This window comes from Sapajus apella, unplaced genomic scaffold (genome assembly GCF_009761245.1).
Source record: "Sapajus apella isolate SASKATOON/1434 unplaced genomic scaffold, GSC_monkey_1.0 scaffold65, whole genome shotgun sequence".
In the NCBI taxonomy this organism is placed as follows: domain Eukaryota; kingdom Metazoa; phylum Chordata; class Mammalia; order Primates; family Cebidae; genus Sapajus; species Sapajus apella.
The window spans coordinates 9228261-9299921 of record NW_022437005.1 but is presented as its reverse complement, the minus strand read 5'-3'; the positions used below and the strand labels follow the sequence as shown (position 1 = coordinate 9299921).

At 45.8% G+C, this 71661-nt stretch overlaps 1 protein-coding gene across 13 annotated transcripts; it reads left to right on the top strand.

Annotated features, from left to right (window-relative positions):
- The first annotated feature begins 40887 nt into the window (after nt 1–40887).
- FOXA2 (forkhead box A2) lies at nt 40888–66143 on the top strand. Of its 13 annotated transcripts, none has more exons than XR_004259860.1 (6): nt 47629–47876; nt 58622–58713; nt 59532–59825; nt 61914–62000; nt 65005–65072; nt 65614–66143. XR_004259860.1 is itself a non-coding variant. In XM_032248144.1 (3 exons), exons 2-3 carry the CDS (start codon nt 42137–42139, stop codon nt 44507–44509), a joined length of 1374 nt encoding a protein of 457 aa, XP_032104035.1. In that variant the 5' UTR covers nt 40888–41129; nt 42136; the 3' UTR covers nt 44510–45214. The 13 variants fall into 13 exon arrangements, 2 of the variants coding, with proteins under 2 accessions (XP_032104035.1, XP_032104034.1); XR_004259858.1 differs by having other exon boundaries at nt 47631–47876; nt 61914–62358; XR_004259859.1 differs by lacking the exons at nt 47629–47876; nt 65614–66143 and adding an exon at nt 42142–42205 and having other exon boundaries at nt 61914–62358; nt 65005–65504.
- The last annotated feature ends 5518 nt before the right edge of the window (nt 66144–71661 follow it).

Sequence of the window (71661 nt, the reverse complement as noted above, 5' to 3'; positions counted from 1 at the left end):
GTCAGACACATTTGAAAAGAGATGCAAACAACGCTTCTGCTCCCCAGCTGCATTGTGACTTTGTGAACAGGGTAAAACTGCAGTTCTCCTCAAGGTCGATTTTTATTGCAGAAAGGAAAATTTGAGAGGAATTCTACATTCTGCTTGTTCAGTTGAATCTATAACAATTTCAGATTTTTGAATTTTAAAATGCATGGCAATTTTAGAGACAGTTGATTCCCCAGGTGTTTTTCTTTCAGCCTTTTCCACTCAGCCAGTCGTTTTGCCACAGCAGTACTGGGCAGTGGGACAAGGAGCAAGCAGGAGACAGTGCCAGAGGAGTCCCCAAAACAGCACAGTGCTAACACTGTGCACAAACCTCCACCCCCAGACACTGGCCCCCACACATTTTCTGTCACTGCTTTGCTGGGAAACAAGGATGAGATGCCTGAACCCTCAGCTGCCATAGCTTCCGGTGGTCTGTTGGTGTTGGGGGCTGGGAAGTGTGCCTCACGCCCTTTCACTCTGCCCTCTGTCAGCAGAGCCACCCCATGTTTCCAGCAGAGCAGCTGGTGTCATCTTTGCACCCAGCATCTCCTCTCCTTAAGGCATAGAAATGTGACCCCAGTGTGGTTGCAGGCTGTCAGACTCCAACATTTAGAGAGAGGGCGAAGGGGCCAGGATTAGCCAAAATCTCATGAGAAGAAATAGCAAGGCCAAGACGGATGCTGGAGGGCTTGCCTTACCAGCTATCGAGACTTTAATGTCATAGAGAAAATAAATCAAAATTCCAAATATTGCCACATGTTTTAGAACCAGGAGCTCCAATGGCCAAGACCAGGAGAAATGGATGTCCCAGATCAAGAAGAGGATGAACTCTCCCTTCCTCCACCATTTTGTTCTGTCTCAGCCCTGGAGGGATTGGGCAATGTCTGCCTACACTGGGGAGGGCCAGCTTCTTGACTCAGTTTACCAACTGAAATGGGCATCTCTTTTGCAAACAATCTCCAATACTCCCAGAGATACTTTACCAACTATCCAGGCACCTCTTATCCCAGCTAAGTTGACGTACAAAATTAATCATCACACTACAGAAATAGAAAAATAGACAACTAGGTCGAATGGAGCCAAGACACTGGCCACACATATATGGAAACCTGGTGTGTGAAACAGGAGGCAGCAAGATGATACTCAAAAGGCTAGCAGCCAATGCTGACTTAAGCACCTCTATAGTCCAGGGAAGTCTCAGGACTTTCCTCATGGAACGTCACTGAATCCTCACAGAAAGCTTCTGAGCTGGTGTGGAAGGCAGCCTCTAAGGAGCCTCCCTTTGGCTCCCATCTCCTGACAGTCACACCCTGTATGACCCTCACTCCTTGAATGGGGCTGGACTTATCAGGAAGAGCGTATAACCTCTAATAAATAGAGAGTAGCAGAAACAATAGAATGTGAAATGTGTCTCTTTCTTTCTTTTCTCTTCCCCCCACCCCACTGCCTTTTTTTTTTTTTTTTTGAGATAGAGTCTGGAGCTTTCTTTCTAAATCAAAAAATTTGAACTCCAGTTCAAGGATGTTTCTAACACTGGTCCATGATGGAATGTTTTGTTGTTGTTGTCATTTGTTTCTTTTTTGAGACAAGGTCTTCCTGTCACCCAGTCTGGAGTGCAGTGGCACGATCATGGCTCACTGCAGTCCCAACCACCCAGCCTTAATTGATCCTTTTGCCTCATCCTCCTGAGCAGTTGAGACCACAGGAGTGTGCCACCATGCCCAGCTAAGTTTTTAAAAAAATTTTTGTAAAGAAGGTGTCTAACTATGTTGTCAAGGCCAATGTCAAACTTCCGGACTCAAGTAATCCACCTGCCTTGGCCTCCCAAAAGGCTGCGATTACAGGTATGAGCCACTGTGCCCGGCCCTGGGATATCACTTTCAAGATGAGGCTATAAAAGGCTTACGTATGACACCTGAGATGCCTCTTTCATTCTCTTGTTCACTCACTTTCATGGAAGCCAGTTACTATGTTGTGAGCTGCCCTACAGTGAGGCCTGGGTAGTATATAAGTCTAAGCAAGACTTCTGGCCAACAGCTAGTGAGAAACAGGCTTTTAGCCTGACTGCCCGTAAGAACTAAATCCTGCCAATAACCACATGAGTAAGCTAAGAAGAGGATCCTCCCCAATTGACTCTTCAGATGACACCGCAGCCCCATCAGAACCTTGCTTACTGCCTTGTGAGATACCTTCGGCCATAGACAGCCAAATCCCCAACCCACAGAATCTGTGAGATAATACATATTATTTTAAGCTGCAAGTTTTGGGGGTATTGGTTACATGGCACTGGAAAACAAACATAGATTGTTTCTGTTATCACCCTCATTTATAGACAATGAAGATCAAGGTCACTCACCACAGGACCACTCAATAAATAGGTTGGGAAAATTGTGTATGCATTTACGCCAAATAAATTGTTCTGTTCCACATACCACTTGTAAATTATACTTGAATTAAATACCTACATGAAAATAATAAAACTTTAAAATTCTTGGTAAGAAGCTATAGAAAAAATATAAGCACACACTATGGGATTACTGAAACTGATAAAAAGTATAAATTATTAAAAAATAAAATTATCAAAAAATAAAGTTTGATGAATTTGAGTACATTTCAAAGACAACAAAAGCAAACCTTCCAACTGAGAGAAGATACTTGCAGCATATTTAACAGACAAAAGGAGGGCATTCAGAATATATAAATTAATGGAGCACAACTCAGTACAAAAGAAGGCTAAAGACATGAACAGACTTTTCTCAAAAGAAATAGAAAAAAAATAAGCCTACTAAAGAAAAAAATCCTTTCATAATATGGTTGGGTACTATGGCTCATGCCTGCAATTCCAGCACTTTAGGAGGCCAAGGAAGGAGGATTGCTTGAGACCAGGAGTTCAAGACCAGTGTGGTCAACACAGGAGACCTCATCTGTACAAAAAATTTAACAATTAGCCATGCATGATGGCTCACACCTATAGTCCTTGTTCCTCAGGAGGCTGAAGCAGGAGGATCCCTTGAGCCCAGGAGATGGAAGCTGCAGTGAGCTGAGCTGTGATCATGCCACTGCATTCTAACCTGGGCAAAAGAGCAAAACTCTGTCTCTAATAGTAATAATGATAATAATGAGGAGGAGGAGGAGGAGGAAGATAAAACCACAGTAAGATAAGATTTCAACACAACAGATAGGGAAATATTTAAAGATCTGAAATTTCTAAGTCTTGGCAGTGAGGAGGAGCAGGGGCTCTCTCACGTTCTGCTGGTGGGAATGTAAACTGATGATATTAGTATATCTGGATAGTGTTTGGCTAACTCTCAGACCCTAAAACTGTTGAAGATGTTCATATCCTTCATCCCAGCAAATTATCTCCTATTTAAGTACCCTGGAGAAACTCATGAAATAATGTTTTTAGTAGCAATCATTATCATAACAACAAAAGAACAGAAACCCAAATGTCCATAAAATAGAAAAACAAATGAATTAAGGCATGTTATACTAAACAGCAATGAAAATAAAATACAGACACATCAATGCAGATGAATTTGAGAAACACCACATTGTGTTAGTCACTTACAGAAAAAATATATATGGCATGAGTTCGTTTAGATAAGGTCAGAAACAGCAGAAAACTGAGTGATAAATGAGTGACATTTCTGCAGCACCTTGGGCTGGGAGAGTGCACTGGGGATTTCGAAAGTAGGACTGTGTTCTGTGTCTTAACCTGCGTGGTGGACAGACAGGGCTTGTTTTTACTATCATTCTTTTAGGCATATATTGACATGACATAATCCTTTCGTACGTATGACATATCTGACTAAACACAGTAAACCAGAAAGGAAAAAGGAAGCCTATTTTTCTGCTGGACTTGATCTGCAATAATTTTCTGGATAGCATCTTAGCATCCTAGTCAAATTGAGTTGGGGAGGACATGAGGAGGGGCAGCAGAGACAGGGAAGGAGGAAGGGGTGGCAGAGACAGGAGAAAGACACAGACTGAGGAAGACAGACCATGTTCTGGAGACTTTATCTCAGTTGCTGGATCAAGCCATGCCTAAAGCTAGCTCTATCTCCCTGGAAGTTTCAGTCACATGAGCCATTAACTTCTTTCATCTGCTTGAACCAAAATATGAGGAGAATTTAGTCACTTACACACACACACACACACACACACACACACCCCTAATTGAGCTAGAAGTTCCTTTTTCATTTTCTTTCTTTTTTGGAGGGGGAGGGGGATGGCATCTCTCTCTGTTACCCAGGCTGGAGTGCAGTGACCCCATCATAGTTCACTGTAGCTCTGAACACCTGGGCTCAAGCAATCCTCCTGCCTCAGCCTCCAGAGTAGCTGGGGCTACAGGTATGCAACACCACGCCCAGCTAATTTAAAAAGTCTTTGTAGAGATGGGGGTCTCACTATGTTGACTAGCCTGGTCTTAGCCTCCTGGTCTCAAATGCTCCTCCTGCCTCCACCTCCAAAAGCACTGGAATTACAGGTGTGAGCCACTACACCTGGCCCATTTTTCCTATTAACCAGCCATTAATAACTTTGGTGGCATAAGAGAATCAATTGGAAAGATTTTAAAAACCCAATTACCTAGGCTGCAACCCAGACCAATGAAATCAGAAGCTCTGAGGGTGGGACTAGACAAGGGCACGATTAAACCTCTACAGTTCTTACCAAGATGCAAACAATGTAATACCAGATGTAGGCAAGATCCCAGGTTCAGAATAACACCATATCACTGTGCCACTTGCTTGATGGAGGCAGAGATACATAAGGTGTGTGACGTGCATGGAGACGGAAATCTCTAGGGTATACATGCCAAATGTGTGCAGAGGCCAACATGGAGTGGAATTGCGAGCCCATTGTAACAAAGAAGGCGATTTCCTGCCGTAATGCATTTATCCCTTCCTCCACAGTAAGGGATCTGGAACTGGTCACATGGGTTACACCTCCCAGACTCCCTTGCAGTTAGGTGCAGCCACTTTACCACACGCTCTGAGAGGAATGTGAGTGGAGGTGACGTGCGCAGCTTCAGGAGCAGGCCTTGGGACAATGGCATGCACCTCTGTACGCTCCCCCTCTCCCACTGTCTGAAGCCTGACCACAGCAGCCATCGAGCCTTGACCATGGAGCTGTTGACAATGCCCTTGCATGTAGCAGAGGAACAAGATGGAAAGAACCCTGGACCCCTAGCAGAGTCCCACAGGGGCTGTGATGTGAAAGAGAAATGCACTGCAGGTTAGTGCATGTGGTTAGCTACGCCCCTATAACAAACGCTGCCATGAAACCCTAAGGTGGACCTTTGGGGTGGATGCTCTGCCCGATCCCTCTTCAGTAAAGGTTTTGTTGCCTGGCGGCTGGAAGTGCTGGCCACAGGCAGTCTACAGTTGCTGGGCCATTCAGCGGTGCCTTTCCTGCAGAAAACTGCCTCATCCAAGGTCAGGGCCAGGGAGATCCACATCCCAGGACTGATGGTGGTAGGGGCACAGAGGCCTGGGCATCTTGATCGGAGCAATTCGAAAGGGCGTTCTGCCCCCAGCAGTCCCCATGGGGCTGGCTGAGCTGGCCGCTGCTTCCTCTGCCTGCTCCTGCTTCCTTCTCCCCTCCAAACAGCACTGGCCCTGAAAGTGCTTCTTGATAAACACCATTCCTCCTAAACTCAACCTCACATCTCTTTCCTGAAGAAGCCAATCTGCAACACACAGAAAGTGCTCAATACAAATGCCTGTTGAATGAATGAACAAATAAATAAATAAATGAAGTGAGCCCGGGATTTTCATCATGTGAAAGAGAGAACTAAATATAAAGGTAAAATCACAACTCGGGGTTGCTGAGTACTTATTTCTAACAACAGAAAATACTTTAAGGTTTTTAGTGCTTTGGATCTTGTGTAGAATGAATAAAAGTTGAAGTTATTAATACTCCACATTAAGTTCCAAATATTCCAAACTGGAGAAGCTAGGTTAATGTTAATGAACACTGAAAACTATTTGCATGTTGTCTTTATTTGGGCAAAACTATTTCCAGGAACTACTTTTTTTCTCGCCATGTTCTGGTGCCAAAGATAGAGTGGAATTCATAGGTGGCCAAGTTTTCATGAGATCAGCTTAGGCTCTTGTGCTGGACGGCCCCAGCCTGGAGCTCACAGCTCCCTCCCCTTCCTCCATGGAGTCTCCTACACTGCAAGCTTTCAAATCCAGAGGCACAGGTTGGAGCACCACTATCCTGGATTAGCCTGTTAGTGGAGGACAGAAAAATAAACGCAGATTTGTTAAAATGAGGTCTCGGTATTTTCTACAGATTTCAGTTAACGGTGATCATTAAATCAAATTCCCTAAGGACCAATATTAAGTGACATTCTAACTTAAAATTTCTTAAACTTTCAGACACCCAATGAGGCAGAGACTGTAGGTTATTTCTCTAATATTCGTCTCTAATATTCATTTCTTGGCCTTCCTTACTAACAGAATCTAATTCTTATCTGTACACATTGTCACTTAATCAAAAGCGACATGCTCCATGGTCCTTAACAGCCAGCAATGGCCATGGACTAGATTAAGTTAGTAAAGTGTGGCTGGAAGTGCCACATGAGCAGTGAGCCCTACATTTTGTCAAAGTGGATTCTTTTTCAACTTGTTACTTGAGGGTCTCTTAAGTAAGCATCAGTGACTCTCAGAGAGCAGTTTTGGAAATCTAACAGGCGTGCTGTGCATGGTGTATGTAGGAAAACATAGAAGTTCAAAGGGCACTCTAAAAGGGGACAATTTGCCTCATGTGATGACATGTATGTAAAATAGTCCTATTTTGAATAACGTAATTTCAGTTACACAAAGAAAGACACAGGACAATGGCTTGAGTGGACATTCATCTCAATGAGAGGGGATGGCACCTAGGGATGTGTCATTACTGGGGACACTTAATTACTTTTTCTTTTTGCCTAGCTCTATATTCTAATTTTTGGACAATCAGCTTGTATTTCCTGTGTCATTTGAGCGTATGTTTCCTTCCCACCTGGGCCCTTGCCTGCCATCCTGTGTACTCCAATCCGGGCGGCACACAGGTTGGGGGAAAGGACCTGCGCTCAACACCTCTCAGAAAACCACCTCCTCTTTTCGTTAGGTTAAAAAAGTTCAGCTAATTTTGTTTGTCAGTCTGCTCTTTCCATTTCTGGGCAACGGCGTGCTTCCTGCTTTTAACTACATGGGCAGCTTAAGCTGCCTGAAGCCTGGAGAGGATGCTTGTGGCTTGTCAAGGCCCAGACAGAATCTGCAGAGGAGAAATCTCCAAAAGTTTGTATGTAGAGAGGTTTTCTGCAACCCAAGCTAAATGTGAGTAAATACCAGCTAATGACTGAGGCTCCAGCAGGCTGGGGTGCAGCACCTCTCCGGGAGAGAGTCAGCCCGCAGCCTGCCAGCCTCACAGGTGTGCTCAGCATGCGGTAAGGACTGGGATAGCTGGTGTTCGACGGTGATTTAGTACACAGCTCTACACACCAGCAGACTTCAATCAACGTTGTTGACTGACTGCCTGACTGGCTTTGACCTCGCCTGAAAAGGGGGTGAGAGATGCTAAATAAACTGAAGGTATTATCATAATAATACCTGCTGACCAAGAACGTTGTCAAGATGAATGAGCTTCTTTTGAAGGGCAAAATGTGCTTCTCTGAAGAATGACACTAGATGAATACTAAATGTAACATCATTTGAATAGAACTTTATATTGCTTCAACCCTGCCCTGATCACAATTTCAGCCAGAGGTCTTCTGGAAATGTAAACACTCTTGTTGAGAAAGTTCAGACAAAATGTGACCTATCTTGACACCAGCAGTTTGTTCGGTCTTTATTATCCTGGAATCCTAAGATGGAATGGATCTTGGAAGATTGAACATGTTGTCATACCCCCAAGGCCAAGACTGCCCCGAAAACCATCTAGAGGTGAGTCCCTCCCTCCCCATTCCCCTCCCCAAAGTCACCCCAGGAAGAGAAATTCCCCAGCTCTCCTAGGTAACCATACCCAGTGTCTGCCCATCACCACTGTTAGGATGACCTCTCTGCGTTTAACCTTAATCCTTTGAGAAATGATTTGTCAATTCCTTATTGTTTTGTTTTTAGTGGAAATAAAGAAAAACCTAATACTTTGTGCTTCATTTGAAATTCAGACAGACAGACACACACACACACACACACCCACACGTTAATTCACCAACATAGCACTTTAAAAATTGATTTTATCTTTAATTCAGGATAAACTCCAGTTCTTCGCTGTGCCCTTATCTTTTTTTCATCTTTTTTCTTGTGCTCCTACTACCTAGATGCTATGTTTAACCCAAGCCAGAACTTGGGACTTGTTGCAAAAAACTAACAGGTAAAAAATTGCACCTGATAAAGAACTCTGAACAAAGCCTTAGATGCTTCACTTGTGTTTCTTTCCTCTTTTTTGCTTGGGAGGTGGAACAGGCCTGTTGAAGCTGCAGACATGAAAGATAATTCTGTCATATGCCCAGTGGCAGGATTATTTGCTGAGTGATGAATGGCTCCAGGTCTCAGGCATGTGTCACCTTTGCTGAGAAGTCCATGCTGTAGCTCTCTACAGAACCCAGGAAAACCATTAAACAGTGAAATGAAGTTAGCCGATTATTTTATATGACTGGGGAACTTAACATTTTTCACTGAATTAAAAAAAAATGTTTTGTATCAGAATAGTTGAGTATGAATTGAATAAAATGCATCCAAACATTAGTGATTTTCTACTAATTGATATGCAGCTATACTTACCCAATCTGTCTCATGCATTTGTGATGTATTATATGAACGCCAGAATCAACCAGCTGTATTAGCTCTTCAAGTGCCTTAAAAATATAAACTAGAAAGAACAGTTGAACACTTGGTCAACAGACAATTGTGATGACGTAAAGAGATTTAGGCAAAACTGGATCTGTTCTCTCTTGATCTTCTAATTTTTATTCTTTGGGAATGCCATCTTGAAAGAAGCTTGTCTTGAGGTATATGAGCAGGAGTACTAAACTACGGGAAGCTAATTCCGTTTGTATGATGGATACGTTTGGGATTACATCAAGGAAAGAGCAACTTTTTTGAAAATCCTGATTTATAGCTCTCAACCATTGGCATGCGTAGGTGATGGACAAGAAGACCGTTGTCTTCTTCCAGCCTGAGGTACCACTGAGCAAAGGTTCCAAGGGAGGTTTTAATGACTAGGTTACAGGAGTAAAAACAAAACCATCATGGGCAACTCGATGTCTTCCCTTACTGGCAAAAGACTTCCACAGACTGTCAAAGTAGTCATTGATGTGTTGTTTTGCTAAGTTGTCCTGCTGAGCTTTTCTGGAATGTTCCTCTTAATATTCCATCTTCTGCATTTGTAATAGTCTTTTCAGAGAAAGGATTTAAAGTGTTTCTTCAGTCCTTGCAACCGTTTGGCTTATATATTCAGGTTATTTATTAAAATGTGTCTTCTCTAACAGTCTAGTTGGTACGTTCAGTTTCTTTATCCAAAGGTATCTCCTCAATTATCTTCTGAGCTTTGAGAGTTATAAATCTCAGCTGCAATAGTAGCTCCATGTACACCAGAAATTCAAATGTGTGCTTCCCCCAAATGCATTCTGAGCTAAAGAAGGGGGAAGAAAAGGGAAGGAAAAAAGCTACACAGACAACAATGAAAATGTGAGTTATTTCCATATAACCGGAGTATGTGATGGTTTTTGTTTTGTTTTGTTTCATTTTGAGACAGTATATAGCCCTTCTGGTCATAAGTGCAGCCTCAGAAACTGTCTAGATTCAAATCCACTGTGTAGATTTTAATGACAAACCACTCTGTGTGACCTTGGGCAAGTTAACTGCCATCTCTGGACTTCGTCTATCAGCTGGGAATAATAGCAGCTGTGAAAATTAAGTCATCGAGTGCAATGCACTCAGCACAGTGCTGGGACCAGAGAGTCAGCAATCAGGGAATTCATGGTCCATACAAAATCTGAAAGCAAAAATAACTCTAAGTTTATTATCATCATGCATTGAAATTGAAAATTCCAGATGTTATTTGTGATAAAATATGCCTACCTAGGGGGAAAGAATTGCTGATCTAAAACAAATTCTAAGCAATTACTGTGATTACTGTTGAGTTTTAATAGTGTAATACTTAAGTAAACTTCAAATTAGCACATTTTTATTACCCATCCTTTAGTAAACATTTTATTTATGTGAGTCAGCCAATTATCCAGTCAGCCATGGATATAACATACATGGACTTAGCTATGTGCACTGATTTCTAGAGTAAGATCATGAAGGTTCAGAATTTTCTGAGTTGCTTTGGGTGCAATTGGAGTCTCTGACCCTCACATTTGAACGGTGGTTTGAGGACAGGAGAAATTATTACAAACTGATTGTAAAGCTGAAAAAACAGAAATTAAATTACTTCAGTGTTGTCATGTTTGCACAAATCATTCTCTGACACTTCCAGAGAATGATTTCATTCTACAAAACTTCCATTCTTTTGTATTGTTTTCCAAAATTTACATTAATTCTACTTTAAAGAATTAATCTATTTCTCATTTGCTTTTTTGCCCTTCATTGTTATTATTTGTTGGCATGATTAAACATGCAAAATTCATTAAAAAGTGTTCCACCTTTATGTTTCCTTTCTGTCCACTATTATTACTTGCTTTATTTCATGATTGTTACTGAAAATAATTGTATCATAAAGTGAGTCATTAAAACACAACCTGCTTGAGGTGTCAAATCTGCCAAGCATTCCCCTACCTGGGACAGAGAAAGCCCCCAAGTCAGTGGTAGCTATGATGATCATGATGATGATGATGATGATGAAGAGTCTAGTTACTGTGTGGCGCTGCATAACTACATTCAGGAAAGACTTTTGCTCATAGGCGCCCACAGTAGGTATCAGAAATATGTCGCCATCCTTCTCCATATCTATGCCTCGCCTCTGGCTCACCCTCCCCCAGCAGATATGATTCAGCACGTCGTGTTTGTCAAGTCCTTTATCATTGGCTGGGAGCTATGCCAAGAAGCAGCCCTGTAGAGGAAGGCCAACTCAGGGGTGCCCAGTGCAGAGATAAGAAAACAGAGGAGGTCAGCACCCCGGTCAGGTATCAGCCGAGTGGTCTGGGAGCAGACTTTAGCTTCCTGGTACAAGTTATTTGTGCACACTTGACAACTGATACCCACAGAAGACGTCATCATCTTAAGTTTACAACTGGAGAAACAAGGGTACAGAAGAATTAAGAAATGTAACCTGAACGAAAAGAAACCATAGAACAATTAAGAACTGGTCAGTGGTATTAATTTGGGGGCTGAAAATTTCTCTTAAGATATTAATAATAGCTAGTTGTTACATACCGCAGGCTTGGAGTAATTGCCTCTTGGCACGTAAGGGACCTTCTGCCACAAGCATTCCATAAACTCCAAGTGTTTATATTTATTGGTATTTCTATTCAAACTCATATCTCCATCTCCTTTCCCACTCAGTGACGTTCCCCTGCCTTCTGCTAACCTGCTCAAACCCAGGGTTTGTCATTTTTTAATCTTATAACATGCATGAAGCATTGCGATGGGCATGAAGATTGAAAGAGACAAGCTGGCCGCCCTAGATGGATCATAGACAGATTCTGCCTCAACCACACAGATCGGTAACAGGATGAAATGTCACAGAAGTTAGAGAGAGTGATCTTTGCCTAAACTGGGTCTTGAAAGAAGGGAGGCTAAACAAAGAGGAGAGTGAGACAGGATGAGAAGAGAAGCAATAAGAAGGCATCCCAGGCAGGGAACAGGAGGAACAATCACTATTTTCAATGGTGGTTTTATTCACACTGAAACATGCAACACACAATGTTAGTGATCCCATCTCAATCTATGTAAGCTATGTTGTTTTTTAAATCATCTGTTCTTTTAGCTTTTTAAAATAATAAAGCACATACTCCCTTGAAAATGTCTGAGTTTTTAAAATTCAGAGCAGTGTAAAGAAAGCAAGAGAAATCACCCAAAATTATGTAAACTGAAACAATCAGTGTTAGAGCTCGGTAAATACTGTGTGAGACATCCATCTCTGCATATATACAGACAGAAAGATAGACAAATAGATAGGCAGATAAACAGAAAGACAGCTAGATAGAGCTACACAGATGATCTCAGAAAACTGCGTCACCGTATTTACACTGTTTTAACGGAATTAACTAAAGTATTTTTACTTTAACAGAAGAAAAAGATGTTGAAGTAAGACATGAGACACCACTAGAAATCAGATAATATTTTCCCACTGCAGGAAGTAATAATTTCTAAACAATTCTTTAAAGATAAAATAAGATAGTAAAAATCCTTTATGAGGCTAAGTGCGGTGATTGACACTTGTAATCCCACCGTTTTGGGAGGCCAAGGTGGGTGGATTGCTCGAGCTCAGGAGTCCGAGACAAGCCTGGGCAGCATGGAAAAACCCTCTTTCTACAAAAAATAATACAAAAAATTAGCCAGGCGTGGTGGTGCAAGCCTGTAGTCCTAGCTACCTGGGAGGCTAAGGTGGGAAGATCGCTTGAGCCCAGGAGGCAAAGGTTGCATTGAATGGAGATCACACCACTGCACTCCAGCCTGGAAGACAAAGTGAGATTCTTTCTCAAAAAGAAAAAAAAAAAAAAACCCTTTATGAAAGCTTGGTGTGGTGCACCTGTAGTCTCAACTACTCAGGAGGTTGAGGCAGGAGGATCCCTTGAGGCCAGCACCTTGAGGCTGCAGTGTGCTATGATCGTGCTGGAAAATAGCCACTGCCCTCTAGCCTGGGCAACACAGCAAGACGCCCTCTCTAAAAAAAAGAAAAAGAAAAAAGAGAGAGAGTAACAAACAAACAAAGAAAAGGAAAGAAGAGAAACCTTTATAAAATTATAGTCATTTTTACTGAGGATATGTTTCAACTTTTGACAATATCTGACTCTAGCTATGAAAGATGAGGACATAAGCAAAGTATTTAAACATAAGTTATTTGCCTTCTATATCTATAATGTTTCCAGTAATTGTCCAATTAATTGTCATTATCTCAGGTTTTTTTCTGGGTCACTTACACAGCTTTTAGCCCTGTCAGGTATATTCTTGGTAACTCCTGTTATATTTATAAGTTATGGATAGAAGTAGTTCCTCAATTTATGCTCTTAGCTTTAAAAAAAAAAAAAACTATTTCATATAAGTTTTTCAATTTATTTGTTTTGAGGTTTTTAATTTTTCCATTTTCACTTTGAAATAATTTCAAACTAATTAAACAGTTATAAAAATAGTACAAAAAATTTTCATATGTCTTGCACTCAACTTCCTCAAGTTAATATCTTACATAATCACAGTACAAGTATCAAAACCAGAAAATTAATAGTAATGCAGCCCTGTGAACCAGCCTTCGGGTCTACTCCAGTCTTACCGCTTGTCTCACCAATGTCCTGTTTCTGTTCAGGAGCTAGCCTAGAATCACACGTTGCATTAAGGTATTGAGTGACACGTTCTTTTTCTTAGTTCATGCTCTTCATCAGCGCCCCAACAACATGAAGCCTTCACTGGTGGGGAACTTTCTTCTGCTCCCTGCCTTATTCCTTTTCTTGTCTGGCTACTTCCTCTCCCTTTTCTGCACATGGTACAGCCATTGTGGTGGCCTACTTATTTGGGCAACATGCCCCCCTTTTTAACTTACAGAATCCCAATCTTATTCAGGTCTGGAGGGGAGATACTTGATCTCAGACAAGATGTGTCAGACCAGTGGGCTGTAGTGATTTATGACACAGTCCTGGCCAAAGTGACTTAAGGTAAATTCTGAGCTCTGCTGGGAAGATTCTGGGAAGGACTGATTCTCTGCAATGAGAGAACAGGAAGTGAGCAGAGGAGTGCAGCCCCACATGGCCCCTACCCCTGCCAGAGACTGTGCCATGGGGATGTGATACACGGTCCCAAGAACTACAAAGAGATAATAGACGGTTTGGACCATCAGGGCGTTAGTGGAGGGGATGAGAAGGGTGTGTGGTTTGTGTCAACAACTCTTGCTCATGAATTGGAAGTAGACTATGTGGGAAAGTGAGAATGAAACTCGGGTTTGGAGTCTAAGCCCCTGCATGAATGGAGATGGCATTTAGTAAAAATGAACGTTGGGGAAAAAGGAAGATTGGGCAGGAGGTGGGTAGAAAGGAAAACAGGAGTTCTCCTAAACACAAGTGAGAAGCAGCGGCGGGAGGGCTCATTCTGAGGGTTTTCTTCAGTTCCTTGGATGAGGCTTCTCTCTGCATGGGTTCTTCCCCTCTCTTCTGGTGTCTCATGTTGTGTCAGACATGGTGGTTTTCCACACATTGGACAATGTCCCCATGCCTTTACCTTGCTAACAGATTTCCACCTTTGAATGAGTCCTTGGGAGACACTGGTCCACCTTAGAAATCAGTGGGAGATCCTGAGGGTGAGACCAGAAGAACTACACTTTGATTTCTTACTTTCTGTCACAGAGGGTACTATGTATGAATTTGTTCATTAAATAATAAGCCTCCAGAGACCTTGTGAGGTTATCATGTCCCTTTACCCTCAATTCACAGATAAGGAAATTGGAATTCAAAGAAGCAAGGAAAGTAGCTCAATGTGACACAATCCAGAAGTGGGACAACCAGATGCAAGCCTGTGCTGTCTCTCACTGCGGGTTGTTCCAGCACACAGCACATGCTGTCTCCAAGGCCCCACCAAGCCCATGGGAATGCTTCGTTCACCAAAAACAGCACCTAATTACCCCCTGTACATAACCATCGGGACATACCAGTTCAGTAGAAAAAATATCCCTGATGTGAACTTGCCATCCCAGCACTATGGGACAATCTGCTTGGGGACGGCGCTGGGCAGTGATACCCCCTCCTTTTTCAGGACTTCTAGCAGGCTGTCACCCCAACTTCTGCCCTCACTCCCTACACACAAACAGTGAAGAAGAGCTACCAGGGACACGCTACTGAAAGAAAGCATTGGTTTTCTGAAATAGACTCTAAAAAGAAGGGGGTCAATGAGAAGAGATGCTATTTTTTAAGGACTTAAAATTTGATGGAAAATGTCCATTCTTATCATTGAGAGAGAAGATACCCATGACTAAGAGCAAAAAACACTGGCCAGCTCAAACAAGGCCTGTGAGGTGTGGACCTTCAGAACGGCCTAATCACTCTGAAGTGCCTTTGTTTGAACGTGTCTTCTTGTTACAGTAATGAGAAAGGTGTTGCCTTAATGAGCCATATAATGCAAATTTTAATGGTAAAATTAAATTTTGAATAAACACTAAGAAAAATCAAATATTAGAAATCCATTTCTTAAAAGCTTACAACAGTGACTTGTCAATGTGCGAGGTGAGCTTAAGTAAGATCATTTCAGATTATGTATGCAGGGCTGAACTATTTCAATCTAATTATGTTAAAATTGTGTTTTCATTAAGGCTTCTTCTTAATGCAAGAATGCTATTAAAATTATTTTCACTGACATTCGCCTAATAAGCTGGCTTAGAAATTGCATTTACATTTGACCAGGTAGTTGTTTTTAGAATTAGTGATGCCTCAGTGGGAACCACCCCCGCCTCCCATCCAGGAAGAGCTGCTGTGAGGATTAAGGGAGACATTGCCACAGAAGAAGCCCACGCTCACAGCCTGACACACCCTGAGCACCTTAAGAGGCTGACGTATCATGACTGCCGTTCTCAATGTCTCTCTATAATTATACCTTCTGTGGCATCAAATATGCAAGTAAACAGGGGCAATTGTCAGGCTCCAGATGTTGCAGCTATTTCTTAGTTGTAGTCAGATATTTACCAGCCACTGACCAATGCAGAGACAGGAGATGGGAAGCACTTCCGGGATCCCATCCCACCCTGTGGGCTGATTTCCTGGAGCGTGTCTTAGTTTAGCCATTGTAATCCTCAACGACTACAATGAGAAGAGAGGGAGGGAGAAGAAATGCTTAGATATTAGCAAGACAAAAGTCAATAACACCAGGATTGCAAGCTTTAGGATCATAGCTATACAACTACCTAAGAAATAGTTATGAGAAATGACTTTTAGGACCAGGGCAGCAATGGTGCTTCCTCCACCTACTGGATTCACAGGGCACATGGGTTACTCAATGACGAATCCAATTCTTTATTTCACATGTACTTATTAAATGTTTACTGTGTGCTAGAAGCTATTCCAGGTCCTGGAAATATTACAGTGGACAAGGAAAAAATAAGACCCCTGCATCTTTGCTCTCTAGAGGAAAAGGAGATAAAAAGAAGAAAATAAATTTCAGAGGGTGATGGCCTTCTCTGTCATAGTGAAAGTGTTTAGTTATGTTCTGTGAAACACCCGCTGGGTTCTAGACCCACCTTCCCGGGGAAGTTCACCAGGGAACTTAAGAGGGCAATCGCTCTTATAAGAAAAGAAAAGAAAAGACAAGGCCGGGCGCGGTGGCTCAAGCTTGTAATCACAGCACTTTGGGAGGCCGAGGCAGGTGAATCACAAAATGAAGAGATCGAGACCATCCTGGCCAACGTGGTGAAACCCCGTCTCTACTAAAAGTACAAAAATCAGCCGGGCATGGTGGCACGCACCTGTGGTCCCAGCTACTCGTGAGGCTGAGGCGCAAGAATCGCTTGAACCTAGGAGACGGAGGTTGCAGTGAGCTGAGATCGAGCCACTGCACTCCAGCCTGGCAACAGAGCAAGACTCCCATCTCAAAAAAAAAAAAAAAAAAGAAAAGAGGAAACGTGACATATAATGAGTAGCAGTGCAGGGGTACAGTAGGTGAGCTGAGCCTGGGTGGCAGGAAGGTGACACTTGGGCCGGGACCCAGAGCCAGAAGGAGCCCAGATTACCCACTAATTGCCATGTCATCCCCACTCTCCTTGCTCCCAGGTCACTTCCCCCAACCCTCAGGATACTGGTGGAGGACATGAAGAGGAAAGGCTGGAATTAATCTTCCAACACAGGTTGGCATCATCAGATGAAGCCTAGAAGAAATGGAGATATAGGAGTGAGCACAGGCTGGGTGAAGAGTGGTCGAGAAGGACTCCAAGGAAGTCGTAAATAAGTGAAGAGATGCGAAGACTCTTAAAGAAAGCCATCCTTGATTATTAGACTTTCCTGATGGCATTCTTTTTAGGCTGCCAGAATGTCAGTCATACAACTTCACGACTGTGGCTGATTCTAAGGTGACCCCCAATTACTCCCACTTCCAGCCATTTACACCCTTACATAATCCTCTCCCCTTCAGCGTGGGTGAGACTCATGTCTTGCTTCTAACTGGTAGATGGTCAATGTCAAGATTATATACAATTGGAACATCCATCTTGCTGGTCAGTTCTCTGATTTGCTGACTTTGGTAAATTAGCAAGGGGTATGTTGGGGGCCATGTTGGGAGGCCCATGTGAAAAGGAACTGAAATGTCCTCACCCAGCTAGGGACAGGCCCTCAATTTAACAGGAGGCAAGGAATTGAATTCTGCTAACAGCCTTCTGAGCCTCCCCTGGCTGAGCCTTGCAATGAGATACCAGCCCCAGACAATACCTTTAATTCAGCTTGTGGTGGGTCCTAAGACAGAGGCCCTACTAAGCTGTGCCAGGATTCCTGACCACAGAAATTGTGACATAAAAAAACATGTGTTTCAAGCCTCTGAGCTTGTGGTAATTTGTTATACAGCAGTAGAAAATGAATATGATGGCATTCATGAAGGTTGATACGGCAGCTAAAGTGTTCAGAGGACCAGGAGAGCATCACTAAGAGGAAGAGGTCTGGAGCCCAGGGAATTTCACAGAACATAACATAATACTTTTGATATGACAGGAAAGACCTGAGCACAAGAATGCTAAGAATTAAAACTTCTCCCTAATGCTTAAGAGATTATCAGAGAGACTGAGGTGACCAGGTGGTAAACGAGAAATAGTGTGGATTAATTCAGGAAATGTAGAGTTTCCATGTTTACACTCTTACAATAAATGTGAGATGTAAATATTTGTTCGCTTCTATAGTTGTAAGATGAAGAACTAGAAGCAGAATTGTGGAGACAAAGCACGGGCTGCCAATTTGTCCACAAAAGCTACACTCATTTTATTCCCACACCATCTACAAGGGCACATTTTTTAGCAAAACTTTGGCCAACACTGGATGTTAACAAATTTTAGAATCTTTGCCAATTTAGCAAGTAAAATTGGTATCTAGGGTTTTCATTTGTATACCTCTGATGTTTTAAAACTTCTCACAGGTGGGACCTATTCAAAGGATCCAGAATCCAGGATAGAAGCTAGACATTAAGAATGAAGCCCTTGGTCAGGTGCGGTGGCTCATGCCTGCAATCTCAATATTTTATGAGGCCAAGGGTGAGGGGTCACTCAAGACCAGCAGTTTGAGACCAGCCTGGGCAACATAGCAAGACCCTGTCTCTGTGAAAACAAAAACAATTAGCCAGTACTCCCAGCAACTGTACTCCCTGCAACTCAGGAGGCTGAGGTGGGAGGATCCCTCAAGGCCACGAGTTTGAGGCTGCAGTAAGCTATGATCACGCCACTGCACTTCAGCCTGGGCAACAGAGTGATACTCCAACTCAAAAAACAAAAAATTAAAGAATGAAACCCTTTGGGATAAAGGGAAAGAAGAAACAATGCCATTTCAGAGCATCTACTCAAGGGTCATGTTGTACCCAGCACCCCACAGGTGCTCATCTTGGTAGCCACCTCAGAAAAGCTCAGAAACGTCTTTCTGATCTCAAAATTGCTATACACTTTGCTTAGAGTAAGATTAGTGCCTTATTAAAGAAGCAATATGCATCAGGCACAATTAAAACATATATTCCAGTACTCGATGAGTGTCAGAAATGATTTGTAATCAAAATGTCCTTCTACAGAGTCTTCAGGAAAGAACCTATGATTCTCAGCTGATCATCCTCCCGAGTGTGGCCCTACTGGAAGGTTAGAAGAGCCTAGACACTTTCCTTCTATTTTTGTTCTTTCAGCTGAGACTCCATCCAGTGAAAATTGCTTAACGAGGTCCCTCCATATAAACCAATAGTGTTATTTTTTAAAATTCACAGATTTATATAAAAAAGGAAATTCTTAATTCACATGTATTCAATTTCTGTTTTGACTGTTTTCAACAGCTTTTGAAGTAGCCTATGAGCTCACAAAGCCCTCAGCTCAGGGCAACACAAACATACAGCGAAAGCAAAGGGGCTACTCAGGTCTCTTCGTCTCGGAGACACCGTGCCAAAGACTGGATTATTTTTTAAATCTATTTTTGCAGTGAAAGGAAGCCACAGGCATCTGAATACTGGCTCTCTACCTTGACACCTAATTTCTGCCAGGGCATGAAGAGCTCCCTTCTGAAACTGCACCTCTGGAATTTGGGTTGGTTTAAAACGAGATTGGAGCATTTGGGTGGCTTTTGTTTTTGTTTCCTGGTTCTCCTTCAGGCTGGTATTTCTTGCCTCCAAAGGACACTATGTACTCACCACAGGGACTCCTGATTATCCCAAAACACAAATCCTGATTCATTTTTTAAAGACTCATGATTGAGGGCTCGTCCTGTATTTTTGTTTTCCCCAGCTATAGTCTACCTGAGCCAACAAAATGAGTGTATTCATTTTATTTTTAAAAACCTCCTGTAAATCTTCAGTGACTCTTTGAGTATAAAATATTCATACCTTGACTCCAAATTACAGTTGGGAGCATAACCACTCAACAAGTACTTTTAGTTCAGATTCATTTTAGATTCATACAAGCAGAAGAAGGAAACTTGGGAAACACAAAGTCTCCTTTGAAGGAAAGAAATCCTGAATGAAGAAACAGGGGGATATAACGCCATCTTAAACCAACCCAAACGCTTCTGCCGCAGTCGCCGAGTTATTTGGGGTGGAGGAGCGGGTTCTGGCAACTAGAGAAGGTGGCCGCAGCATGGGGGCACCCGAATTGGGGAGCTACATGGGCAACAAGCTGATTTGGAGAAAAGGTAAGTCAAGCAAATGTGACTGCATTCCAGCTACATCAACTTTTATTGAAAACGTTCAGCATTTGTGGGAGCTATTCTGAGATCTTAGTCATGTCTACTGCAGACAGCTAGAAACATGATTTTACTATGAATTTGGATGCCAAAAATATATGATCTAGATATTCAAAACCCACTTTTTGATTTCCGTGAAGCGCTACCTGGCAGGTCTGGTTGCAAATCATTTTGCAAATGCAAATCCCATTCTCAAAAGTTTTAGGAGCTTTTCTTGTTAGTCATCCTCATAATTGTTGTAATCCTGGTGTAGATATTTTTAGAAGGAAAAAAACGAAGCAAATCTCCTGGACTTTTAGAATGGAGACATTCTGCTAATTGGAGATGAGAGATCTTATTCGACAATGGTTTGAAAGAAATTCTCCACCATTTATGAAGTCTCCTGGGCTATGAGGTCTTTGAAAGGTACAAACACAGTAAAACACAATTCTTTCTGCCAACACGCTTAGACTTTACTAACATTTTAGCCAACCTAGCTAAAGCGTTCCTGGGAAAGCCACACGTGGATACCTTTCAGGGATCACATAACCAGAAGTCCAGAGGTAGGGAAGCTTTTGAATGTGGTTGATACTGAGGCCCAGTAAGAATGTCAAGCCCTCTGGATTCTGCTTTTCTCATCTTCCTTCCGTGTGGTCAGTGTCACGCAGGGTTCCAAGTGGATCCCAGCGGATCTCATGATTACAAGTTCCTTCTACCACCTTCAGGAAGGGAGAGCAGAGGCCACTTTTCGGAAGAGTACTGCAGCTTTTTTTCTAATACCTGCAGCCTGTGTGGCTTACGTGGCATAGAGAGTTCACTCTTGAGTTTATACCTGTGACCAGGGGGTGAAATTAAATCTATTAGCTCAGGTGTGGACCCAAGACACTTGCCAGAACCAGAAACTTCAGGCAAAGCCTTCTTCTTTGGCAGAAGTCTTCTTCTTTAGGGCTGAGCTAGAAAATCCTAACCAGGACACCCATCCATTCCAGGGCCCAGAGGAAGAACAACAATTTGTAACCATCAAAATCTTCATCAAGAAATTAGAATTTCAGAGTAAGAAGCACAAAAATCCAAGACAGCCAAGACAGCACCCTGGAGGCCCTGTATGAACAGGCTAATATGAAATAGATGGATTCATCTCAACGGGCTAGGACCAGGTAGACCCCAGGTCCAAGGCCCTATCCCAGCCGGTCCTGGAGAGTCTTAGTTCTCATTCCTCAGAAAGGGCATTCACCTTTCAAGAGCTACAAGACCCAAACCATAATCTCTGTGCAGTGGAACTTCAGCCAGTGGGAAGACAAAACATATGAGTGCGAATTCAGTTATCCCAACACCATATTCCTTTGTGCCAATGCTGAGAGTAACCAGCATGACAATTGTCACTCACTGTTCCAGCCCTTCCACTGACCCACTGATTTCCCACTAAAAATCACACTCTCCATCTTGATTCTCAAGTGCTCCTATCTGGAACTGAGTTCTAATATAACTATGCTAATGATGCTTATTCAGCAGTACCAGTGAGGTTGGTCCCGGGCAGCCACAGAAAAGGCAGAGACCCCCAGCTTTTCACTCTCTCAAGCCTGGCAGGTAGCAGCACCATGAAGGGCATCAAATTATGGGAAAGTATTTTATTTACCTATAAATTAAAAAAAAAAAGGAGGCTGCCAGGTCCCAAGCATCCTCTCTTCTCTGGCTCCCAGATGTCTCCCATTCCGGCCCTCTTCTCAGTTGCCTTCAGTCTGGATTACTGCAAAGTCCATCCATTTTCCTATTTCTAGTGCACCCTCACTCTGCATTCCAGATGTTTCTAGGAGGTTAATCTGCCAGAAGTTTCTAGGAGGTTAATCTACCACTTTAATCATGCAACTTTCCAGCTTTGAAAAATTCCATTACTCCTCAATCCCTGTTTAAAAAAAGAATCCAGGATTTTGGGTCTGGCTTTCAAGGCCCAGCACAATCTGGCCAGTGCCTGACCTCCCTGACTGTCTCTCACCCTCCCCTTGTGCTCTGCCCATATTCCTGCCCCACTATCCAATCACAATGTCTACCTTTCTGCTCCGTATTATTTCTCATGCATTCCTCCCAAATGGGATGTTCTTCTGTCTCTCCCATCCAAACCCAGCTTAAATGCTACTTCGCTGAGCTTCCCGTCTCAAAAGCAATTTGCATTCATGTGTTGGGTGAATTTACAGGTGTACATGTGAGGCAGCAGATCATGTGCACCACAGCTCATCCACAGAAGGTCCCCAATAAATATTCAACAAATGGGTGAGCAAAAATTTACAGTTCTAAGTCATCCCTTATTAAATTACTGCCGAATTCATCATTTCCTGTAAAGGGAACATTGACATGTGTATCTAATAGATGTATTACTCTCTGTATTCAATCGCTAGGGCTGCCATAACAAAGTACCATAGACTGGGAGGCTCGAACAACAGAAATGTATTTTCTTACCTTTCTGGGGCCACAATTCTGCCATCAAGGTGTCAGCAGGTTGCTTTCTCCTAAAGCCTCTCTCCTTGGCTAGCAGATGGACGCCTTACATGCTCTTCTCTGTGTGTCTGAATCCTAATATTAAATAGGGTCCCTCCATTAAATGACCTCATTTAAATTTAATTACCTTTTTGAAGATTCTATGTATCTCCAAATGCAGTCACCTTCTTGGTTACTGGGGGGTTAGGACTTTAATACATAAATTTTAGGTGGACACAACTTTGCACATAGCAGCATATATATCACATACACAAAGCATATACACATGAACACATATTTGCCATTTTTCACACTAAACGGTAGCAAGGTTGAATATGCCAAAACAAAAAGTAAGAAATCTAGACAGTATATGGAAATATGTATAACACAATGTTCAATTTTAAAAGACAATAAAGTCTCCAATTTACTCTCATTGTTATTAGTTAAAATACATAGCATAATGCATATGAATTAAATAATTCAGCGTGATAAGACTTAGTTTTGTGTATTGATTAAATGGCACTATGACAGGACTGACATTCTACACCGTTCCCATGTGCCAAGAACAAATGACTTCTTTTTTTCCTATAATTGGACTCAGCTTTGAGGTGCCTCCCACCTTTTTCCCCCTGATGACTGGGGGAGGCTGTACGAGTCGGCTTGTGGAGAGAAACCGCCTCCTCTGTGTAAGCTGCATCTGCCAGAAGCACCTTCCACCTCAGCTGTTTATCCTTCTTCTGCCTCTTCAAGGTGCTTCCAGGAAATGTATTAGGGGAGGCCTGGTCCCTCTGCAGGGTTCCTGTATTTGTGACTTCCAGGTAAAGGGCATCTCCTCTCCCCTGGTTGAGACATTATCTTCTGGTGCCACTGCAGGGTGACAGTTCTGTCTGGTTCTTTGGGAGCAGCTGTGCGAGCTCCCTTTGCTGAAGTGTCTGTAGAGCATAGGCCTAGATCAGGACTGTGGGGGAAGAGTCCACATACATGGACCCCTCTCACCTTTGGCGGACTTTAGATCCAACCCACTGCAGGCACGATGATCTCACCCCTCAGTGACTACACTCAACCCCGCAGCGCCCACAGTGATGCCCGGCTCCCTTCCACACCGTGGAGGAGGTGAGGAAAACTCAAAACACAGCGTCAAAGCCCCGCATCCCAATCCCATGCCCATCTTTGCTGTAGAGCTGCTGTGTTGGGGAGTCGGGGGGTCGTGCTGGGGAAGGAAACAGTAGCATGTGTTCAAGTGTCACTGGAGTCTCAGAAAACACCTCCCAGATGTTTCCACACCCTCCCTCTTCCTGACATTGGCCCTAAGGAAAGCTAGCCAGGGCCCCGCCTACTCCTGTCTGCCTCTGGCCCTCCTCTCAGAAATCAGGACATTGTTCCCATCTGCTTCTTGTTGCGTCCAGTGCTGTCACGTGGCCTCTTGTAACTTCTCCTTGCCATGGCTCATGGAAAACCTCTAGGGTCTAAGTCTGTCAGTCCTCATTCTTGATATGTAAGGGAGGATTTGGGAGTTTAAAATTTCTTTCTCTCTTTCTCCAAAACCTGATTTTAAAATTATTTCTCTGCTGTGGACTCAAGAAGGAGAGAGCCAAGCCTCAAAGTAGGTCAAAGGCATTTTGTTCTTAGCCCTAGACTCTCAAAGAGGGGTCCTTGGAATAGGAGATTAGCAGCGCCTGGGGGTTTGTAAGAAATGCAGGCTCTCAGCTGTCCCTCCTCACTGAAGACCCTCTGAGTTAGAATGTGTAATAAGACCTCCGGGTGGCTCCTGGGCATGGATGCACTGATCTAGGCAAAGCTTCTCAACCTGTCCCTCGTGGATTCACTTTCACCTTCATAGTGGATGAGTTGAAAGAGAATGTGACCGATGAGGCGACAAAGGCACTGGTTTAATATTTTCAATAATAAAACTTTGCTCTCCTATTCATCATCAACAGATGTGTACCTTTGCAAGAACCAAACCCCTGGGAAGTACCAAGCCCTTTCCCTGCTCAGAGAGGTTTGTGGGTTTTGAGGTGAGCTCTGACACCAGTTCTGTGATCATTTCCCTGTGTCCATGGCCCCCAGGCTGTGGGACAGCCAGAGCCTGGCAAAGCTCCTACCCTCCCCCGATCTCACGCCACCTTCACAGCCTGGGCAGCTGGATATGTTCACTCTATTTTAAAAGGTTAAACTTCTGAGGCTCTGTCAAATTAGCCAACTCACTCAGAGTTATCCAGCTCCCAAGAGACAGAGCTGGGTCAAAGCTGGCTCATTTGAGTCTCGGTCCAATGTCTTTCCCAAGCTGTTGAGAAGGAGAATGCCTAGAGTAAGCCTGTTCCCCCTTTTTTTAGAAATAACCACTGAAAAAAAAGAAACGCTTGCCTTGAGTCAGAACAATTGGTGTTCTGTGAAAATCAGGATTTTCTGTGGGAGAATATGAGTGCCCTCTAAGATATCAATTTAAAATGTTAGAATTTTCCCTCATATAATAATGGTGATGCTGTTGACATAACAACTAGTTAAGCATCCAGTTTTACTGGAGGAAACATTAATCACCTACGAAAGAAATACACCCTTGGCACCTTTTTCTCCTCCTGGAGCAGGCACCTGTGCAGTCAGGTGGGTGGGTGCTCTGGAGTGTCAAGGCAAGGCCTGTAGCTGCCATGGATGACATCTGCTTCATTATCCTCCCTGGGGAGCTTCTCAGGCACTACACAGCCTGTGGTATAAGTCAGTACGCTTCCAAATCGAGTGAAGATCCATTCAGCGACTCTACACCCTGCAATAGCCAACATACAGAGGAACCATACTGAGAGTTCTGGGTACTGGGTAATGTCTACAGCAAGCGCACTCTGAGTCACCACTGTGTGCATTGTAGGCGTGATCTCCATGAGACCTGGAGAAGGAGCAACCATGATCTTATTTAAGGAAGATGAAGAAACTGAGGCTTAGGGAGGCTAAGTACCTGTCCAATGCTACTCAGCTCATAAGTGATGGAATCAGAGACTCAAATCAAGGTCTTGATTCTAAAGATCATGTTCTTTCCCACTACCATCCATCAATTTCTCTCTTCAACCAGTGAATACTGTAGGTTTAGACCACCTGTTAGGCTAAATGAGAAGTCTCAGGGAGGAGCAATTACTAACAGAATCCTGAGGACAAAGAATGCCTAGCAGGGGGCTGATAAGAGACCCTTGGGGATGGAGAGAGAAGCAGAGCTCCCAGACATCAAAGGTACTGACTAACAGAGAAGGTCCTGCCCACCGTGTTGACACAGTTGCAGGGGAAAGGTGGTGTTGATGAGTAAGACCAAGCTAAAGCAGAGCCGAGGCTTTTCCCAGCCCAGTCCCAGCTCCTTCTCACACAACCCTTTGAGAAACAGTGGTTTCAACATGCAAGACTGGTGTGCCTTCACCTTTTCTTGTCAAATTTTAGGTAAACCCAACCCATAGCCCTCCCAGGTACTCAGAATACACTGCAGTTTTAATAAAGACAGACCTTGGAACGTTGTAATGTAGAATTTCTTACCAATATGGCGGCCAAAGGTTGCCTTCCCAGTTCAGTTACCTTCACATTTTTCTCACAAGAAAATGTGATGATCCATGCAATTGCCGACTTAAAATCAGGAAATTGGATCCCTCTGGTTTTGGACTCCTAGGAAAGAGGGTGCTCCGTAATAAATTATTTAAGGGAAGGAACCAACTTCATCACCTATTTCTCAACACCTGCACACACCATCTGTCCACCAGTTGGTGCAGCCTGCAAGCCACTCAACCTCCCCTCTTTAACCTCCCAAGTCCAAGCAAGATGGTGGCCTCTGCCCATATGCCCTATGATTGGCTGCTGCTGAGCACTGGTGTCCACTCAACATCCCCAGAGAACGCAGACCCTGCCTCAGACATCAGTGGTGGAGATGAATAGCAATTTCTCCGTGAAGACCCTTGAGAATTCATTATGTGGGTTGTTCTGAACACCTCTTTAAACATGCAAATCCCTTCAGCACTGCTGTACTCATGATGGAATAGAATATAAATCAAAGGCTCAGCTCTTGTTATGCTCAGATCATAAAGTCTGAAACGTAGCAGGTTTGTGTGGGGGGGTTGGTTTTCAACCAGAGGACATAGTTAAGGCTTTACCTACTCAGTGCTGTCCCAAAGAAGCTTAGGAAAAGGAAAGTAGTCCCTCAGATATTATCCCTTTTTAAAATTAAAATGATTAATGTCTAGACTATGACGCTCAATTATAGAAAAGGCCATTGGGACAGTGATAAAAATACAGAGAGGGTGGAATCTGCAGCTAAATTCTAAAGAGTCTTGTGATGGATTTAAGGTTCCATTAACCTCATGGGGATCTAATCAAAGGCTTTTGGTTAAAAGTAAATCTGAGACTCAAGAGTGAGAGTTCTTACAAGGATGGGAGAAATTACACCAGTACTTTGTAGCAATGGTCCTGGAAACTGGATGACTCTTCTCACACATGGTGGGAAGTATCACAGTCCTGGTATTTTGCACAAAAGTGCTTACGGTCACATTGTAAGTGCTTCCTCTGTAGTCTCTTTGAGCCCCCAGGTATAGTCCACTTTCTGGCCTCTGGTGCGCGGGGAACAGCTAGATATCCAGCCTTTCTTTGATGATTTCCCATGGTGGTAGTATCTTATCAGGAGTCCCCATTCGCTACAAGTGAATCACCACACCAGGAAACTCAAAGCAAGGCAATCATTTACCTTCTATTTAATAGGGAACACAGTTCACCATTACTCAACACTCTAGCTGACTCTTTCACCACTGAGCATTGGAAATGCATAGTTGTAGAAAGTTTCACTTCAAACTGGGCATTTCCATCTGCCTTCTTTCAGGTAATTAAAGGAAAAGCCTTGACTGGGCACAGTGGCTCACACCTACAATCTCAGCAGTTTGGGAGGCCGAGGCGGGCGGATCATCTGAGGTCAGGAGTTCGAGACCAGTCTGGCCATCACCGTCAAACTCCACCTGTACTAAAAGTACAAAAATTAACTGAGCATCGTGGCGTGCCTATAATCCCGGCTACTTGGGAGGCTGAGGCGGAAAATCACTTGAACTCGGTAGGTGGAGATTGCAGTGAGCCGAGATCGTGCTACTGCACTCCAGCCTGGGCGACAGAGAAAAACTCCGTCTCAAAAAAAAAAAAAAAAGAAAAGTGAAAAAAAAGCCTTGGGCTCAGTGAGCATCAGAGGGAGGAAGGAGGGTGCTCCTTCTGGCATTCAGCTGCTGACCCTCCAGGTGACACTGACCTCGCTGTTCCTAAATATTATCGCTAAAAATAGGTCAGTAACATTTCTGAATGCTGGGATATCTTTCCTATACCTCATTGAATAAATAGGCCCAGAGGTAGTTGGCAGAATATTGCTTTTGTTAAATGCAGGTGACTCACCACCCATGATTCTGAAGATTCAAATTTGGAAGGTCGTTTCTATCCTAAAGGAGTTGAAGGGGACTTGTGGCCTCCCCACACTTGGGAATGCAGTTTGGGGGTTCAGCGAATGTGATTAATATTATATGTCTACTTGTCTCTCCTTTCAGCCATTGTTTAAGATATCATTTGACAATTAAATCAAAGTCACATTTAAACCTTACCACAATTAAAGTCAGGCATCGTTATCCTTGTTTGATGACTAAAGAGCCGTGTGGATGAGGCCTCTAAGCTCTTGTCACCAGGAAATGGAGACAGTAAGGCTTAGATGATAGCCAAGCCCCGGGTGTATCCGCCATGCCCACCTTCCATCTGCCAGCATCGTGCCTTTTTGCTTCAGCGTAATTTCTAGCAGCAGAACTGTATCCTACCCACAAAGGACTGGAAGTGCCTGGAGAATTAAACCCCCTGAGTAGCCACTGTCAGTCAGTGACTGATCGGCATTGATGCGTAAATACCTCAGCTCCCCCGCCCTTGTGAGTGACAGCTCTGAGGCACATGTTCTACTCTGGCTCCCAGAGGTGCCAGCAGAGGTGTGAGTGCCAGTGCCCATGTGTCATTCTCCGCCTGGCAAACTCTTTCTTCTCTTCCAGTGTTTGGCTTAAATATAAGTCCCTCAGGCAAGAAGCACCCCCTCTTCCAGCCGTGTGGTGAGCCCCAGAGCTAGTTCTCAGAGTAGTAACCTGCCTGATGGCGGGCGTCTGCCTGGCTGCCTTCCCTTCCCTCTCTTACCTCCTCACTCCCCTTCCAGCATTTCCTGGCTAACTATCCTGCTTGCACTCAAATCTTTGCATCAGGGTGGATTTCTATGGGATCCAAAACTAAGACCCAGAACTTTTGAGCCCAGGGCTTGTGTTTTCATTTCACCTGATACTTTCTGATCCGTGTGGGTTTGGAGTTTTCTGGAGAAGCCATCAGAGGCCCGATCTACCAGAGAGGTAGATCTCTCCTTCCAGAGCTGAGCTGTCTCCACTGTGTGTGGAAACTGGGGAGGATATTCCCACACGCATCCTCTCCAACGGAGTTAGTGCTACAGCCTCCTGAGTGGTTGTCTTAGCTGGGTTCCCAAAAGGTGGTCTCTCCGTTGGAATTTGGCATGTGGTGTGTTTATAGTTAGTGGGATCATTTGGCAGGGGTTGAGGGAACGGAAAGAAGGCAGGAGTGAGCAGATGGAGAATCTGTCCCCAAAGCAGCCTTGGCCAACCGTATGGTGAGCCCCAGAGCTAGCATGGTTCTCAGAGCTGTCTGAGATTGGCTGAGGTGGCCAGGCCCTTGTTGACTCTCAGCCATCAGGACTGGATTTGACTCACCCCAGAAAAGACCACGACCTCAAAGGAAGGGCTCTCTGCAGCTGAGATGACCCATGAAAGGGCTGACAGTTGAAGGCAGCTTGTGGTTTGTACTCCCAGCAGCAGACCAAGCCTGGTGGCACCTCAGCGCCCACTGAGTAGAGTGCTGGTTTCAATCTCACTTTCCCCCACCTTACTGAGAGAGGAGCTGTTGCAAACCTGTCCTGGGCATTTCTCTCCTGCTCAGAACACTCTGACTCTTCATTCCTGAGAGAAGAGGCCAAACTCCCAAGCCTGAAGACTCCCCAGATCACCTCTCTCTGGTCTCCTAGCTGCTCCCACTGCCCTTCCCAGGAAGCTCCTGCCCTAACACCCACTGCCCAGCTGCTCCCCTGTTTATGTGCCGACACTCGCCTCCCCACCCACAACCCCAGGAGCCCTGTGTTCCTCTCAGTCTGGCAAACTCCTCTCTTCTGGTGTTCGGCTTAACTATCAGCCCCTCAGGCAAGAAGCAACCCCCTCATTCCAGCCAAGGAAGAGTGAATTGCTATTATCTCAGAGAAGCACAGTCCTGCTGCTGCAGTGATGAATTTTGTTGAGTTTATACCTATTTCTGATCTACTCCCAGCCATGTGAACTCCTGGAGGACATTCATGGTGCCCCATAAGCTGTGATGTGAGCTCATGAGACATACTAGGGATTTGGTGTTTGTCAAAGGAATATTGGCTGAGCTTCTCTGGGAAACAAATGTGCCTTTAAATGAGAGCTAAGGCCACGATTAGTTCACACCCCTGTCACAACTGTGGTTGGAATTAGAAAGGAGAGGGCCATCTCCTTTGGGGCTTTCAGCAAGCTTCTGTACCTGCAAGCTCTTCATCAGAGACTGCCTTTGGGGGCCCAGAGCCACCTGGTATACTCTCATAGACAGCTCCATGTGCCTGGGATGTGTGAGACCCCTGCCCCCAGGAGGGCCCTTAAACCAATGATGGGTGCAGCTCTGAGCCTCACTCACACACCAGAGTCGCCTTCAGGACCTGTCTGAAGCTCCTCTCTGCCGGGCATGGCCTGAGATGGCCCACACTGGGCTTTCCTGCCTTCCCCACTCCCTTACAGACCTCTCTGGGAAGCACACTGCCTTGGTAATTCTCATGCACAGGAGTCCTCTCCTCAGGCTCTGCTTCTGGGGAACTCACCTGAGACACCAATAGTAGCAGACCCACTAAAGAACTATGGAATATACACACTGTTAAAAAGAAGAGGTCATTCTATACATGTGAACCTGGGAAGACCTCAAGTCATGCTTTTGTGTGGAAAAGCAAGTTGAAATCTGATAAGTGAGCTAAAGTACCATTTAAGGAAAAGAAAATACTGAGTAATAGCATTGTAAAGTTAAGAAGTGCATTCTGCTTCTCAACACCTGCCCCTGTGCTCCCGCCCTGGGCTCTGCACCCCCTGTCCTGTGATCAGCCTGTCTTCTGTGTTTCTCAGTAATGAGCAAACCAGCTACTGATCATGGGGACCTCTGCTCCCACTCCTCAATTAACCAAGTCCCTTGGAAAAGGGAGGAATAGTTTTTATGAACTATGTAGCTATGTTGGTGAGCTTAAAGACTATGACTTTCTTGGTTACCTGCAGTGAATCTAAGTGGCATTTTTTTAGCTGATGGGTGAAACTTGACAATGGTTCCACCGCCAACCCAGGCTGGTCTGAAGCAGCTGGTATGGAAGAGGGGTGTCAGACTGGCTCTGGCAACTGAGGGTCCTTCTAGAAAGATGGATGAAGGAAGCTTCTGCCAGATTCGGGTCATCTGGAGAACATCACTTGGATGAAAGATTGCTTTACAGATGGGAGAGGAGGGGAAGTGCAGAGACTGTTATTAAAGGAACAGAAAAGGAAATCAGAAGGGAAAATGGTGAACAGCATATTACTGGGGAGGGTAAAGGGGAAGTTGCAAAAACATTTGGAAGCTGATGCTTCTAGGACCACGAGACCTCAGGAAGAGGGCAGGGAAAATAATGAAGACAGTATTAGCATGTAGTAGACTTTAGAAAAAATGGGAAATATGGAAAAGTTGGGAATTATTAACAGCACTAAAAATGAAATGCTGCTTTCCACCTTCAAACAAAGGGAAAGCCACGGAATTGAAGACAAGGCATGGCCCTTGGCTACAGAGAGTCAGAAGTGAGTGGAACACGCTTGCTAATTCTGGAGCTCAGGGCTCAGCACAGCTATTATGTTACGTATAGAGATGAGAAAGAATCTTCTCGAATGTGTGGTGTCATTTTGGGCAAATGTGTTTATTTTTAAGAGGATTGTTTAAAGTAAGAGTTGAGAGGGCAAATTATAAAACATAGTATAATGTGTCTCTCTGTGTTAAATGTCGAGATCTTTCTCAGCTGTAATGCTGAGAAGCTGCAAAGGATGCAGGAGAGGAAAAAAAACCAAAAAACAAAAAAGGAAACATTAAGTGTTCTCACTATGCCAAATGCTGGGCTAAGCTATCACCGTGAGCTCCTCTCAAGTCATTTTTACCCAGTCTGAAGAGGTGGCTTCTGCTGTTACCCCCCTTTCCAAATGAGAAATCTAAAGCTTCCTTGCAAGGAGAGCTAATGGGCCTTCAGCCCCCAGTATATATGGTCTCTCAGACTTTCTGGATGAGAACCCACAGTAAGGAATGCATTTTCCATCTTGATGCAGATACACACACGTTTATAACAGAAACAGGTTTTCCAAGACTCTGTTTACTATGTGAGATGCATTGAGAACTTCTATTCCATTCTTTTCTTTTCCAATACTTGTAATGAAGTAAATTGCTGTCGCACACATTAATGGGTCACCAACGGAAGTTTGAAAAACTTCCATCTAAGATTTGTTGTTATTTGATTTTATCCCTTCAAAACCAATGCTCACAGGTAAACTGTGGGTTTTTAAATACAAGTAACATAGCATCTGTGTTCTATTCTCCCATCCACCCGACCATTCACTCATACATCTACCCAACCATCCATCCATGCATTCAATAAACATTGATTATCACACAGTCTTATAGTCCAGAATCTTCATTACAGGAACTGATGCTATCTCATCAACTCTTCACTTCCAAAATAGAAAAACTCAAATCATCAAGCCGTACAAAGAAGTCGGTAAATAGCAGATATACATCCTAAAAACGCCCATTGAGAAATTATAGATAGTTCCAAAGCTAACACCTTTGTGCATCCCCCATCTCTCCATCCCCAGAGAAAGAAACTCTTCCTTCAGACAATCAATAACAAAGACAAAGAAACATGCAGAACATGACGAGTGAAAACAATCACCATAGCACTCCAAGATGTTGGTACTGGAGGTCTCACCCAGCATAAAAAATGAAAACTGAAACCACACATGCCCAAAGTGTGCTCACTTTTTTTGCTTCTGAATGTGTTGTGAGCCCTGCTAACCAAGACCACAGACTGTTTAAAATTACACCGTTTGCCTTATTTAATTTTCTTCTGCAGTCATAAATATTAATTAAGTGAAGCCACATAGAGCCTGCATTTCAATCCTTTCACTTCCTGAGGACCATAAGCAATTAAGAGCCACAGCAATTTAAGTGCTAGCTGGTTCTTTAGGTCTGCCCCATGACATCCACTTTTTTTTTTTTTTTTAATTAAGTCAGATTTATTAAATCGTAGTGGTTTCCTTTTCCTACCTGACTTTTACTGGCCTGTGGGTGTTCCAAATTTAATTTATCTTTTTATAAATAGGAACCATTTTCCTGCAGAGGAGGGGCCTGCTCATTTTCTCTAAAAGATGATGCAGGAAAGCATATGTTTTGATTAACGAGAACCAGAAATATTTCTGTGCAGCATGTCAGCGAGCTGGTGGCCGAGACCACACTTCTCAGTGTTTGTTTAGAATTCTTTTATCACAAAAATGAAAGAGATTACAGTACAATGTAAAAAAGATATAAAGTAAAATGTGGAAATCCTCTCCCAATCCTCCTAAGTCGCAAGTTCTAGGTGTATTATTATAGTTTGATGTGTAAACTTTAAATCTTTTCCATGCAGTGACATAGTAAGGGTTTATTCTTATAAAAATTGAATCAAATTACTCATTTCCTGCAACTATTAAGCTCTTTATTATAAAATCATCATACTTTTTATATTATTTCATAGATATCACTGCTTGTAATAGCTAGATGATACTCTGTAATAAAATTGGGTTATTGTTTATTTAACTATATTTCACTACCATTAAGATGTTGAGTATGTTGTAAACACACACACACACATATATGCATACACACATGTACAAATGCACATTATTCCAGTAACCTGGAAATGTTACCTCTGAGTATTTTCTTTTCTCCCAGGTTTCTGACAACAACTTCATCTCACTAAAGGAATGCCTTTTGGGAAAAAAGAGAAAATTATAAAATGAAAACAGGTCAATATTTGGGTCAGAGGGCCTAGGTTGTGATCAGAATGGTTGGGTGAGGTGTCAATGTCTCTCACCCCAGTTTTCCCAGAAACAAAATGAGCTCCTTCATGTAAAAGGCCTGCATGAATTATCAAGTCTGAAGAAAACATTAGCCCCTAACCTGACATCTCTTTATTCTTTAAAGGCTCAGTGATTTGGCGGAGGGGTAGGTAGAGGAAACTCTTGGGTAATGTACATGAGGAAAGAATTCTGTATTTCTAAATAATATGTTAAGAAGGAGAAAAGAATAAAAGAAAACAGGGGAGTAGACACAAAGCAGTCTCTTTTCATTTTCTACCTAGCTATGAGAATGCTGAGAGTGGGTGTCGGGGCAGAGCCCCCACCGCAAGGGACCCCGACCCGTGTTTCTCAACATTGGCATCTACTTAGCACTTTATTATGAAGAATTAAAAGAATGAATTTACCAGATTTCACACTTAAAGGGCACATCTAAACTCCCAAACTTTTGAAAGGTGTAGACGTATTCATGCAGAGTCCTCCAGAGATTATCACGTTACTTACATCGTAATTTTTCATATAACATAGTACAATTCATCCACAGACAGCATCACATATTCCAACCTTTTAGACTAACACAGGCAGCCTATGGGGTGATTCAGTAGCCAGGTGTGAAAAAGTCAACTGAAAATTAGTTGTTTTATATACAGTTCCATCCAGGAATCTCAACATAGCTTAATATAATTTTTTACCAGTTTTATTATTCCCAATCCACACTGCCTTAAAAGCACACATTGATTAATTCTTGGTCTAAATTGTTTAGTGTTTCTACATTAATTATTTATGTGCATCTATAAATATGGTAGGAATTTTTTTTAATTTGCCTACAGAAAGAAATATTTTCCCTCTCTTTTTGTAGTTCATATGTGAAAGAAAGGAACCTTTCCAGAATGAACACTTCATTTAAATTCCCTCAAAGGAAAAAATTATCTTATCACTAATTATGAATGGATATTGCAAATTAAATACGTATTAAGGGAATGGCCCAATTTCAAAACTTCTTCTCATCTTTGAGACCCAAATTTTAATTTCTGAGCATTTTCTGTTATATACATTGGAAAAAAATTGAGTGATACGCTAAGGAGAACAGTTGCATTTCTTAACAAAGGGGTTAACTGTGATGTCTATGGACTCAGTTTTAATTTTTCCTAATAATGTTATTTTCTCATGCATTGATAGGGAGCACCAAGTCAACGTCAGTCTGTATTTTGTGGAAGAAAAATCCAATTCCCAGTTGCCTTCACCAGAGACTCAGGTCTTTTCCAGGAGGACCATGAAAACCTCATTTGAAACTCAATAAGCAGGAATTTCTTCCTCACTTTCCCTTCTTTTTGATCTTTCTATTTTGTTTCTGAAGTGCATATTGGGATCAAGGAAGAGGTTCAGGGGATGTTTGGGAGAGGTCAGTCCTATGCCTTTTTTCTTTTGACTGGGAAGCCCTGCATAGCCTTCAGGGCCAGCCCAGCCCCAGAGGTGGGCAACAGGGTGCAATCAGTCTGTGTTCTCTGGGGCCTCTTCCTTAAGGAAAACATTTAAAAGAGTCTTGGTGAGTGTTTGCTGATGCAGTGAGGTTGCAGCTGACACTACTCGGTCTGGCTTTTTTATATACTTGAAAAATGACTGTTTCCACATTGCAAACTGATCATTGCCACGGGTCCCCTTTCCTACCCAGGCAACCAGGGAGGTCCCTGTCTCCGGAAAACACAGCCTAGGAGGGGGAGTGTGGGGTGAGCTAACAATGCACAGTAGGGGGTATGGGGGGTGGGCAGCTCTGCTTTGCGGGAAGACGGCTACACTGCTTGGGCTGCACAGACAGGTCTGACTTCTGCGGGCTGGTGACCATGGACTGTGGCTGCGAGAAGAGTCGTTGTGGCTGTGGCAGCTGAGAGGGGAGGGACATAGACGCGCTAGGGAACCGGCAGAAGTTGAAAAGGAACCTGCACTTCTCATTTTATCAAGTCACGTATCACCACCCAGCTAGGGATAGGCTGCAGGATGCATGAGAGAAACGGGTCCTTAAAGCTGTGCCACTCCACCTGTGGTCCGTGGACCAGACTGACAGCGTCAGCATCCCTTGGAAGCTTGTTAGGAATGCAAAACCTCCAGCCCCTCCCTGGACCTGCGGAATCAGAATCTGCATTTTAACAATATCGCCAGGGGATTCCTATGCACAAAGGGTATGAGGGGCCATCACTGGCCTGGTTAACTCACCCAGTCCTAGTGGGTCACTGTGGCTGTCATGGGGCACCCCCTCCCCGAAGCTTTCCTTTTTGCAGAGAGCTCCGCAATCCTTCCTCTGGAATTACTTTTGAAAGCAAAATTAACAAAGAGCTGAATAATACAGAAGGGTGTATTACAAAACTTTAGGAGCTATGTGCAAGCCAGGACAAGGATGCCAAGCAGCATCCATCACGTGCAGCATCACCTCTTGCCGCCTTCATCCTTCTTCCTCCTGGAAGCCAGAAGCCCCTAGCATCCCTTTGATAGGAAACTAATATTGCAGAGGAATTGTCAATGGCGACAGGACAGAATCGGGCTATCACAGGGGTGCTCGTCTACCTACAGCTGAACCGTTGGTTTTTCTATTGATTCTGGGTCAAAACAGGCACCTCACCTTGGGCTTTAGTCCATCTCTGCCAGTAGCTAGACTAATTTAGAAAGGTGAAATGTATAATTTTCCCTTTGGAATAGAATTTTAGCACATTCCAGGGTCATGATTGGAAGAAGACTTGAAAGTAAAGAGGCTGGGACCTGTGGCAGAAAAAGGGGAAAATGAGGAAGTAAAAGAGGAAAACAGACATTCTCTGGAAACCTATGGCTTTCCCTATTTGCCCACCATCTGGAATATAGTAAGTGCTCATTAAATGTTTGCTGAATGAATCCAAAACATATACACTCCCCATCCTTGTCATTGCTTAATATTAGAGCAAGTTATATATAGCTGTTTTGCGTTGATTCAGAGCCTGTGTATCATTTGAGATGGACATGAGAAGCAAACAACTGCTTCCTAAGCATCAGCCAGGAAACCCAGGACTTACCGGCTTCTTTCTGATCTCCGTGTCTCTCATATGCTTCATTGTTTCGTACTTAATGAAAGCGCATTTGTTTATCCAACTAAGTCATCAGCAGCTCATAGACCTAATGGTCTCACTTCTAAATTACCTCCCTGTATGACACAGAGGGTTCCTAAGAAAGAATGCTTGGGGTTGTTTCCTCCAGGTCGTCTGTGACTGACGCTCCTTGATTTCTGTCCTTCATAAAGCTTACTGCTTGCCTGTTTGGCAGGAATAACTGACATTTCTCCCAAGAATAACATCCAAATGTATGAAATAGCTCCCACGGCCACAACTGCAGATGCATCTAATTTAAGCATCGCTCAAAGGGGAGTTTATTCTCACTCACCTTGGCATGTTGTTATTGCTACTAAAAGTTGTCACTTTTTATTTTTATCTCTTTCAATTATTTTAATTACCTGCTATAATAGTCCCACATACCAGAAGTGTGCTAAAAACTCAAGAATGGTGAACAGAATGTCAAGTATACACCAGAAATATTTGTCAAACCGTGGCCCGGAATGGGCAGAGCAGTGGCTTTCTTTGCAGACCTATGCACAGATGGGAGCGGAATTCTCAATTGCTCAATCCATCCACAGAAAAATCCCATAAAGATGGTGAATCCATAACTTAAACCCTACCTTCTGCACAACGGTCAAATTCTACATGCATAAAGCAAGAGACCTGTGTGCCAGATCCATCTCAACGTCACCCCAGCCAGAGGACAGAGTCTGTCTCCTTCCCCTAAACAATGCACAGCGACCACCCTGATAAGTCTATACCTGTGGTTGACAGGAATATTTCTTCTCTTCCTCTCTCAATGGAGGGAAGATCACAGTTCATCCCCTGATACCGGTAAGACAAAATAGTACTGATTTGCTTTTCAGAACTCAAACCAGTCTGTCGTCAGTTTGGATGGTGGCTTCTCTGATTTCCTTTCAAGGATAGAACTGAATGGATGTTTGTACAAGTTGTTTTGCCAAAGTTTCCTTAACATCAGATCCAACATCCTTATTACATATTTCACTATAAGATAGTAAAAGAAAATGTAATAATAAAGTAATGATATAAAATGATACAACCCATACTGCAAAAAATGTAGACTGAAGATATAATGCCAACCACCCACACATAATCAACGTTACTAACATTTTATTTTGTCATTTAAAAAATGTATGTTTCATCTTTTCCTGTGGATCTTGCGGGTGGAGAGTAGATTACACACAGGTATTAAACTTAAAATGTTGCACCTTGTCTCCCCCTTTATCAGCATTTTCCTGAACTTTTGCTGAAGACTGCAACATGCTGAATCTTTACTATTTTACATAAATAACCTCGGATAACATGTTCTTAGCTAATTACCTTTTCAATTGCCCTCTCCATAAACAACTGGTGTTTTGACCATCCAAGAACTATGAAAGCCAACATAAGTGTTTGAAGGTGTGCTCAGTACCAACTAGACAAATTTTGATGATGTGATTTTACAATACATTTCAGAAATAACAACCCACCCACAGAAAGTTATTTAACTTTGATACATGATATGCCTTTTCTTCATTGAGCCTTGAGAGTCATCCAGAGAATGAATAAGGGGCGTTTGAACATTTGATATTTTTTCAGTTAAAAAGCTTATAAGAAAGTAAAAATGTATATTTTTCCAAGACTCTGTTGTCACTTTTCCATCCCCTCTGCCTTCATGTCGCCTACATATCTGGCTTATGTTGCCCTAAATTCATTGGGGAACTTGGAGCAAGGCTTTGCCTGGGCATTTATTCTCTGAAAGATTTTAGGAATCGGAGTATTGATCAGTCCGATGGGGCTTTTATTGTTTTTCTCCTTAGGTATTTCACGAGTTCTCACTTAGGAAAATTGAGTTCTGTTCAGTGATGCCCCTTCTGCACTGGTTAGTTTCATGTGACAAAGAGAGTCCTAGGGAGGAATTTTGCTAAGGGAACGCAGGATTGTTCCAGCAAGGTGAAGGCTTAGAAAATCTGGATGGCCTGGGTGTTTTCTTCCCAGGGAGTGCAGAGGAGACCTGGATTTGAACTTAAGTCTCATGAGTTTGCCACTGAGGCAATATCCAGAATAAAAATAGAGTGCTAACCCCAAGCACAGGCCCCAGTTACAAAGCAGTTTTACTGTAGAAGCCGGCGGTGACCTAACAAAATGGAAAGGAAAGGGCTTTGTAGGTCTCAGCCCTATGTGAGGGTAGACTAAAGAGGGATCGGGCGAGACGTCTGCAGCCCGAGCTCCCCGCGAACTTTTTCCTGGAGAGAAACTCCGGGAGCAATTTTCAGCATTCAAGAGTGAGCCAGAACTCTGGATAACCCTTTAGAAATCGGAGCTCAGGGAAGGAGGAGCTCCAAAGAGCGCTGAGCTGGAAGGGCACGCGGACCCCAGCCTGCCTGAACGCCCCTCCTTTCCTCGCAGCCCGTGGGTGTCCGGCTCCCCACTGCGTAAAGCGCACCGCAGACGCCGCTCGCCTTCCCTAAAGTGGGGCGCAGGGAGGGTGCGGGAGCGGCTGCTCCGAGGCTCCAGGCGGCGTCACCCAGCCCGACCCTACCGGAGCTCCCTCCCAGAGCCTCACCAGAGTGCAGGAAGCCGGCTAGGGTTTGCGCAGAACTTAGGGGTTGGGGCTCCAAAAAGGCCGAGTGCCCCCTCCCGCGTTGCGTTTTCGGAGCGACTGGGAGAGGCGGGAGAAGGTGCTCGGGCGCCGGAGGGGCAGGGCTGGGAGCGCAGGGGGGAGTGAGGACTCGCGTCGGTCCCGCGGGCCGACAGGGGGCGCCCCGTCACTGCGGAAGCCCCCGCCGAGCGCTGTCTAGTGTCCCTGGCCCCGGCCACCAATGGGGCTGGGGTGGAGGTGGGGGCTTGCAAAGTTCCCTCCTTGGGAGGGTAGCGCCCCATCCTCCCGCGGCCCTCCAGGCTCGCTCCTGAAATAATTTATGGTACCAAATTTTCAACCAGGAGCAAAAATAGAAGGAGCAACAGTAGAAGGGAGTGGGCACGCACACGAGTTCACACTCACACAGCACACTCACAGACTAGGTTAACCATAACATTATTTTCAGTTTTGAGTTTTGGGGTGTGTGTGTGTGTGTGTGTGTGTGTGTGTGTGTGTGTGTGTGTGTCTGCCCTGGCCTGCGGAGAAAGCTTTCAAAAACTGCTCATTCTTTGAGCTCCAATGCATGCTCCTCTTTCCCTTACCCTCGGTGGAGCATTGAAGTTGCTCCCATCCACACGCTAGGTGGGACCCAATGGGAAATGGATCTGGCCCCTGTGACTCCGCTGCGCACACCTCCACGTTCACTACGTGGCCCTATACACACCATCAAGCCCCTTCCCTGGCGCACCGGGATGGCCTGCCCCTCGTGGGAGTCTTCAGCACTCTGGGGTCCGAAGGGCACGGCTTCCACGCAGAAGCAGATCCCTGACTTTGTTGGGGGGGAATCCCACCCTGACACTCAGCGGCCTGATTAGTGTCCTCTCTATGAATTGTCCAAATCATCTGCATTTCAGCAAGGCGTCTGCCTCTTGGGTCCCATACGGTGCAGACCTGACAGGCCTGGGGTTGGGGAGGCGGTTCCCCTGTGCCTACTGCTCCCTCCTCGCTTGGCTTCCAGCCTCACCCTCACTCAATCTTCAATGCGAAGCTCCGTGTCTGTCATCTCGCTTGTCTTCCGCCGCCATCGCCCCCAATTTTGGACAGGTGGGCTGGATGCCCACCAGTTCCTATGCTTTCTGTCTGAGTGGGTGGGTACAGGGCTGGATCCCCCAGGGTCCAGCCAGGTTTTTAGAACCAAGAAAGAGCCTCCACATCCAAACACCTGCAATACTCCCCTACTCCAAATCTCTGCTCACAGAGGTCTTGGTGGCTAACACAGTGCAGAAGACAATTTTTGAACCCGGGAGCTACAGAGGAAATAAAAGTATACGATTGCTGGAGTTTCTAATTTCTATAAAGCAGTCCCTCTGGAAGGCAGAGAGGACAGAGACCCTCTTAAAGTCAACTCTATATGCCCCATCATTGATTCCTGGATTTTTCTCTCCTCACCCCTCCCTCCCCACCTCTTGCCCTGTTTGTTTTAGTTACGAAATGCTGTGGGCACCTCGGTTGTGACTGAAAAGTAACCTTGAAACACGCCGGCCTGAATGTCAGAGACAAATCTCAGCCTCCCAATCGTCGGCCGCTGCTAGAGGGGTTGCGTGCACCAGGAACCAGCCGCCCGGCTGCGGGTCGCGGGCGGCGGGGCTCGTAGGAAGCGGAGAGCCGAGGCTGCAGGACCGTGCGCCCCGCGCGTTTCCCCCGGGCCGCTCAGGGTCTGAACTGTAACAGGGAGGACCCTCGCAGGAGCAGCGGCTGGCGAGTTAAAGGTGTGTACACTAAATACGACAGCGCTTTGCAAATTGGCTCTGTCATCCGCTTGTTTTGACAGGGAATGAGCACTGAGAACCAAGAAACCCGGTATAAATAAAACCGGCTTTCCTAGGGTTCTGCCAGGCACGGAAGCTGGGCCGGCCCTCCGACAGGCGCACGGAGCGCCCCGCGCGATGGGACGGGGCGGAGGCTGGAGCCTGGGGCCGCCCCCGAGGGTGGTCTCCTCCCAGGTCCCTCCTTCCTCAGGGGACTCGCCGCGTACCCGGGAGGAAAGGGGGCTAGACCTGGGATCCCCCGTGCCCGATCGCCCGCCTGGCCCGCTCTCCAGGCCAGCTCAGGAGTGCCGGGCGCTGCGGCAGCTGGGCGGGCGGCAGGCGCCGAGGGGCAGGTGCGGGGCGCCCGCGGCAGCTCCCTCTCACCTAGGTGTGAGCTGATTATTCAAATGGGCTGCCCCGGGTCTGGGGATTGGAGGCCCGCGCCAGCGCGCCGCGCTATATCACCAGCCGCCCACGTCACTGCGGCACTTGTCGGCTCCGAGGTCCACACCTCCTCCTCCTCCTCCACCTCCTCCTCCTCCTCTTCCTCCCCCTCCTTCTCCTCCTCCTCCACCTCCTCCTCCTTCCTCCTCCTCCTCGTACCCCCCCACCAGCCCCCGCGCCGCGCGCTTCCCGCCGCCTCGGGGCAGCTCGGCACTGCCAAACTCAGCCGCCACCCGGCAGCCCGTGAGCGCGGCGGCGGCGGAGGGCGCTCCCTACCGCGGGGCGCTGGCCCGGGCCTCCTCCGCTTCTCGCCGCCCCCCCATCCCGCCCACTTCCAACTACAGTCCCTGACCGGCCCAGGGAGAGAGAGGGAGTGGAGCCCAGGGAGAGGGAGTGCGAGAGAGGGAGGGAGGAGGGGACGGTGCCTCGGCTGACTTTTTTTAAAAGAGGGTGGGGGTGGGGGTGACTGCTGGTCGTTTGTTGTGGCTGTTAAATTTTAAACTGCCATGCACTCGGCTTCCAGTATGCTGGGAGCGGTGAAGATGGAAGGGCACGAGCCGTCCGACTGGAGCAGCTACTATGCCGAGCCCGAGGTAAGCGCTTGCCTTTTCCAGGGGGAAGTGGCGCGGCGGCGCTCGCTCCTTCCCCAACCTCAGGACCGCTTCCCTCGCTGGTACCCCCCTCCCCACCCCAGCCTTTCTGGGCAGCCGCCTTTTCCGCCCTCCTTCGACTCAAATGGGTCTCTTTTTTATACGACACACTGTTAGCCTTGAGATAATATTAACTTTGTGATCAAATATTGACTTGCGGCGCCTCCAAATCCTCTTCGTGGCCGAGCCACGCACTATCCTAACAGAGTTATGTTTGGCAGCGCGCGGCTGGGGAGGGGTGGGAGGTCGGCCGGCGAGGGGGTGGGGAGCTGAGGAGGAGAAGATGGGTAGGAGTTGGGGGCCGAGGTGGAGGCAGAGTCAAAGACCAGCGGACAAAGAGAAAGAAAGTTTGTGCCGGCAAAGCTCAGCCGCCTGTAGTTCGGATCTCGGTTTCTTCCCTATTGCCCCATTCAGTGCCTCCCGCCGACCCTGCACTCCGCACAGGCTCTGCCTTTCAGTCCCCCTGAGACAAGGGAGGGGGTCCCGGGAGGGAGGTCGGACAGAAGGGGCCCGAAACAGTCTTTGCTGGAGGCAGCCCGAGGCACCCCGCGCGGTGTCCCGCAGGTTGCTTGCTGAGACTGGAGGTGGCGTCCGGGGACTTCGGGCCTCGGAGCCAGCTCAGTATGCTGATAGGAGAGTTTGGGGAGACTCTGGGATAGGAGAATGCGTTTGGGGTTCTGGCTTGGGAGTACTCCATGGGACCCCTGTTCTAGAACCTGGGCGAGATGGAGAAGGGCTAAGAACGGGCCATATGCCCAGGCAGCCTTTCCAGGGCGGTCGATCGTGGCTCTCCTTGGATGAAACAGACTTGGAGTCCGGAGACTGGGCCACAGGGGAGGAAAGGGCTCCGGAGGTGGAGGCCTGGGCGGCGGGTGGGAGGTCTGGGCACCCTCGAGCCGCGGTGCTAACGCTGTCGCCTCCCTCCCGGGGCTCTGTCCGCAGGGCTACTCCTCCGTGAGCAACATGAACGCTGGCCTGGGGATGAACGGCATGAACACGTACATGAGCATGTCGGCGGCCGCCATGGGCAGCGGCTCCGGCAACATGAGCGCGGGCTCCATGAACATGTCGTCGTATGTGGGCGCGGGCATGAGCCCGTCCCTGGCAGGCATGTCCCCCGGCGCGGGCGCCATGGCGGGCATGGGTGGCTCCGCCGGGGCGGCTGGCGTGGCGGGCATGGGGCCGCACCTGAGTCCCAGCCTGAGCCCGCTCGGGGGACAGGCGGCCGGGGCCATGGGCGGCCTGGCCCCCTACGCCAACATGAACTCCATGAGCCCCATGTACGGGCAGGCGGGCCTGAGCCGCGCGCGCGACCCCAAGACCTACCGGCGCAGCTACACGCACGCCAAGCCGCCCTACTCGTACATCTCGCTCATCACCATGGCCATCCAGCAGAGCCCCAACAAGATGCTGACGCTGAGCGAGATCTACCAGTGGATCATGGACCTCTTCCCCTTCTACCGGCAGAACCAGCAACGCTGGCAGAACTCCATCCGCCACTCGCTCTCCTTCAACGACTGCTTCCTGAAGGTGCCCCGCTCCCCCGACAAGCCGGGCAAGGGCTCCTTCTGGACCCTGCACCCTGACTCGGGCAACATGTTCGAGAACGGCTGCTACCTGCGCCGGCAGAAGCGCTTCAAGTGCGAGAAGCAGCTGGCGCTGAAGGAGGCCGCGGGCGCCGCGGGTGGCAGCAAGAAGGCGGCCGCCGGGGCCCAGGCCTCGCAGGCGCAGCTGGGAGAGGCCGCCGGGCCGGCCTCCGAGACTCCGGCGGGCACCGAGTCGCCTCACTCGAGCGCCTCCCCGTGCCAGGAGCACAAGCGAGGGGGCCTGGGGGAGCTGAAGGCGACGCCGGCGGCGGCGCTGAGTCCCCCGGAGCCGGCGCCCTCTCCTGGGCAGCAGCAGCAGGCCGCGGCGCACCTGCTGGGCCCGCCCCACCACCCCGGCCTGCCGCCCGAGGCCCACCTGAAGCCGGAGCACCACTACGCCTTCAACCACCCCTTCTCCATCAACAACCTCATGTCCTCGGAGCAGCAGCACCACCACAGCCACCACCACCACCAGACCCACAAAATGGACCTCAAGGCCTACGAACAGGTGATGCACTACCCCGGCTACGGCTCCCCCATGCCTGGCAGCCTGGCCATGGGCCCCGTCACGAACAAAACGGGCCTGGACGCCTCACCCCTGGCCGCAGATACCTCCTACTACCAGGGGGTGTACTCCCGGCCCATTATGAACTCTTCTTAAGAAGACGACGGCTTCAGGCCCAGCTAACTCTGGCAGCCCGGATCGAGGATAAGTGAGCGAGCAAGTGGAGTCGAGACTTTGGGGAGGCGGTGTTGTTGCAGAGACGCAAGGGAGAACACATCCATCACACCCCACCCCAACCCCCCGAGACAGCATTCTCCCCTCACCCGCTGCAGCCCTTCCGTCCCAAACAGAGGGCCACATTGATATCCCGCGTTCTGTATAAGGAGGAAAACGGAAAAAAATATGAAGTTAAAAAAAAAAAAAAAAAAAAAAAGAGCCTCCTGTTTCCACTACTGTGTAGACTCCTGCTTCCTGAAGCACCTGCAGATGCTGATTTTTTTGTGTTGTTCTCCTCCATTGCTGTTGTTGCAGGGAAGTCTTACTTTAAAAAAAGAAAAAAAAAAACTTTTGTGAGTGACTTGGTGTAAAACCATGTAGTTTTAACAGAACCAGAGGGTTGTACTATTGTTTAAAAACATAAAAAAAAAAAAAATGATGTAAGGGTCTGTTGTAAATGACCAAGAAAAAGAAAAAAAAAAAAAAAGCATTCCCAATCTTGACACGGTGAAATCCAGGTCTCGGGTCTGATTAATTTATGGTTTCTGCGTGCTTTATTTATGGCTTATAAATGTGTATTCTGGCTGCAAGGGCCAGAGTTCCACAATCTATATTAAAGTGTTATTCCCGGTTTTATCCTTTGAATCTTTTCTTCCAGATTCGTTTTTCTTTACTTGGCTTAAAAAATAAACAGGCTTGGAAATTATTTCAAGAAGGAGGGAGGCATACTCTGACTGGTTGCAGGTGGTATTTTATTTTGGGCCTGGGAGTGTTGCTGTTTTCTCAGTATATCATTATTGAAATTTCCAGACCTACCAAAATTGAATGAATTTTACAGTAAGCACGCATGGACCTGCCGAAATTCTGCAATTAACATTTCATTATACTTGCTTTATCACATACTTGTCCATCTATCCGCGCCTCCATTGGTCAACCCAACTTATTTCTCTAAATTCACTTCAAATTTACAGATGCCAGTACACAGCCTCCTAAACACTAAAGCAAGCACATCATTAAATGGAACTCAATATTGTCTACGGTTACTTTTTGAATTTTGGGGTTAACTGTTCACACAATGAAATACACAGATCCCAGGCAGACCATTCCAGCAGGTTTATTTTTAAAGCCAGTAGAAAATCACCCTCCTCATAATCGCAATTTTCCTTCCACCTTGGCTGTTTGAATGAGCCCTGGTGCTGTGCTCCCTTGGGCCCCACAGCTGGCCTCTCTGGGGGGAAGCCCAGATGTCACATGTTTTTGCTGTGCTTATGATCTTTAGTCTCCCTTCAAGTCAATGAGCCTAGAGCAAACTTGCAAATTTGTGGTGCAGCAATTTGCCTGTTGACCACTGTGAACAGTGGTGGAATTGGGACTCTGCCTGGATCCTCCAGCCTCCTCTGTGTACAGGCCACCACACTCTACCACCCTTCTCCCTCAAGCAGATATTTTGCACAACCATGGCCGACCTTGCTAACCCAGAAATGGCGAGACACTTGGTGTAGGGAAACATTTAGAAGATCTCCTGGAATTGGTTTGGAAAGGATAAATCAAGGTAACAATCCAAGTCTGTTTTTTAAAAATAGGGTATATTTGGAAGTGAGAAGGAGGTGACGGGTTTCTAGCCAATTGACAATGACAGTGGTGGAGATGACACTGTCTGCAAATTTGCTCCCCATCTTTCTCCAAAACTCAAGGCGCTTGCAAAGCCTCCTGTAAGTTAGATAAGCTTGGTAATCCAGGTTTGCAGGGCCCAGGGGATATGCGGGTATTTTGTGAGCCTTCAAGGACACTCTAAAAGTATAAAGAAAAACCCAGAGTGAATTCTTATACATCGTGCTGCCTCTCCCCACAGACGACCTTGCTGGCCTCAAAGGCGGCCAACCGCAGTGGAAACCAAGCCCAAGAGCGCAAAGGGGAGTCTGGCCGTTGGTTTTGCCCGGGACTTCTGCTGGCTGGGAGAGGGCAGAATCAGCGTCGTCGAGGGTCCGGCAGACTCCGGAGCCGCTCCCGTGCGCGGTTAGCTTGCGGTGGGTAAAAACACTCTGAAAGCCTCGAGGCCTGGACTTTTTATTTCAGGTTTCTAAGCTCAGGCTCCTTTTTCCAAGATTAGATCTTTGGGCTTCTAGATCATCCAAACCAGGAGTGTCCCAGCTACGCCCCAGACCTGGAGACTGCCTTCACGTGCTACCTTGAGGGGGTGGGGGGAGTCTCTGCCACCCCATCCCCCACCCCGCCGCCATCCCCAACAAGCTTGGCCTTCCCAGGCGCTTGAGGGGGGGTTGGCGTCGCCTCCGCCTTCCATCCTCCCCACTGTCCCCCTCCCGCCTCCAAATCCCTTTCTTAACTGGCCACATTGTCCCGAAGAACACAGGGAAGAGAAATTGGGGAGGGGGGATCCGGAGGCTACAGCCAGCAATCAGGCCGTCTCTCCCCCTGGCAAGGACACACACGTCGTGAGCCTGGCCTGAAATGTGTTTCATTATCACATAAAAGGCTCCCGTGGCGAAGGAGCCGAGAGGCAGGGCCGGGGCCGAGTTGGGGACAATGGAGGCTGAAAGCGCTGCCCTAACCTGCTATGTTTCGTATGGCACGCCCATTGTGCGAGGGTCGTTTTAAACTACTTAGCGCGCCCCCCTTCACTGATCCGGGCCGATAAGATATAGTTCTGCCCGAATACATAAAAAGGATGTCGGGGAGCAGGCGCTTTCGGAGGCTTTTCTGTGCTTCTTGGGTCTTTCATGCCCCCCTCCCGCTTAACTCCCTCTTCTAGCCCGAGTTCAGAGCCTACGAGTTCACAAATCGCCTCCGCCCGCTTTCCCCAACTCTACGCATTGTGGGGTGCAGCGGTTCTCCCCCCTCCTTTTTTTCCTTTTTTCCCCACGCCTCCCTCGCGCCGGTTTAAGCAACCGTGATCTGTGAATAAACAAAGTCTGTAAACAACAGAAAAAAACATTCTAGATCCGAATTCCAGGAGGGTAAACTTTCCGTGACACGTCACACTTCAGCAAATTTGCACAGATATTATATTGCCTCCCCCCTCCCTTATTATTCTTTTTTTTTTTTTTTTTTTTTGCCAGGATCCCATTGTACTTAACTGAATTTTATAACGCTGATCGATATCTTGGTAAAATATTCATTTTTAAACTAGCGGGCAGTGAAATCTTTGCTTTGTGTGCTAAAGTCAACAGTCGCTTGGTTTGAGCTCAAATAAATGCGGGGATGCCTCGGTTCGGAGCAGTCGGCCGCCTCCTTCCGCTCGCCGGACGCTCCGCCACCCTCCGGTCCGACTGCCCGCCGGCTGCCGCAGGTAGGGAGCGCGCCCACTCGGGGGCCGCTTGGAGCTCCCCTCCGCAGCGTCCGCACCCCACTCCCGTCCGCGCGCCGCCCCTCCCCCAGCCAGTGCGTCTCCTTTTCAGGGCCCAGACGCCCGGGAGGGCTTGGTGCGCGGTAAGCTTAGCTGACAGAGACTCAGGGGGCTGGGATTTTTGTTTTGTTTTGTTTTGTTTTTGTTTTTCCTGAGGTTTGGAAAGTGCAGGACTCGGAAGGATGAGGGATCGCAGAGTTGCAAACTCAGGCTCTGAGCTTAGTTAGAGGAGGTTGGTAGGGCCCGGAGGAAGTCACACGGGCCCCTGGTGCAGGTCGGGTCTGGGGGTTCCATCTGAGAGCAGCGTGTTTCCGGGGGACAGTGGAGGGTGGGGTGTGGGAAAAGCCCTTGGCCTCAGAATCTAGGGCGGGGGTAGGTAGGAAACGATGTACGTGGTGCAGGGGAGTCTGGAGAGGCCGAGGCCCAAGCGTGGTGACGCACTCCCATTGGCGCGCGGCGGTTCGAGTCCAGTCTCGGCGCTTTCTCGGAGGCAAGCAGGTCAAAAAGGCTGTGGGAGTAGGCGCCCAGCAGCACCAGGGGAGGGGCTGCGCCTTTCCAAGAGGCGAGTGAACCTTAGCTCTGGCTGCAGGAAGCGCCTGTGATTGGCGGCAGGCAGGTTGGGGAGCCTCTGGGGTTATGAGCTAGGTCCGGGAGAGAAAGTCAGAAACCAGACGAGGGGCCATTTATCATCCCATTCTCCCTGCAACCCAGTCGCCGAATTCCCACTTCCACGGCTGGCCCTAGGCAGGAGCGCGCTTGGGCGTGCCGGGCTTGAGCTCAACAGTTCAGGAGGACCCAACAGAACCAGCCGAGTCTTTCCGTAGCCTGCGGAAAGGCGTGGACCTCGGAAAAATAGTGGTTCTGCTGCTGCCCCTTGAAACCTCAGGACTCTCGGTTTTCGAGGGTGGGGTATGATAAAGGTGTATTTCCGCAGGTGTCTACCAGGTCACCCCCCCCCATCCCCACCCCCGCGACAGATCCACATTCTCCCTGGGGTATTTGCCTTAAACACCTGGGTAGCAGGCACTGTGAGAGGCCCGTGCCAGGATCTATTACTCTGGGTCTTTGGCCTGACGCGACCGGGAATTGGCACATTGAAATTGCCCGCTACCCACTACTGGAAAGCTTTTCCCATCTGCGCCGCAGTAACTAGACTTCGAACCCAAGGTGGGCAGAAATCGGTTTCGTTGTTTAGCCCAGTCAGTGTTATGTGGTCACGTTCCTGTGTGGGGAACCTGAGTGGTCCCTCCTCTTCTTCCCCGGTGCCTTGGGCTGTGCGCCCGTGTCCACCGCACCCGAAGCCTGCTGGGGAGCGCGCCCGCAGCCCTCCGAGTCACGGCTCGCCTCGCGTGGCTGCTTATCTTCCCTGAACAAGATGGAACGCCTGCAGGACACACGGCAAGGCTAATCGTTTTTAAATAATTAATGCCTCCAGTTCCGCTGGTAATGCGCGGCGTCGAATCCGTCAATTACTTGTCATTAGACGGGTGTCTCCCCACGGCCTTCCCTCGGGCCTCTGATGGCTCCGGGTCCCCTCTCCCAGGCCACTCCACGGCCGAGTTAAAAGGTGCCTTGCCTTTGAAAGCTGTGTACGGAGTAGCCACGACCCTCAATTCAATGCGAGTTTTGAAAGAAAGACCCTCGCTGAAGAGATGTAATCTTCCAAATGGCCAATTTAAACGCCCGATCTTTATCGCCCGCCTTCTCCCCGGCTTCATAAAGAGAAGCCACTCCTCAATGCTTTAGGGGCCTTTTAACGTGGGAGTCGGGCGGAGAGAAGCGAGAGATAAGGCTCAACAGGGTGTAGCAGAAGGCGTTAGCCCGAGGAGGTACCTTAAGTTACCTGGGGGGCAACGCGTTTTCTTAGGGGGAGTGCAGACTACTACACACTTGTGGTGGCCCTGGCTTGGAGGGAGGGGTGGCCGAGATGAGATCTGGAATGTGCAGACACCAGGAATGTTTCAGAAAAGCAGCAAGGCCTTTTCTGACTATGCACCTTCACCTTGCAAGAGACGGCAGGAAAGGAAACGTTTTCCCCCCAAACACCATGGCCCTGGAGTTGCCAGGAGTTGGTTTTGGCTAATGTCTGCAAAGTTGTAGGCATCAAGTCCTGACATACAGAATAGATCACCTCCACCCCCATGCACACCGTAGTGCCATTAGACCCAATTTGCTGTCCCAAGGTTTCAGACCTGAAATGCTTTGCTGGGTCAGGGACAGCGAGGACACCAGCCCTGGCAACAGCACCATGGCAACCAGGCCAGCCAGGGCTTGGGAAGTAAAATGTAAAACTTGAAAACACACAAACAGAAGAAAAAAAAAAATCAAATCCCCAAAGTTTGCAACTTGACTTAATTACACTTCTTGCTGTTTCCTTCCCCAGTTAAATGTTCTTTTTTACGGTAAATAAAGATTCAAGGGTCTGGGGATCTTATCTCTTCCCTTCTGAGCGAAAACAATGCATTGTATCTTCTACCTTCGCTAAATGCAAAGATATCTCCACTCTGGGCTTTATACCCAACTTCAAATAAGAAATTTACTGTAGCCTCTGTCCCTAGGACTGGCTTTTCTCTAAGCAAAGGTAAAAGGAGGTGGGGGATGGAGGGACAAGACAGTGAGAAACTACTTTAACAATAGATTAAAAAAAGGATGAAGACCTGTGACCAGCACCCTGCCTCCCCCCCACCCCGCCCCCTGTCCCGGGTCCTGGGCTGTTCTTTAGGTCTTCAGCTCCACACACACAGCCTTTCTAGAGCAAATCATCCTGATTGGGATTTTTTGAAAAATTCTTTTTTGATGAGAGGCACCGGATGTGGGCAGGATGTTACAGGCACCCCCAGAGACAAGCAAACAAAAATAGTGTAGAATGGATGAATGTCCCCAGCAGAGCTCAGCAGGGTCCCCAGCTCTGGGCAGGCCTCTTCTCCCTTTAACAAAACTCCCAGAGAGTCCCCTACCCTGGAGCACTCCAGGGGGTGCTTCGGAAGCCTAAATCCTGGGCCACCTTCCCCATTCTGTTCACAGCCTTCCTGCCCACTCTCTTATCCCTTTTCTCCTTTCTTCTCTAAAACAATCATGTGTGTCCCCCTTCACCCCCTCCCGCCATTGTATCTGTTGATGACCTAACACGCTCACACCAAAAGCCACACACAGAAAACCAACAACGTGGGATGGGAGGAGAGACCAATTATGACTGAGGCTAACAAGCGGGGAACACCCAAGTTGAGGCCGGCTGTCTCCTGGGAGACTGATGGAGGCTTATTTTACAAGCTGTAATTCCGTTGCAGTCCCTCTTGCTAGACTGGAGGTGATGCCCGTTCTCCCCTCCCCCTCAGCCCCTGCACCCTTGGGGCCTATTCCAGGTCATTTGTATCCTCTGCAGAAGAAGCTGCCACCTTGTGCTAAAAGTACCACTCATGAAAGCGTAGAGAGGACAGGAATGCTTTTACAAGCATACTTTCACAAAACGTGCTTATTTTTTACATTAGTTGCTGTTTGTCAGAGCTCTGAGCTCACTGCCAACATTCGCAGGGACGGGTCAGATGTCATTGTCACCGCTCCCCCCCCCACCAGGTTCACATTAAAAAACATTGACTTACTTGTCTTCTCTCTCTCTCCAAAGGAGGGGTGATATTTCACTGTAAGATAACACAAGTGATGGCTAGGAGTGCAAAAAGAAGCAACAAATTAAGTTACATTCATTCATGCAAAACTAGAGGTCTCACTTCCCACCAGGGCCAGCACCTGGGGTTTAACGCTGTCTTGTGAATTAGAAGCAGCAATATTCCCTGCAGTGTCAGGAGATGATGCTGGCAATACTATACTTTCTTGACTTAAATATCATTAAATTTATTGAGAGAGAAAACTTCAGCATCACAAACGGATGTGCAAGGGAAAAATACTGGCGTGCAATGCACATTATAGTTTTGTAATGTGAATTATTTGCTGTTTTTTAGTTCTACTTGTTTATGTGGCTCAATCTCTGCTTCCTTAAATGGCTGGGCCCTTATTTTTTTAAATAAGGAAATCAGCTTTCCCATTGTTTCATTTATCTGAAAAGAATAAAACACAGGTCCAGAAATAAGCAGGGATGTTTTTGAACTAGTTTTGGTAATGATCTGAGCAAATAAAAATAAGATTACATGCATGTGAATTTTGACTTGATATTTCATGAAAAATATAATCTCAATTCGTTATTTCTTCTATTTTTACAAAGCAGAAGTAATTATATATTGAATTTTGTTGGGAAATCTTTGCTTACTGAAAGGATGTATATAACTCCTAACTTTAATTCATGGATGTTAAAAGTGCTTTACTTGAAAACATAGAACAATTTTGGAAGTATTTGGAGGAGATAGCTTGGAGGGCACTAAGGCCTGAGGTAGACAGCTGGAGAATTGAGGAGGACTGACTATGATTATATGACGTTTTCTGTGAAGGAATGGGGTGAGGTGTCAGCCAGGGCAGGAGCTGGGTTATAGAGAGCTTCGTATGAAAGTCAGAAGAATCTTTAGCGAAAAAGTTAGGATGTCAACATGTGCACCCTTCGGTATAAAATATACAGCTCTGCTTAAGCGTTTTGCTTGCATTACCTCCAAAAATTCCTTCTAAATTTCAAATAAAGGAGATCAATTTCACTATATATTTTTCATTTGTTCTGTGATTCTAAGCTACATTAATCAGGGCAGTTCACACCAAGAAATAAGTTGTAACTTCAAAAAATCGATGCCCTGCTAGCTGAGAAAATTCTCTCTCTAGAAAAGATAGACTTTTTCTCCAGAAAAGTGAGTCAATTTGTTGGCAGAAATTGTTTTTTTGTTTGTTTGTTTGTTTTACCATTTTAGTGTTTTAAGGGGCCTTCCCACGTCCTGCCCTCTCTTATTTTGAATGGAAACTATTCCATCCAATCACCACTGAGTGGGATTCTTCTAGGTGCTAGGAACCATTCAAGGGATCCTCATACATAGGATCTCTTTTAAGCTTCCCCTTGACCTGCTGGTGGAAATCAACATTTACAGGTATTGTCTTGGGGCGGAGAGAAGTTAGGGAACTTGCTCCAATTTCACAGCCCGGCTTTAAGCTCGTGTCCTTCAGCTCACATTCCCTCAGCTTATTCTGTCTTCTCAGGACGCTGGGGCACAGACAAGTCCCATTTCAGTCAAGTAGGAGGGCTGCCTTCATCAGAACTCCAGAGTCTGGAAAGTGAGCTGCTGCTGGTATTAGGGACAACTGAAGTGTCAGGGGGAGGCTGGAAAGATGCTGGAAGATCTCAGAAGAGCCAGCTTCAGCACCCCCCGAAGGATGGCGCAGACCCCACTAGAAGAGGTGAGGATGAGTGATGTCTGCGATCAGGCTGGATTCTCATGTTCTCTTCTAGGGTAACACAGTTAGAGTTCTTATGTGGCCATGGTCCCTCAAAGTTGGCCAGAAGTTCATTCAGACCTGGACCACGATTTTCTCCTCACTGAAGCTTCCAGGGCCAGCTAGCCAGTAGTGGAAAGTGGGAGGCATCGAGCAGGCTCCTGCATTGTGATTAGAAGGAAAGAAAAAATGCCAGAGAAGAGAGAAATGTCAGGTGCAGCGACCAAAGGCTGACATATAAGGTTGAAATAATCCACATAGCCAATTGATGAGCTACAGCCTTCTGCCTTATTCCCTACCAGGGGGTTCTGGGAGCAGGGGCTAGGAATGTCCTGAGAGGCTCTTGCCTCTGACCTCCCCCTGACCTGCACCTGGTGGCCTGACAACACAGGTGACAGCATAGCTGGAATGCATATGCCACCCACAGCTGGTCCCCAGCAAGCCCTGGCACCCAGCCCCCATGACACGCCTCCCCCTCCCACCCCTCACATATGTATCCATGCAGATCTCCATAAACACCTGCTCTGGGATTTGCCCCTGAATAGGATGCTGGCCTAGGCAGGTCAGCCTGCAGCCCTCAGGGAGGGAGGACTTGGCCCAGCACTCAGTAGGCCTGTAGACTAAGAGAAGAGCGCCACTCCAGCAGAGTGCATCTGAGTGTACACAGAACAGTGGCTGAGTATCTGCTCGTGCCAGGCTCTGGGAACACAGAGTGGAACTCAGCACTGGCCCTCCTCAAATCAGGGCTCAGGCTTGGCATGGAGGTCTCCTTTAGTTTTCAATATCTGGGAAGTTTAGTTACCTGGCCTGTCTGTTTTTAGTGGTGTGGGATTCCCTGCAGATTTAGCATCTTCTATTTTGGCATTTTAGAGACACTAAGACAATTGGATTCTAAGGCCAGCTCCTCATGCTGTTGGCATGTGGATGGCCAACTCTTCGAAGTGAACAGGGTTTAAGATAAAATCGTATTCTCTCTCCAAACTGGATAACTGAGTGTTAGACTAAGGTGGGGCCGGAGAACGACACAGCTACCCACAACCAGGTTGTGTACTGAGCCTGGTAAAGATGGTCAGAGCAGAGGAGAATACAATTTTGGGGACTGTTTACGGGGGCGAGACAGAGGGGGAAGGGGTAGCCAATCTGTATTTTGTCCTCTTCCCATTTTAATTACTACCTCTCCCCATCAGCAGAGGTTACCAATTAAAGGGCAATCTCTCTTGATTTCTTTGCTTTAAAGGACACTTCGATTCACCCAGGCAGACAATTAAATCCCCCTCATGCCTCTCCCTTCCCAGAGCTCACGAACAAACATGTCCCTATCTCTTCCCAGCATGGAGCAGTGGGAGGGAGTTGATCTCAGGTGTTCACCTGCAGTTATCAGAATGCCAGGCTCATTTAGGGAGCTCAACTCTGGAAACCGAGGCGATCCCTTCATTGATTGCAGCAAGCGCTGTTTAGATTTTGCCCTTGCTCTGTAAACAACTAAAAGTAACTGCACAATTTCTCCTTTGCATTCAGCAGTCTCTCTCCTCCCTCCCTCCTCTCTCTCTCTTTCTCACACCACACAAACACACACACACACACACACACACACACATACACACTCCCCCTCCCTTCCTCAGGCCCAGGCCTCTGGGCTCCTGGTCATCATGGAAGAACAGGCAGATCACTGTCCCTGTATGACACTCTTAGCAAATTGTCTCCCCACGCCCAGCTGCTGGGCACCTTCCAGGGGTAAAGGTGGGTGCTGTGCCTTCTTCCCAGGATTCATGACTCTCCCAAGGTGCATACCCTCCCAAGTTCCCAAGCCCCCAACCCTGCCACATCTGGAAGTCCCACCTGGCTAGAATGCTTTCCAGAGACTTCCCCAACCATTCCTCCTTTGCCTCCCTTCCTCCACACCAGCCCCTGTTCTCGTGGTAGCTCAGAGCCATTGGAATAAAGTTGAAGGTGGAGGGAGGGCAGATTCTGTCTGTGATGCAGCAGCTCTGCTTCTGGCTGAGGCAGCCCTGTCTCAATATAGATCTGTTTTGGAGGTGAAAGCAAATTAAAATGGCAAACTCGCTCACTGATGATCAAACTTCTAAGGTCCTTACAAGATCCCCATTTACTCCTCAATTACTAATAGAAAAAGGGAAAGATGTACTCCATTGTCCCCAGTCTGCATTCTCTGAATAGATTGTGTGTTATAATTAGCCCCCCTCATTAGCTCTGTCTGTAAGAACGGGTTTGCTGTGAAGCAATTGTGTGGAGCGTGCGTACTCTGCCATCTATTTGTGTAAAATAAAGTAGGCATAATTGCCAGTCTTCCAAAACAACAGAAGAGCTTAGTGCAAATCCTAAACAATAGTAACTTAAATTAAATAACGCTTTTTTTTTTAAGCCAAATGATAAAGAATAGTTTTCCTGAAGACATTGGACAGTCAGCCTGCCACGAACGTGTTTTTTTTTTTTTTTTTTTTTTTTTTTTAAATTAAGGGACTTTCTCTTTCAAAGGCTGTTGTATTTCAAATGGAATTCTTTTCTTGTTTGCCTAAATGCCTTTCACTTGATAAAAGATATCTTTCAAATTAGATCACCTCAACTAAAAATACAGTTACCTGTTATCTGCTAGACTGGAGCCTAAAGCCTTTTAAGAAGTCTCACAGATCTATTTTATTTTTTAGGATTTAGAAGTTTCACAGATCTGTTTCATTTTTTAGGATTTTTAAAATAAAACAAGCATTGTAATTTGCAAATTCTTAGGATTTAAGATAGAAATGTTGTATCTAGGTTTTCTATTGTATTTCTATTTAAGATAGAAATATTGTATCTAATGTAGAAATACAGTATCGAGTGTACCACATTAGTCTATAGCAAGCAGATATATATCTCTACATATATATGTCTAAATGAAGGGTAGCTCTGGAAATTAGACAGCCATTTTATTTTATAAAGTATTCTTGGACAAACCAAAAAAGCATGTCCTTGCCTTTTCCAGCACAGTTTTGTAAAGAGAGTATAAAACGTATTTGGAGTTTTGCTTCATTTATTAGGTGCCAAGTATTTCTTCGTGAAATGCCTAGCTTGTGTCCTGAGGATGAAACACCGTGTCATATTCTCGCACTACAGTTTTGTCCTGACTTCTCACACGCAGGTCACATCACCCTACTTCCATAGTCATTGGCAGTGCTAGTTTGTTGAATATCAGCTTTGATAGGACTAACGCTTATTTCCAAATTTCGCCTTGCATTTTCTTCTACATTTTACGTTTGATAAAAGAGCTTAATAGTGGCAAATAAACCTCTCCTTTTAAAGATGATCTCTTTATATTTCTCGATGTTTGTCTTTCTAGCAATGAAATCCACATTAAAAACATTTCTGGGAGAAGATAATTTATTTGTTATTTTTGGATTGTTTAAAACTATTAATACAATATGGAAAAATAATTCTGGGTAAAAATAGAAGTGATTCTGTATCAAATAGGAATTTGTTTCCTTTACTGCCTTTGTTTTTCAGGGTCTGTGCAGGCCTTCCCACACCTTGGCCAGTTTAGTAGTTTACATCTATTGCAGTTCGCCACCTCTGAAGCTCAGGCAACTTGCCAGGCTAAGTTTTGAAAAATAATTTAAGAGAAACTTGCAGATATTTTGAGGACGCGGGGTGAAACCTCCCGTGGCACCGAGACAAGCGAAATTCTGTTTGGTGCAAGGGACGAAAAACACGACCTAACGGTGTTTACATGTGTATTCAGCCATGAAATTGAATATTATCAAAGTTGAAAAAATGCAAATCAAATTAAAACCAAGGAAAATTGTCTTTGGAATTACAGCGGCCTGAAGCCCCCAAGTGTTTGCTTAAATTGAATCATTTAGAAAAGGAAAAACATCTAAACTGCCCCCTCACTGTTCTCCCCGCCCCCATCCGAGGCACGAACCTCGTTCTTTAATTCAAGTAGGAAATTTACCAAAGTTGAGGCACAAATCATCCTCCCTAGGACAAATCACGTTGGAATGTGTGTGTGTGTGTGTGTGTGTGTGTGTGTGTGTGTGTGTAAAAGTTAAATGCCTCCCTCCTCTAGGTGTTCACCGAGTCCGACCTGCTTCCGAAATAAAGCAGCACCCCCTTTCCTAAGTACTGGGTGAGCCCTAGCCGCAGGCTGACGGCCTGGCTCGGGCTCCCCGCGAGTGGCCCGGGGACCTTCGGAGCAGCCTCCCTCGGGTTCGTGCTGCTGGAGCGGGAGCCGCAGCGGGTGCTCCGGCTCCGGGAAGGCGGCGGGTGCCGGGATCCCCGGGGACAGGCAGCCGGGGCCGCTCGGGAGCACGGGTGCGCTGGTCGGGCCCGGGGTCCGCAGAGCAGCCGGCCGAGCCCCCGGGTCCCGGCGGGTCCGTCGGGCTTTCCCGGCCTGGCGAGCTCCGGCTGGCGAGTTGCTCGGAACGCGGAACCCGGGTTGGCCCTCCGGGGGCTTCTCCTTGCTCCCCTCAACGCTCGTTTAGCTGACATGGGACTTCCAAGGGTCTTAGTGGAGGAGGACACGAAAGGAAAACGCCTGCTAAATGTCACTTGTGGGTGATGGGAGGTCGCAAAGAGCGCGAGGCAGAGGGACGGTCATTCTTGCTTTTCCCCACAAGTTCCAGAGCGCAGGGAACCGACTCTAGGCAGCCGACCTCGCGGGACCCGGCCAGTCCCACCCTGTCGCGGTGGGCTCTGTCAGCTGTATTGCTCTCTCGCCCTCCCCATCGCTCTCCATCCTCCCGGAGCACAGGCGAGGCCCGGTTTCTCCAGCAGGTGCCAAGGTCGGCCCCGTTCGGGAGAGCCCGCGGGGCGAACAGGCAGACGCCCTCGGGTCAAGGCTGGGAGCGCGACACCGCTGCGGTGGGGGACCGACCCAGGTGGCCACGCCCACCAGTCCTTAGCGGGGGACAGCCGAGGGGCCTAGGATGGGGGGCGGGACGCTGGGGACGCCAGCCGCGGGTAGGACGTGCTGGCACGGCCCTGGCGACATTTCCTTGTCATTCAGTGACCTCAGGATTTTCGTTTTGCTCCCCCAGCCTGCACTTTCTCCTCTTCGAACCCTCGTCCATCCCGCTGCAGCCCGAGCGGCACCATCTCCGACCCGAGATCTCAAAAGGAGCTCGGACTCTTTTTCCTCTGGAGAGGAGAAAGAATGGGTGGCCTCGGCGTCATTCTGTCTTCCCTTCCTCCTCCTCAGTCCTGATAGAATCGAAGGGCTGCCCTCCATTCTAGAAGCATAATAACTGCACTCCAGCTGACTCCGATGGGGGCGGGGAGCGGAGTAGTGGACGCCCATTTTTATTTGAAATCTGTCCCTGTATTTTCCTTTCCAGGAACCTCTGGATAAAGACCAGCTCAACCATGGCTGAGAAAACAGACCCAGGCTCCCCAGAGCGGTTAACCCGCCTGCCTCTGGGCAGAGACTGTAAGTTGGGGTCGTGTTTGGGAGACTCGGGACCCTATTTCCAAGGAGAACTGTGGGGGACGTGTTTATGTTTGTCGTTTTCAAAATCAAGCAACGGAAACAACCGGCGATTAAAATGAAATATTTTTATTCCCCTCACACGTCGTCAGTGATTTGCCCACAGGGATTCACAATTTTCCCAAGCCTGTTAAAGGGTGACAATGAGTGAGTGCCTCCTGTAATTTAATTTTCTTGTCACACTAAATAGAGCTACATTGTAAACCTTAGATCTACTCTTACTGATAGGATCGCCTTGTTTTGCCATTTGCACCATAAAGACCCCCAAAAGGGACACTGTATTGTGACCTCCACTCTTGAATTATTCAAGAACTTAATGACATTTTCCATTTTAAAAAAGGAACTAATTGCCATTGATGCAAAGCATGTGACCTTCTCCGAGTACCCAGTATGAGAATGTAACCATCTGTACGCGCATGCAGGGCTGCAGAAGGCCGGTACAAATAGGAAAAACACATGCAATCATAACGAGCTTGAAATGGACACTGGAGTCAAGCGTAGGGTTTAATTTCACCTCAAACCATAACACATAGTTCCACAAAATTACCTTCACCAGACCTAAAGTCTGTATAAAACCTCACATCAATTCAGGCTCATTTTGGGGGACATGACAAGACCTTTTAGCTAAGACTGTAACATTAAACATTTTGAAAGCCAGTATGCCTTTATAAATGGAAAGTTACCTTGATGACAAGCAAAATACCTAATAATTTGTCTCCCTTTTTTTGTGGCTTTTTAAAATTATTTATTTACTCAAAAAGAAAAAGAAAACCTCACAACTGGGATGGAACCGCATCTCAGTATTTGCTGTTCGAGTCAGTCTGGAGTTTCTAGGAAAGCTGCCATTGAAATTCTTCACTAACTAGAATGATCTCGCTTCAAATTATTTGGAAATGGATGCTTATCCTTTTTTTTCAAAGAAAAGAAAAGCAACACTAAAAGAAAACAACTGCAAACAACTCCCAGTGTGTCTCCTACTGACCTTTTTTTCTCTGAGGAAAGCAAAGGGAGAGAAATGGGCTTCACCAGTATTCTTTGGCTTCATCAATTCACAGGTCAGTGTGCAGAGATTCTGGGATGCTGTTTCTGGTTTATTAAAAATGGTCGATACTTAGCAAGTACTGATCACTTTTAAAGTGCGAGTGGCAATGGGAGGTTCAGAGCAAAGCACTTTTTAGTGCTGGGCTGCACATGCTCCTTCTGAACTTTAAGTGATGCCTGGGACAAGGCATGGTCATTTCTGCAGGGAACAGACAGTTCCTTTTAGAAGGACCCTCTCATAACCTGCGCCCCCCGCACCCTGCAATCCTTTCTGTGTTTGGTTGTGAATTTACATCTCTATCTTGCAGAATTTCTGGAAAAAGAAAATAAAGTACATTTGAACACCTAACTTGACTTTTAGGCGTCCCACGTTGTATCAACATGTATGACACAGCTGGTGCTGCTGCAGCCGGGAGTCATACAACACAGAACTTCTGACACTCCCTCTGTTGAAGCATGTCAAATGCTATTTTAAAGGAAATTACCGTAATATTGTTATAACCCCCGTTATGAAATGGAGCAACTGTTTTCATATTTCTTTAAAAGCAATGTTTCCCTCCCTGACATTATGTACTCTTGAGTTCCATAACCTGGTAGGAGAAAAGGAGTAAGAGTCCATATTTCTCACTATTAAATAATGAAAACATATTTAAGAAATACATTTGAGACATTTTTAAGTTAAGAAAAACAGGGATATGTATGAAAGGGGGGGCTAGCCACCTTCTTACATTCCCCTAAGCAATGCCTTATGAGTCAAATGTTAATTTAGTTTTAGAGATGTTTCATTTAGTTTTCCACATTTAAAACATTTTATAACAAGCTGAGATAGACTATAAGACAGAATAAATCATATGTGTTTCTCATAGCATTCTGTAGTGTTATAATCCAGAAACTTTTCTGCAGTGACAGCATGCTTTCAAAATAAAATTTTAGTTCACTCTTCAAGTTGTCACCATGGATAAATGACAGTCGTGTTTCTTTCCATTTAAAAAAAAACAACTATCTTGATCAGGGACCACTTGAAGGACATGTTAAGTACTGTGGAGTTTGTGGTGTCTTTAGGGAGGAGCAAAGTCCTCTTCTGGCCCCATTCCGAGATCTCATCCTCTTCTGAGTGGATATCTGTGTTGGCAATCCAGAAAGCCCAGGGGAGGGATTTTACCATCACTAAGTTCCAGTGAATGCTTCTAGAAGGCTTGCAAGAGATTCTGACTGAGCACCACGTTTCGCCCAATTCCCATTCCCACTCCTTCCCTCCAATATCAAAACAATGTTGGAAAGCATTCCCATCTGGTCTGATAAAAGGTTAAATGGAATACCTATCTCACTTTAGTCCACCTGTGAAATGGGTTTCTCGGTTCTCCATCAAGCCTGATGTGAAGGAACACACTGGACTTTGAATTGTTTGAAACCTTTTATCTCTTTTTGTAAAGATCTGAACTGTTGATGCACAGTTTTTAAAATGAAAAAGTTGATAACTTTCTGTCAGATTGTATTTATTGTAACATGTACATCTACATAAATTTACCGGACTTCTTACTGTCCATTTTTCCTCCCCTTGGAAATGGCATCAAGATAATCCAACTAAGTAGTGGTCACTAAATATGTTATAATAATACCTTTTTGAAAAACTCACTTTCTTCTGTTTAGTAAATATGTATTTCATCAACATGGGCTGTGTGCCACTGTGTCGGGATTCTGCCTGGGCTTGGAACACTGTTCTAGCCTGAAAAGATGGTTCTGAGGCCTCTTACCAAGACCTTTTCCACCCTGAGCAGGTTTCTCTGTGGAAATAACACCCTGTTCTGGTATGTTGTCTTTCCTCAGGGACCCACGGGGCACAAAGCTCCTTCACGCTGGCTGAAGCTCTTATGTCACTGTACCAGTTCCCTATGACGCAGAATTGAATCACAGAGTAATTAAAACATGGATCAAATAAGCCTGGAGTTCACCAAGGCTGAAAACTGTAGCCGTTCCAGGCATTATTTGTCATGAGAACATAAGGCCCTTTTAAAACATGCCTTCAGAATGGTGTTCTCTTTTTAAACAAAAATCTAATGACTGCATAACTCTTCTTGACCACATTCTTACATTTTCTCTAGATTTGCTTATTGACAGCTACTGGAATGAAAAGATGAGATGAATTAAGCACACTAATTGTCCAAAGGGTCTCCTGTGTCTAAAAGCATGTGAGCTGCTCCCCAGGCTGAGCTCTGACCCTCCCAAGCGCTTCCCCAAAGGCCATGACACGGCATCGGATTGCTCCTGGACACTTTCCTCAGAGTTTTCAACAAATATAAACTCAGGAATAGAACACAGCACCAGACTTGCTAATCAAGAGGCAATAGTCACAGCCCAGATGGGTGCTGTGCATGGATATAGGGCACAGGAGATGGGAAGCGGGTACATGAACATTGGGAATTGCAAAATTGTGCTGGAGCAATAGACCAATGGCCATTAACATTTGTCAATGCAAAGATCCTAGAATATACAAGTGTGGATTTGTCCTGCCGTCAGAACTGCAGCTGTGACAGTCACACTGCCAAGGTAGATACCTAAGCTTCCCTGAGGTCGCTGAAGCTTGTAATGAATTAACAATGAAGAGTAGATAATTTTTGGAAATCTCTTTCTATGACCAGAAAATACCCACAAACTCAGAGTGATTCTTTGGAGTGAAAGAGGGTCCCATGCGTTGTGGGCCTCTCTTGGCTGATCTATACAACATTGGGAATGAACTCCTGCCTTACAGGAAGGTGACTAGCAACCAAAATGAGCCCACCCTGGGAGGGTAGAGTGGGTGAACTGTCTTCAAAGAGCCCTGAACACAACAGGACACACAAACAGCCAGGGCACCCTCAACAATGCCCCACCATCTGCCCACCAGGTCACACAGATTCACACAGATTTGGTGACATATTCCACAATAAAGGGAGCTAGGGAGGACCCATGACATGGCCGGTGTGGAGAGAGTCTTACTACTTTTAGTGCCATTGCTAATTATTGGAGCAAAGAAGGTCATACAAGGAATGGAAACCAACCTGTTTAAAGTAATAAATGTCAACCCTAAAGTGCATGGAGCCATCTCTCCTTCCCTTTTGAGGGCTCTGTGCTTCACAAGCTGGGCATTTGCTGCATGGGGTTTTCTAATATAATGTGAATTTTCAATGTGCTTTATCTCTGTAGAGTGGCTTTAAAAAACCCTTGAAGTCCTCAGCTTTAAATCCATGCTAATAGGGGAAGTCTTTTTTTTTTTTTTTTTTTTTTTTTTTTTTTTTTTTTATGGAGGTTGGGAGCTTTGGTTGGGAGAAACATTGACCCAGACTGCACTCTGGGTAAACTAGGGCAAAAGACCTGATATCGTCTGCAGGGTACTTATTAACCACTGTTCATTTGCAGGATCAATATTTCCAGCAAAGGAGTCAACACTCAAGATACACTGCTCCGTCTCGCTTTTTCCTTGACACAACAATTTATTTTATAAATGCATCTGCTGGAGAGGAAAAGGCAGCACCAAGAATTGTGTCTTTTATCTCCAGGATATGCAAAGCGCATTTATTTTCGGCTTTTATCTCTGGAATTGTATGTTGATCCCATACATATAGATTGATTTTGTTCAGGTAGATAATGAAAAGTCAAGTGGAAAATTACACAATGGCACTCACGATCCTAGTCTTATATCGGTATATAAATTGGTTTATTATTTCATTCTATTAAAGAGGCTTTTTTTTTTTTTGTACCAGGAAAACTTCAAAATGCATTGTGTTGTCAGCCTCACTGAATTTTCTTTTGGAGGAGGAGATGGGGCGGAGAAGCTGAAGCTTCGATTTCTCCTGCTCCTTTTGCTAATTGTATTGGTTAAATGAACTTTCACAGAGGGGGGTCCTGGCTGCTGTTTTTGTCCCCCAGCCCTCTTGTAGGTTGCACACGGGGCTTCTGTAACTCTTTCTGGGTCAAGCCAAAGATATCCGCCATGCACATCCTGTGACATAGGTGGATATTTATTTCACCCCAGGCAATTCTAAATTTTGTCACGATGACTGAAAGAGACAACCCCCCTCCTTAAGCACTAAGAGGCCAGGGGTGAGAGGGTGGCACCGCCTCACAGAAAAGCTGCCACTCGGAGACAGCTTGGAGCCACAGTCCTGGAGGAAATGTTATTAATAAACATCTTTTGGACATTTGGTAGCCCACGGAGCTTGCTCCAGCTTAAAGCAATTAATTCAGGACACTGACATAAACTCTCCAGATCTTTGACAGCTTGGAGCCGAAATAAAAATGCTAGTTCTCCGGGGAAGAGAAGAGGATGGCTAGCCCTTTTCTGGACTGTTTGCTTATAGGCCCAGAGAGCAACCTTCCTTGCAGAATGAAATGCAAGGGCACAAACAATGTACCAGGGAGAGAATAGAAGATGGGAATGAACAGTTTGAACTATTTGCTCAGCAGAAGGGCACCACAATGCTGGGGTAGTGGTTTTCCCATGCGTCCACCGTCCCTTCTTTAGGATCTTTTGTTGTCCCCTGTCTCCTTTGGCCAGATAAGAGCACAGCTGCAGCATTGCAGCTAACAAGTAAGACCGTGCTTATCCCCCTAAATCTCGGGGTGCCTTTACTGTAACAAATTATGCTTGGCTTTCTTTTATTTTATAAAAGGTTGGTGAGGGAGAGAATGAAAGAACAGATGGGGCAGGCATATAGGACATTGCCATTGCCTATGTCTGATTTGCGGTTTCTTTCTTCTTTCTTTTCTCCTCCCTTCCTTCCTTCCTTCCTTCCTTCCTTCCTTCCTTCCTTCCTCCCTCCCTCCCTCCCTCCTTCCTTCATTTCTCTTTCTTTCCTGCTTGCTTGCTTTCTTGCTTTCTCTTTTTCTCTCTCTTTCTTTCTCTTTCTTTTCTTTTCTTTTCATAAGCTGTGATGAGATGCAATTTTTGTTGGGCATTTAAATGGAAGAGTTCAGTGATGTGTATTGGTTGCCAAGCCAAAATGTTGCCTTTAGAGGAAAACGGGGAGAGGTGTTCATGGAGTGCAGGGAAAGGGGGTTTGGGGGCAGAGATTTTGCTTTAAATTATCAGACTTCTTCTGGCTGCTGAAAAGAGGCAAAAGTTTTACATTGTCAATTTTAAAATTGTGTTCAGCTCTGATTTGCCACTTCTGAATATCATTTTGGATTTCTCCTTTCCACACTTATTTTGTTCAGAACCCTGATGAATAAAGGTTGCTGGACTCAGGGTAAAAGCAGGTTGAACTGGAGATGGGACATACCAGGTACTTTTATAATTGCCTTAGATTACGCCTACAATAGAAATAAATGTCAACACATAATCGAAATATCTTTACATCTGCTTTTTAAAAATTGGAGCCTGTTTTAAGCATAAGAGAAAGTAGATGTGATAATGATATAAACTACATTTACATTAAGTTGATATGAAAGTCAAAAGCTGACACAGGTTTGCACTGTTGGGGAGCGTTCCGACTCAATGGGTTTTTCCACTGATGCTGATTTTGGGAACCCGGCTACAATGCTTAATTCTATTGTAATGTGGTCATTTAGTTTGAATTGTTTTATAAGGTGAAAAGGCAAAAAGGTTAATTCCAAAGAAAACTAATGGTTTACTATGAATGCATTAAACATTTCAGAAGCCCACCTGTGGGAAATACAAAGTTTAAATGCTGTGTGTGTGTGTTTTTTTTTTTTTTTTTTTTTTTTTGGTTTTTGGTTTTTGTATTTTATCTTACTGACAAAACTGGCAGGGAAAAAAAAACAAAAAAAAAACACTTTCACATATTTTTCCTGCTGGGTGGTCAGAAGGAAAGGCCACGAAGCTAAAGGCGTCCCATTGAGACACTGCTCTGCAAAGACGGACCTCACGTGCCACCGCCAGAGAAGAGAGCACCTGTTCATCTCGGCTCACTGTGAGGCTGAGCTCAGCGCTGGCAGGCGAGGGACCGCAAGTGTCCGCCACAGCCACAGAGAGGGCTTCCCTGCAGGGAAATCACATCCGATGTGCCTGTGCCCACACCAGACTTAAGACAGCCTCGAACATGTCCACGAAGCCATTGTCCAGTAGAGCTGTTAGTTTTAACGCCAGTGAGTATTATCTTTGATTAAAAGGATGAATGTATATAGGGGTGTGCGTGCGTGTGTGTGTGTGTGTTCGGACTTGTGTGTGATGCAGGGAAAAGGTGTGGAGAATGAAGAAAGGGTTCCATTTAGGCATTTGCAAATATTCGATAGCACCATGAAAAGACAAAAAAAAAATCCTATAAAGCATGTCAAATTTTGCTATGATTTTGTGTGTACATGTAATAAAATTCTTAAGTATAAATTGTTCTGTATTTCTTTTGCAAGCATAAATTCTAAAATTTCGTATTTAATACAGAATAATTCATATCACATAGTAAGGGAACTAATATATTTTTTTCCTAATTGGGTGCTTAGACTAAATGTATATTTTTTTGGGGGTGGAACTGAGGCCAAGATGGAAATTGTAGTCTGCCTGGGTAAATGTAAGTCTTTTATCTAATTCTCCATGTAGAGAAGAACTTGTCCAGGGAAATTTTTCCATTGTGGAATTTTGCACAAATCTGCAAATCATGGGGAACCACTGTGCATAACTCAGGGAAATAGGTGGAACTCTTCTTCCATTAAAAGAATTTCTTGCCTTTGAGGCTATGCATTTCCACAACATGGGGAAATGGGTTTTTATTTCCAATTCCTAAAAAGAGTACACATGCAACTGGTATCCACGCAAAACCCCACGTGTTGGGAGGCCACTGAAGGAGGAGCTGCCACAGGGGCAAATGCACAGATAACAAATCAAGTTTAAAGACCGTGCTCAAATGCAAGGAGCAAATGATACTGATCTTATATGTGAGGGGCTTGGACATCACACCAGCTGCCATGGACTTTGATTAATGAGGCATTAAGGAGATGGAGTGACACTTACAGCTAGTTACTTATGGTGCTAATTTCAAAACACTTTGCAATAGACAAAGAGACTCTGCTCATAATGCAAAGTAATTTGTGGTGTGTTCCTGGTGAATGCATTTAGCGAAGCAAATATAGTTATGCGGAATTTAAATTAAGGTTGACACTAATGTAAACAGAGCCCACTGTCCAATAATTTGATGAGGACACAGGTTTTAATCAAGCCTCTTCCACTAAAATAGCAATTTAAATCCCCTTCGTTTAAACTGGATAAAATACTTAAGCCGTAAAGGTTGGGGGGAAAATAAAAACTTACTTGAAAAGAAAAAACACAGTATCTCTGGGGGAAACCTTGACTATGTTTTGACCCAACTGGGATACATGTCGATTTAAATGCCAGGTTGATTTCAAGGCCAGATTCCAGGTATTTGAAGGCATTTGCTTTGTATCTTTTCTGTTGTTGTAAAGTCATGGTTGGACACATTCTGGTTGTCTTGATCTCAGAGTAAAAATGCTCCTAGTAATGAGAAAGTGGAGATTCCGATTCTGAGACCCCAGAATCATTTTTGTATTAAAGGAAAAAATCTACCCGCTGTCCCCTGCCCCTCATTACCCCTGCAAATGATTTCTATTTGAACTAAAAAATTCAAAATTGGGGGATCTGGGGAAGGAGTGTGGGCCTGGTTAGAGAGCCGGCCAGCAGTCAGAGAGGTCAGCTTTTCCAGAGGGTACCATTCCACACATTGCTTTGTTCAGTCGGAGTTTGCCCGTTTATTTCCCTTACTCAGACTCAGCAGGGTGGGGTCAGCCCAGTGATTAACATTAATTAAAATGCCAGCAGCCTCGGTTCCAGGGCCTGGGAGGCCTTGAATATGGGAAACAAAACCAAACAAGATAGCAATTTATTCTGCCCTGCTCTTGGAGGGAAAAGCAAGGGGTAGTTTGGCAGCACTTCCTGGGGCTCCGGACTTGACAGCAAAAGAGCTGGAAGGTAAGGAAAATCAACCGTGAATTCTCTGAATTATGACCCTGCCTTCTCCAACCACATTCATGATGTATCCTCTGCAGAAAGGAATGTGTCCAATGAGATGTTTTTAATATCTATTCTGAAGAAAGGGCCGAGAACTATTTGAGAAGGAAAAAGCGCTTTACATGTAAAGTGCTCTGAAAATGCTCCTGGCAGCAATATTAATGCTCACCCAATTTAAGGACTTAGAGTGAGGTGGAAGGGAAATGGGAAGCTGGAGACTTTCACATTTGGGGGATGAAGGCGAGTTCACCACGAACTGAGCACTGATTGTGAACCAGGCACCACAGGCACAATTAGGAAAAGGGTCTCAATCACAATCGAATGGAACCCAAGGAGGTTAAATCATGGTCCTTAGGGCACGCAGGCTTTGCGGGCGCTCTGATTGGCTCAGTCCCTGAGAGACACTGCCTCTTAGGAAAGACACTCTGTTCTCTCAGTCCCTGTCACCATGTGGTCTTTAAGTGGGCACATCCTGTTGCTTTGGGAAGCCTCCACTCCACCTCTAGCAGGTAAACATCATCTGAAACTCCCATCCGGCACACATGCAAAAGAGGGAAAGGGCATTGCTACTCCAGCCCTTGGAAGTTAGAGGAAATGAATGGAAAGGCATCAACGTTACAGCTGCAAGGACAGCAATCCCCAAAACAGTGATTCTGCATGGCTCTTTGCAACTATAAAAAGTCAGATCTTTGACATCTGAACATCGGGCCTTATAGGTAGAGGGGAGAGGAGCCTGGCCGGAGCTGCTTCAGGAGACACAACTGGCAGGCAGGTTCCTGCTCCCTTCTGTTGGACAGGAAGCAGCAAAGAGGATGGACCGTGGTAGGGATGGGAGGGCCAGTGGGAGAACAGAGTGTGCAGGCCAAACTTGGAATGTCAGGGCATCTTCCAGAATGATGAGTATGTGTGTTTTTAAGAAGAAAGAAAAGATTTGTTGGGTGATGAATTTGGGGGCCCCCAGGTTTAGGTTCCTCTTGTCTCACCTGCCATCCCTGCTGTGGCCATGGGGAATGATACCCTTGGCTGAGAAGCACTTGGCATTGACACAGAATTTTGATTTCGGCTCTTGGGAGGCACCACGTGTGTGTGCAGGCCACAGTGACACAAAGTCACTGCTCAGGGCAAGTCCCAAGCCCTGAGGGCAGGGTACGTGCTTCCCCCACTTGTGCTCCCCTGGGGATGCTTCTGGCCGGCATTCCACTTGGCTTCTCATGGGATGCTGGCCAGCTGGAGTCCCTGCTGCTTGCTTGTGGCCATGACCAGCCTAATAACGCTTCCCAAAGTTGACTTTTCCTTCTTGTCAGCCTCAACTTCCCCAGGACCTCACTCCTACTTTCTGAGGTCACTTGCCTGAGGCTACACACACAGGCCCTTCCAGTTTCCAGCTGAGAGAATTGTCCTGTGAGTGTCTGTCTCCCCAGGGCTGCAGTGCTGTCCAGGAAGCCCATATTGGAGGAGCTGCATAGCAGAGGCCTTTGGCTGTTTCCTTCATTTAATTGTGCAAACCAGATCTCATGACTCAGACCACTTGTCACAGACTCTCAAAAGCGTCTTATTCTTTCTTGTGCTGATACACTGATACAGAATTGACTTGAGGTGTAGGTGCATTTTCATCTTCTTGGCCCCAGACATGCGTGAAAGGCTTGGAAATGCCAACTCATCTTTTGGCCTCAGTTTCTCTCCTCCATCAGAGAATAAACAAAACAAACACTGTCACAGACCCTTGTGAAACAGTTTGTTCTGGAAAACATTATGGATGTGAATGATGCTGGAGATGCATTTTGGCCTCATTTCCTATTATAGAAGCGCTGGGTGGAATAGGTGTGAGCAGAGCCGATGAGCAGGCAGCGGCAAGCTCTTGACTTTGACCAGGAATCCTCACATTCTTTTACACGTTCTGTGAAGGAAATCCAAACCCGTTTCACCTGCCCAGCCTCTTGATTTGGAATCTCAGTGTAAACCTCAACACCAACAAAGTTGCTATGGATTTTTATGATTATCTTAAGAATTTGTCTCAAGTGAGGCTCGAGTACCCTCAGGAGAAGGGCTGGGATCCTGATCTGCTCTCCTGACACTCTCTGCAGAGCTCACGTCACCCTCTTCCCTCCCTCCAGTCTCTGCATTGCTAACGCCTCCTTCTCTGGTGCAAAGCCTACTTTCTTACAAGAACCAACATCTTTTTCCATGTAACTCTGGGCCCAAGGACTTCCACTGACTTCCTCTTAAACAGGGAAGAGACGACTAAATTCTTATCATTCATCAAGCACTCCTTCTTTATAGGAAATATTGACCCCTTCCACACCAGACCACAGACCCTCTTGGACAGAGCGTGAGGTCTCAGGACAGTGGCTTGGCCACTCTGAGGGCCCTGGGGTGTCCGGGAAGGCTCTTTCCAGGCCCCAGCTCTTCTGCACAGTTATTCCAATGAAGACCTAATTTGCATGCCCATGTGAGCCGCCTCTGGTCCAATGCCAGCCTTTGTGGTTGAAACTCAAGCCCCCTTCCTGCTGGATGAGTAACAACAAGTTGGTAAGGGCCGGTGGGGGTGGGGGTGATTCTCCATTGAAATCTTAAACTGAAACGATGAGATTTAGACCTTTTGTTCGAATGTGGGCCTTCTAGCAAGCATTTTTGGGGCTAGCTCCAAGATTGGGTTGTTTCTCCCAGAACTTTATTTTCAGGTTTCGCCTCCTCCCTTCCTTTGCTTTATTTCTCACCTGCAGGGCTAGAAGGGTTTTCTGGTATGCCCCTTGTCTCTTTGTCAGATCTTAGGCTCCCAGCCTATTAAGGTCTGCTGGTGCTGATCACAGTTTTTACCTTCTACGAGATTCTCTGTATGTGCAGGGGTATTGGCAGCTCTCCCAACCCCAGAGTGTTAGTATAACCATTTCATTAAGCAGAGTCTGACGTGTTTGTTGTTTTATTCCAAATAAATAGATAAATTTATGTTTTGCTTTAAGATGCCATTTGGCCCATGACTCTGCTTTATAGACTACCTCCAAGCAATGGGTCTACTTGTTATTTATGAGTAGCGTTATAAAAAAATATTTAGAGATGAGGAGTGGATTCTGATGGCTTAGGGAAATTTCTGGGGTTATGTAACCGACCATGCTAGTTATCCATGAGGTCAGGGTTTTTTAAAAATGTTTTTATGAAACTTCCAATTCACACTCTTTCGTTACTTAAGAGTTAGTTGGTCAAGGTATTGATGATATCTCAAGTCTCTCTTTTTAAAATTATTTACCAAATCCTTTCAATTATTTTTCCATTTTTTCAAAAATGAAAGCAATGTTCAGAATGTGATCTGTCAATGAAATGGAAATAATAGATATGGGATGGCTGAAAAAAAATATATAGTTAGTTTTCCATTCTCTCTGCCGGCATCTAGTGCAGGCTCTTTGTGATGAGGAAAATCTCCACATTAGTTACTGTCAGCAGCCTCCAGCCTCAGCTCCTGGTACCTCCTGTGTTGTTAGCAATAGTCTGTGTCCACAGGAGTCTGCTAACATCCTCCTAGAGGGGTGGTTTTTGTAAGCTGCTCCCCCCACAATAATCATTCCATACCTTTTTTCTATTTTTCCACAGACAGCATTTCCTCCTGTCCCCCAGGCCGAAGAACAGTGGTGTGATCATAGCTTACTGCAGCCTCCAATTCTGAGGCTCAGGCCTGGGCCTCCTGAGTAACTGGGAATATAGGCACTTGTCGCCATTCCTGGCTGAATATTTGTTTTTTTTTTTTTTTTTTTTTTTTCTTTATGAGCTATTCCTTACCAATTATTTCCATTTCATTGACAGACCACATTCTGAACATTGCTTTCATTTTTGAAAAATTGACTATAGTTCATGGAAATTATATATTTTTTAAATTTAAGACATTGGTGTTTTATATGTCTTGA

Coding starts and splice junctions, on each gene's coding strand:
- FOXA2 (XM_032248143.1), top strand. CDS start 42,119: ATGCACTCGGCTTCCAGTATGCTGGGAGCGGTGAAGATGGAAGGGCAC. Junction 42,206..43,204: donor GCTACTATGCCGAGCCCGAG/GTAAGCGCTTGC, acceptor CTCTGTCCGCAG/GGCTACTCCTCCGTGAGCAA.